The following is a 72,089-nucleotide window of genomic DNA, read 5'->3' on the forward strand; positions in this document are numbered from 1 at the left end:
GGCTTTATGTTTAGAGCTTATGTAAACTTGCTTTGTGTACAAGTTAGGTGCTTGAGTTTTGGATGAAAGTTTATTTTTTTAACCCAATCCACACTGCTAAAATGGAAACTCCTATGTGATTTACATGATTTACATATCCCACTGCAATGAAGTTGTCCATTGGTGTGAAGGATACCTCAGCTTTTGTCACTGGTTTCCCAAAACATTTTAACAGATCTCAGTAATGTGTGTATGGGGAAGGGCCTTTTTGTGTTCCATATTTAGTTGGCTTGTAGAAGAAAAAGTTATGTAGTGTGTTTCTACCAAGTTGAGTTGCTTATACTACCACATGCAACTCATTTAGCACCAAGAAATAAAATCCATCAGATAGCACTCTGGTCTCTATCTTTGGAAGGTGGCATCCTATTCTTCTGTAGGTATGTTATGGTCACTGCAGTGCAACAGCAGATGAACAGTATAATGTGGCGTGTGGAATAAAGCTTATGTAAACAGTTTTCCAAATTTAGTTTAAGCAGAAGGACTTTTGTTCAGAGGCCCTCTATTTGTAACAACACAGATGGCTCAAATCACAATCTTTTGTGTTGTGCTAAACTTGAAAGGCAGCATTAATTAATATTTACTACTTCTATAAATAGAAAAGGAAGACAGCTTTTAATAGACGTAAAGTGAAATTTGAGTAATGTTAGTTGATAGATGGAAACTGGGTGCTTAGCAGTAATAACAATGAGTATCCATAACATTTAAGGTGCGTACATGAAATGAGAGCACTGAGCAAAGTCAGTTTTAAATATAACTCACTTTAAAATTCACACACTGTTCATGGGGTCAAGTAATCATCCAATTAGTCTTAAGGACAGGAAATATAATGATGCGTTTCAGATTATTTTCTTTTTTTGCAACTGTTATTCAAGACTTCAACTTAGCTTGATTATTCTTGTGCTGGTGGCAGGGATTATATTTGTTGTGTACTTAATCTATATTGCACAATAGCCATTTGAATTAAGAGACTGATATAATTTTAAGCCAATATTTAAGTATGATATTTGTACTAATCAGTTTTTATTTCATTATTTTGAATACTTCTCAGTTGCACCAAGAAATACAAGATAAACCCCAGTGAATTACAAGAAACTCTGATGTTCAGAACAACATAAGGAACTGAGGTGGAAATAAATGGATTGTTTTGGAGTAACAGTTATCTCATTGTCTTTCCTTAGTGACAAAAAGGAGATCAGGTTTTCTCAATTTAAATGTTTAATCATGCACTTACAAGATATATTCATAGATGATTAATAATTCCTAAAACCATTCACGTTTCCCTTACAGTCCTCTTAATTATGTCGTCTGTCAAGAGAGCATAACAAGCTCATCAGTCACAATTATTTCTTTGTATTGTATTCTTCTTTTTAACCATACAGTCAACAATCTGTTTTCCAATCTTTTGTCTCATCTCTCACAGCTCACCGTTATCTTGATCCTTCACCTAGTTTTTTGTATAACAACTAACCAGCGTTAGGTGTGTGAACTGGTGGAGCATTGTTTCTCACTACAATGTTTTTTGGCAGTTTTTTTTTTTTAATGTTTTGTTTGGCTGGTACTGTCTCATTGTTAAAAATAGTCTAAGATGTGTTTGGTATTGTGATGTTAGGCATCACATGATGTGGTTGTTATTAGATTTAGAATTAAAACTAGAATTAGAAAGCTTTTATTGTCATTATAAAATAATTGCAATAAAATTATGAACTCCACTCTTACTGGGTACAAAAAGCAAAACGACACTAGTTTTCATGAAACACAACCAATGCTACAACACATAATACAAGTAAGCAAAAATATTAAAACAGTAATATTATATGTAAAAATAAAATGGAAAAGAAATAAGATAAAATAACAAAGGACCAGTAGGAATACAAAAAAAATAATACCAGTCCACTGGGAAGTTATGTATGGATCTGTAAATGTATGTATTTTATGTTTTATTGTTGTTTGTGAATTTATTCTTTTTCATTTTGTTATGAATTTTCCATTATGTTTACATTTTTGTACTGTGTTTTAAATGTCACTCCATTTCCTACACTTTGTGGCTGGAGCCCCCAGGAGGCATGGGCACCCTGATGTCATTGCTGCTGGGTCCTTCTTATGCCTTTATCTGCATTCTTGAGTGACAGTCCTAGCCGGAGGATTGTGAGTTCTTTATTGGGATATTGTAAGTGTTGCTGTTTTCTTTGAGTCCTTCTCATTTTGATGACTTCTTTTTCCTGTTTTAAAGAATACAATGCTGGACTACTGTTTTGGAATTTGTTTGCTAGGATTGCCTTATATGCAATTCCTTTATTGCCTCTTTTTGATTTTTTGAGCATTTTTGTTACATTTATCTACTTTGGTAATAAATATTTCCCTAGTAAAGATTCTTTGTGAGATTTGTCTATACTAGGCTGAGCTTTCACAGTTTCTCTCACTAGTAAGTCATTTTTGTAATTTTGGGACCTTTACAGTCTTTTTGAACTTTAAAATCCAACTGTGCATTTTGGGGCCTGCTAGGCCAGGAGGCAGCAGATAGTTTTCTGGACAAAGCTGGTCTGACGTAAGCCTCTTCTGGACTAGCCAAGGAAGGTTCCTGGCCTGTTTTATGGTTTTAAAGGCCTCAAACTCCCTTTTGCCCATACTTGAAGAGCTGTGGTATGATGAACCTGACCCAGACGCACCAAATGATCAGCCAAATTGGACAGTGTTAAAGCTTTGTTTGAATGTAATGAACAGAAGGTAATCAGATTCAACATTTATTTTTTAACCAATTCATTTAAATTTTGGCCAATATCACATAGAACAGCCCTTTTATTCCTTAGTTCATTGGCCATTCCTTAGTTCATTACAGCATCCACTATTGCATTTTGTGACTCCAAAGCTTCATCCATCAGCACACAGCCTGATGGTCACCCAGTGATTTCCATGGCAGAGGTGTGTGTTCAACCAGTGTTTGAAGATGTGCTGGGCACATAAAGTCGGCACGGGGGATCAGTGTTTGTAATATTGTCTGAAACAGAATAAACAGACGGTGGGCTGCAACTCGCCTTGTCACGTTGACTTTAATATCTGACCGCTTCTTTTTTACTTCAAGAACTGTGTGACTTTCTGAACTTGAACTTCCAAGTGCTTCTACCACACTCTTTCACTCCATAACTTCCTTTTCTTGCTTATACCACTGCTTAAGCCAACAAATAGTACATTTTTCCTTGCCTCCACTTCCAGAAAATCTTTTTTCCACGTGATTTTGCCTTAGCATTTTAACAAAACACCCAACAGAAGGTGATATTTACTTATATGCAAAATTCTAGGATTAGTCAGGATGGGGCTGTAGGCGTGTGCACATGTGTTAAATGTCTCGTTCATTGGGATTTGTAAAGGGGAAGTGCATGGACCTTGCTGTACGCACAGTTTTATGCATCTGGATTTTTTTGTGTGAAACCGCATTTCTGTTTTTGTCCATATGCAATGTTTTAGTGTGAATTCTATGCACACCATTATACATGAAGTCCCAGAAGAGGAAACATAGAGAGGAGCAGGCAAAACTCACAGTCAGAGTCCAGGCAGGGATTTGGTAAGTTCAGAAATCAAAAGTACTTTTGAAAAGTTGAAAATGCTTTTAGTATTATATGCCATTTTTTATGCTTGTAATTTTCTGCTTTGGCCTTTTTACAAATGAGTATTCAAAAACAAATGTTTATTTTATATGTTTTAAAGTGAAATTACAAAGCATTGGCCACTGTCATATTTTTCTTTATTTGCATAATGCCTTTGAATTGTTGCGCTGATGATTTTACAGGAAGTGACACTGGCATTGTTAGTTTTGGGTTGCCATTTTAGGCACATCCTTATTGTTCCTATGGTTTTCTTTTTAAATATTCACTACAAGTGTCAGAGTTTTAACAGTTCCTCTCACCTTTCACTAATTTTTGGTACTGAAGATTATTTAGGGGTATTCTGATTCTGGCATTCCCCTTGGTTAGTATCAGTATAGGGTGAAGACTTACACTGGCACAAACTAAGCAAACTTAACAGTTTGGGGAAAAAAGCAACAGGAACACTAGGCCTCACTAAAGCCTGGGCCTAGAGTTTGGGAGGCAAAGGCATACTGTTTTATTTTGAGGCAGGACATACAACATCACTGGGAGGAAATCTCTGGTCAGAAGACAACTTAAATCTAAGAGTCAAACTAAGAAAATGAAGATCCTTAACAACAAAGAAAAAGGAAAACATATGACATGCAGATGATTGATTAGTTAGGATACTGATCTCAGTGCATCTGATGACATGAAATTTCAAGTGGCCTCCACCAGACTTTTGTCATTTTTTTATTCTCAAACTGTTCATATCATCCTACGTTCACTATTGGGAACAGTAAGATGACTGTCTATTAAAATATATATTTTTGGTTCTGCAACTTTATCAGAAAGTAAAATCAAAGGACATGTAGAATATAATAATCATAAGTCTGAAATTTTTTAACAAGTATTTGAATTATTTTGTAAGAGGAAGTTTTTGCTTTTTTCATTTAAAGCTCAGATCAAAGGAATCTGCCATCACTCATACTTAAATTAAGTCGATAATGGACACATACACAGCAGCAACATCACAAAAGGAAGACATTTCCTTTGCTGCAATGATCAAGGAACCACTGAAATTAACATAAACAATACAAAAAATTAATTAAAAAACAAAAGTTGTCCAAAACGATCTTGAACAAAAGATTCTGTAGAATGTAATATTAACGAAAATTTCTGCAACAGGCATCATAACTAGAATGATTACTTTGAGCATTTAACCCTAGTTCTTTGATTTCTGAATTGTCTTCCAGTTGCTGTTAGGCTCGTCCTAATTGCAAACGCTTTCTTCTAAAGTATTAAGTGATGATTCACTACACTGTCATTTACTTTAAAAAAACTCATTAATCTATATACTGTTTTTACTTTTCTCTTATCTGTAGTTAACAACTCTTATTTTACTTTATTTGTTGTTAGGAACAGGCTTGAATTAGAAATGTCATAAAACCTTCTAATCTACTGTATATCAGTGAAAACATACATGGGCATATTCATATATGTATGTTTTACCAGCTTGCACAGTATTTTGCATTTTATTGTTATAGTCATATATCTTTTAAAGTCTGTGGCATTCTGAAAATATCTGGTGAGAAGAGCTCTGCATAAAAATAACATAAATTTAAAGTATGCCCTATTTTCAAAGTTAGCAGACATAATATATTTTACTGTAAAATTCCATATGCAAAAAAAATGAAGTATTTGTTAAAAATGAACTGGAAAGGTATTTGGACAAGAATTTAAGGGCTGAGAGGAAACATAACCAGAAGTGTTGGACAGAGAGTTTTAGAGTTTTTTTCTGCTTTTATGGTGCTGCTATGTGACCAACATTTTTAGGAAGGTTAAAATGTTAGGTGGAAGGCATTTCCTTCATTCTTTTTGCTCTAAAGCATTGGAAGAATGCTCATTTAAACTCAAAATAAACATCCTTTGATGTAATTTCATTGCTTGAAATTATAAGGTGCATATGACTACTTCTGGGAAAGGCCTACTACAATATGAATTGACGTTTCGCTGCTCTACAGTAATATTCTTGGCTCATCAAATGACTAGATTTTGCATTTTAGAATTTTTGTGTTTTTTTAATAATAGAATTGCATTTTAGTAAAAAATATGTAATCATTAACGATAACCTTCAAGGTGTCAGGTAGTATCCCCAACTGAAAGAATATCTTGTTTGGCTTCCTGAAACATCTGTACAAAAAATATACAGTTTTAATATATAAGGGTACAGCATGAAGCTGAAAGAGAAAGTGACTCCATTGCCAAGTGAAACCGCAGAGATAAGACAATCAAGAATTTCGTTTAGCTGCTGATAGAGAAAGGAGGCGAGCACGTCAGCAAAAAGAAACCACCAACTCTACATTTCAATTTTTTTTTTCTGATGATTCCAATAGCTTCTAGGAGCCTGGGCTTTTTACAGCATGGGCTTACACAGCTAGTGTATATATATATATATATATATATATATATATATATATATATATATATATATATATATATATAGTCACAGATATCTGGGGTTCTTAGCCGGCCAGGATGCCTGAAAGGACCGGAAGGAGAAATTAATAGCTTCACAATGGCGCCCAACGTGGGGCCTTCCGCTTGTTGCAAAGTGGGGGACCCAACAAATAAATTTTTTGTGAGCTGCCCGGTACCCCAGTCGGCCACACACACGTCCTGCAGGGAGGTGGTCCGCACACGCACTGTGGACGTTCTGCAAATCGTCCTGTGGCCGTCGGAGATTCTACAGAGTGCCGCCTTCCACCCGAGGGGGGGTGAGGAATGCCAGCCAAGGCAGAGAGGAAAGGATTCCCCAGCGTTCATCGTCGCCGGGGAGACTGCCGTAGGCACATGCACTGACGCATCCGGAGGAGCAGACATGGAACTGCGTCAGTGGCTGGGCGTGCCGATCCTGCCAGCAAGGCCAGGACAGTGTCGCAAGAGGAAGGGGAGGATCCGCCACATCTGCAGCAGCCGAGGCAGAGGGACGGCAGCGAGTCTTGCAGTTCCCTCGAGAGGAGAAGCAAGATGGCCGCGGATCAGAAATCCCACCCCGTGACAGGCGAGGGATTGGACAGAGTGTGCCGTGCTCCCGTCGGTGATTGGTTAACGACGGGACTGGCGAATGTCCATCCCGAGCAAGGGGAGGGTCCGGTGGAACCCGGAAGAAAGCTCCAGAGTGTACAGCCGGTGAGTAGGACTGATTTACAGGTACGTTCTCCACTGGCTGATGCTGTATTTATGCCTGTAGATGAACTCTTTTAGGGCTGATTTTTTTTTCTTATCTCCCAGGGCTGAATATTTTTCCAAAACCTAACATTTTTTAAAAAAGAACACAAAGCAATTGTTTAACATATCAAATCAACAAAAAATATTTACTTTTGACAAATGTTACTGTCTTGCATGTTGTATGAGCCTGCATACTCTATGATTTCACATACATTTTACACAGCAAAGTCCTGCAAACTCTGACCTCGCTCAAAGCAGCCAATTTCAGTCATTGCCACATTGCACTGCTTACAATACATGTTGCTTTGGTGCCAACTTTTCAATTGTCTGTTGCTGCACTTTCTCATATATATATGTATATATATATATATATATTGTTAGTGTGTACTGTAGGGAGACAAGTCACCCTTTTGCCATCGTGCCATTCCACTGTCACCAAGTTTTCTGCCCGCATGAAAACCGTACTGTCACCTCTTTTCATCTTCTGAAACTTTATGAACTTTATGCATGGCATTATAGCCTGGCTCACCCCATGGGATTTGCTTCTGTTTATTACAGAAGTGAATAAAACTTTGCAGCAGCACGTACCTATCACCATGCTGCATAACCTGTCCAAAGCCACCAGGGGACAAAGCACGTTTGGACCAATGCTCCCTGAAGTTATATCACCAGTTCTGTCCCATCTCTATTTGTAACACTTTTTGTATTTACACTTTGAAAAACGAGAATACGATGCAAACACAGCCCGCGATTCAAAAAATTTCTCTGCCTACCTGTTTTTCTCGTCTGACGGTAGCTGAAAAGCAGCATCAGGAGAAAGCAGCCTGGAGTACAGCAGCTGGTGATCTGTAGTGTCCAACAGCAAGCCATGCCGTCTTGTGAAGTCCAGTGGCCAGATCGGCTCTCAACGGATCAATGTCTGTGTATTTATCCCACGCGAACCTTGCCGTAGATGCATCTGCTGCGCGAAAACGCTCAACTGGCAGCAGATCCACTGGCGCGGCATCGGCTGGTGTTCGATCAGCTGATGCCGGCTTCTCACACTCTTGCTCGATCTCCTGATCACTGTCAATAAAATCTGATTCTGAAAAATTAGAGTCCGACTCTGCGATAATGCGCAAAACATTGTCTGCTGAGTGTTTTCTTTTCTGCACTCGCTTCGCTCCCTTGTCATATGTCGATGCCATCTTGCCATTGTTTACATTTCGCAACTCACGCACACGCAAGGATTAGTTGCCGAGTCAACGACTCTAGCATTCCTCCAAGCACAGAGGGAATGCCTGTGACGTGACAGTGAGATTTGTCGCCATTAACAGCTGATTATCGCCCTCTATCCCTGGATGTCGACTTTAGTCGACATGCGCCCTCAACCCCTCCTGTCGACAAAAGTCGACATCCGCCCTAAAAGAGTTAAGGATGCTTCGATTGACGCAGATGGTCAAGCAGGTAGAACACGACCTTCGAGTCTGTATAGTCAAGCTGAAGGGGAAGGTGGTCACGCCACATCAGACCTTACGTAATGAGTAAGAGAGGCACAACGCTGGAATCTTTGACCGGAGGATCGTGGGGGTACAGGTGAATGAAACTGGTACCGTAAAGGAAAAAGGAGGTGTGAGGTGAATCCGTTCCAGGACCACGTGGTTCCGGGGACTTAGTAGCTGCATCTCCGACAGTGGAAGCGACAAGAAGTACTGATCACTTGGAAGGGGTGAAGCCAAGACGCCGGCTGACAAGTGCCGTGGGTCTTAGTGCTCTACCGCCGGAGCCAGCATCAGTCTTGCATTATTCTACAGGGGCGCAGATGGCAAAGGGTCTTTTCCTTTCCCGTAGGAAGACCCAAGCTCTCAGATTGCCCCAGAGAAAAAGGAAGAATCAAAGGGGGAAAGCCGGTTCTTCCTACAAAGGGAGACGTGAGCCTGTGAGCTCACGTAGCATGACAGGTCATCCTCTGCACGGGCAGAGGGAAACGCTGAAGTCAGCAAAGGTGAGTCCAATATGTAACCTGTTGAAGGGGAGTGGACAAAACGGGAGTGGGTGCCAAGGTTTTGGCGACCTGGGTGCTGGTCAAGGGGGGAGCATTGGCCCTACTACATAGATAAAAACGCCAGACAGTGGCATCAGGGCAACTACTCTGCCCCCTATGTCTCTTTTATTTTTATAGGAACGGGCCCTGGGAGACAACCATTCATGCCCGCTTCAACTAAAATATACACTCGCGGGAATCGCCGCTACGAAGGACTGCTCTTCGCTGATGATGGGGCAGTGTCACAGATGTCAGGGGTTCTTACCCAGATGCCTGAAAGGACCGTAAGGAGACATTAATAGCTTCCAGGTCATGAGGGGACAATTGCCCTGGAGTAGGAGAGGACCACGGGAGAAGAAAGAAAAGCTTCTGACCCGCTGGGACCCGTGGCCACCGCCAGGGAACGATGTAAGCCTCGTGGGACTTGGAAAACTGTCACTTTGGCCACAACAGGCAAGATGACGGATGAACCTACCAGGGACGCCCGAAGTGCTTCCGGGGCAAAGGGCAGCACTTCCGCCACACCAGGAAGTGCTGCCGGAAGGCCGTCATCAACCACCTGGAGCACATCCGGGTGGGAATAAAAGGGGCCGCCCTCTTACAATCGAGGAGCTAGAGTCGGGAGTGGGAGTTGGACAAAGCTCCCAGGAGGAGACAGGCAGCTAAGGACTGAGAGAGAAAGGACTTTATTGGGGTGATTATTGCTTTGTGCATTGTGTGGTGTTTTGGGACTGTGTTTATTATGTTTAATAAACGTGTGGTATTTATAAAGATGTGGTTTCCGACTGGTGGTGTCCGGGCAAGTCTCACAATATATATATATATTTATATATTGTAACGTGTAGGCAGTGCTTTCTATCCTTGTCTGAGGGAAAGGGAGTACTAGAAGGGGAGGTTTCTAATTGTAAGGGACGGACACACCTCGGAGGGGATGTTTTGTTTTGTTGTGTTCCGGAGGTGTGCTGGGGGTTAGAGGATTCTTGGAGTCAACGAGTGTGCTCCATTTTTGTATAGGATTGAGTCAATCAAAATAAAATCAAAGAGGCCCTGACAACTGCGAGTGCTCCTGTTCTTATTTACTCAAATTGCTACAATATATATTGTGACAGATGGCCGGGGCCCATGCCTGGCCGGGATGCCCTTTCACCACATCTGCCAGGGGACAAGGGTGAGAAGCCCAGTATCTCCCCCTGGACACTAGATGGCAGCATCCCTGGGTTGCAGCGGTGCTTCAGACTCCCCCAGGGCTTCATGGGGGTTGGAATTCTGTGCAGCTCTGTGGGGTTTTGTAGGCGGCGCCAAGGGGTGCTGCAACAGGAGCGGCTGGCCCCTTTTGGGCACTGGTTTCACCTTACCTGGAAGTGCAGCCGGATGTCGTGCTTAGTGTGCGGTACTTTATTTGGGACTGAGTTGTGGTCGGAGAGATTACGGGGAAGACCCTCCAGCTGAAGAAAAATAAAAAGTCTTTTCATTTTATACGTGCCTCCTGTGTCTGATCTGTGTTGGGTCAGGTGATATATATATATACATACACATACACGCACACTGTTATATACTGTATATACTGCCATTTTGAACCATATTTTTTTCAGAAAATTACACACTCAAAATAATAAGTCAACAGGGGCATTCAGCATAGATGATCAGAAGGACTTGAAGTTGTTCCTGCCTCATCAGACAACCTCAGCGGTTCACCCCTTAATGGGAATCTAGGGGTCAAAGTTACTTGTTTTCACAAAACTTTAAGAAAACTGTGATCGGTAATATGGAGTGTTGTTTTATGCTATTTTGAGGATGTTCATCATGAATATGATAATATTTTGATATTTGATTGTTTACCAGTGGTTCTAGCCCTCTAAGAGCCACCCCCAGAAGGATAAAAATGACCAATGTCAAACATAAGCATGTGGGATATTATTTTAGACAATTTCAAGGTCAGTGAATATGAATATGTTATTTTTGTCTTTTTTTTTATTATGTAGTTCTAAATCATGAAGTAAGTCATTATATTTCTTATGAACACCCCATATTATGGGGACTAACGCTGATTCAGACTTTCTTGTTTAAAACTGAATTGTCCAAAACTTTGTATTAGTCTGTTCACCAATTATCTCATCCTGTCAGGCGGTGTATTGTACCTGCAATATTATATGTCAGGCACTTCTGAGGATGGACCTTCAAAATAATTTAAGTCTGTCATTTAAAACTGAACATTTTACTGAAGTGTAAGAAAAAAGCTGATAATGGAATAAAAAATCTTAAAATGGACCTCTTGAATAAGTTGTATTTATTTTTCTTCCAGTTGAGACACAACAGTAAGACAACTTAAAAATTGATTTTTATTTTTCAAATAACAAAAAAGCAATTTTGCCTTCTGCATTATGTAATTATTTTTGGATATATTTTAGGAACACTTGCAGAAAAGACAGGACTACAAAAGTTATTTTTTTCTCAGAAGATGAATGTTTTGTAGTGAATTAATATTGTTTCTACTTTTGTTATATGTGATGAAACAAAGAAGAACATAAATTACAGTGCAAAATGCTAATTTTGTTTTATACATGAGATTTGAAAAGAACAACATGGTGAAGAAATCATCCACCCTAAAATACATAATACTATAACTCTTTGTTCTTCGCTTAGTGCTATGACCCTAGTTTCCTTTACGATCAATAATAATTTCCAAAATACTCAAATACGGCATGATTTTTTTAGGCAAAACAGTGAATGGGATAATTGTGTGAAAAAAAATGCTTTAATGATGGAAGAGCTGAAGAAAGGAAACAAGTTTGGAAAAAAAAGCAAATTCTGTCACTCCTCATAAACAAGTAATGGACCCGCCTTCCTCCCAGGATTTTATTATGTTTCTTTCTCTTGGGGGTGCCACTTCTTCCCTTGGACTAATAGCTATCACCATTGTCTGTTTTCTCAACAATAACTAATTATCATTTAAACTACTTGATATATCTTCAAATTGCTTTAAATGTCATTAACTATAAGCTTCCTCAGTTTAGTCTGCAGTGGTGGCATTAATTTCCTTTAGAACATTGCTGGAAACTATAAATGTCCTGGGCATAATGTTAATTTTCCCTTTCATAACAGCTGTTCAAATCTTAAACTTCTAACTGTGGAGAAAATGTGTTTTTGGCATCCAAGTTCATCTAAATAAAGTTCCGTAAAAAGTAACAGGTGTGAGTTCATAAACTAAATTGTGTAACAGTGTGTTAGCTAGAGATTAGAAGACAAATAATTTCCTTTTTCTTCTCTCTACACTAAGTCAGGAACTCAAAATGAAGTTAAAATCACATTAAATTTAAATTGACTGCGGGTAAGATCCGTTTGCATCTCAAAGTAATTCTTCTACAGGAAAAAATTGTTACAGCCAATATTAATATATCCATTATGAACCATTTTGCTACAGTATATAACATTTTTCATTCATTTGTGAAAAACATAACATGTATATAGAATGTATTGCACATACTCATTTTCATTTTAGCTGTAGCATACTGAATGTTGATTTTCAAAAGCCAAAACTTGCTTTTATCAAAATGTGATCATAGTAATTCATATTATTTTATTGAGTACAGTTTCTGGTGTGTTTTGCTACTCTAGCAGATATATATATATATATATATATATATATATATATATATATATATATATATATATATATATATATATATATATATATATATATATACTAGTGTTTTTTATTCAGCCTTTCAGCTGTGGTTAATGCTAGCTAAGCACTATTTAAGATCTCAACAGGTCATTTCATTTTATTTGACATACATTTGCTTTTCTTTTTCACTGCACTACTTGCTATTATTGTTTAAGGCATTACTACTGATGAAGCTCAGATTGAATTAAGTTTGACTCACCATTCAAGTGAAACCGATTTCTTAGACGATGACATACAAAGCATGTATTGTTATTTATTGTTATGGATAATTTGCAAGCAGCTTCAATATATAGCCATACAGAGTATTAGATTTATGAAAAAATATTAGCTATAAATAATTTATAACTGCTTTGTTCTGCCTTTTAAGATTGTGTAAAATAATTTATCTGTGCAGTGTATTTTATGCTTTGTTAACCTTAAACAAAAAAAAAGAAAAGAAAAAAAACACTTGATGTTTAGGATCGGAAAAGTCTTGAACAAGACACAAACTTATTAATTACAGGTGTCCTAGATTGACCACAAAAGGAAATGGATCCCTAACCCAAACTAGAAATTACAAACAGTAAAGTCATTGTTTTTCAGAATGCTTGAAAGTTTCCCATATTCTACATTAAATCATGCATGTCTGTTTGTATTACAAAGGCAAAAGGCACAGGTTGCTAGCAGGAAAACAAAGAACTCAGAATTCCCACATTTATCCATGGAGCAAAAAAATCATTTTAATGAAAGTAATCATCAGAGGATTGTTGCTGTTTCTGCAATTGTATAGCCATTCAAAATGCAGAGAGGCGGGGTGGAAGTTTTGCTTTGACACAGATTCATTTAAAAAGAACATTTTTAACATTTATTAATGTTTATTGAAAAATGTGACGGAGTAATGGAAACAATGAAGTGGATCTAGTAGGTGAGAAAATTAGTCAAGCTTCATCTCTAAAATATTTCCCTTTCAGACCTGGAGTTAGACCAAGCTGAAATGAGAAGCTAGAGAAGAAGAAAAGTGAACTCTGAGTCCATCTGTCTGATGAAATAAACCATCTGTTAAAATGTAAGTGCCAAGCTTGTGTCTTAAACTGTTTCCAAATAAATGTAAAGTACATATGCATAGGAGGACACACTGAACAAATCACATCCATTTGCACTGAGACATTAATAAGCTTAGACTGGTCCAAAATGCTACTAAGCATGGAGGACAGCAATCTGTAGTAGATAAATGGTCAAATTGATTCATTATGACAGTTTGGTTGAAGTCGAATTTAATACAAAACATGACAAAAGTAAGTTAGTCTAATAGGTGGATGTTTTATGGGGTGTAGTGTTTTCTGGGCCAAATGAGAACTATTACTCCATTAAACTACCAAGAAAAAAGTGTTCACTGACATTTATAACAAAAAGTCTATTTTATTATAAAAGAGGCAAGAATAATGCTATACAAAGAAATAAAGCTTAACTATGCTGCTTCTGTACTTACTACTGTACCTGTAATTTAGATGAAAACTGTAAACTGTAACACAAAATTTTCCTTTTGCCTGTCAGAGTTTCTCTGAGCTATGACTTGTTAAAATTGTAATCCATGCCTCAGTTGAGACAATAGTATTAGATAGATAGATAGATAGATAGATAGATAGATGTCACCATAGGGAAATTTAACTTTTTGCAGTAGCTCTATAAATAAATAATTACATATATAGGTAGATAATTAAATACTGTGTGTCCCATAACTAAGCCTGACCTTTTACTCAGCTTGTTGATTCAATGGGCCTCTCTTGAAATGATGTTACCAGCCCTTCACACCACAGCATAGAAAATTGCACTGGCCATCACAGAGTTGTAGAAAGTGTGAAGGATGTCACTTCTCACATTAAAGGAACACTTTTTCCTGCTCTACCCTTTCTAATATAGTTTCAATGTGCTCTGAGACGAGTCCAACCTATACTATAGATAATTTGGAAAACATCTTTTAAAAATATTTCATAAATATATGTGAAATGTCAATAATATGCAAATGAGTTTATATCCAAGAAGATTACACATTCATGTTTCAAAACAATCTTCTATCTATCCCAATGACTTAGGTGACATTTTTCTCACACTAATTATAATGTGTGTCCCATATAATCAATAAAGTTGTTCCATACATATGTCTCTGTCCATATTGCTTTTTAAATTTGTGTTAAAGACTTTGTAATTAATGTTATTTTGTGTTATATAAGAAAAAAGTTCACTCTTCTGTAGCTAAAGTCTGTTTCTGCTCACTATGAATAACTATAGAACTACACACCAAACATACAAGCTTCATGAACTAGAGGCTTGCACATATTCCTTGACTTTCTGAAATCATTTTACATCAAGCTAGTTCACTATTGTTCTAAACTCCCAAATTTGGTCAATCCAAATATAATTTTAAAATTGCCTTAGTTAACAATTTAAGTTTTTTTGTTCCCATGCTCTCATTTCATAGAACTACCCAAAGCTGGCTACAACCTCCTACAATGAAAGCAAGGAGCTTATGAATGAAAAACCCATGAGAGCAAAAGCACCAGCTGTGAGGTGGAGAAAGTGAAGGGGATGGGAAAAAAAATGGTAATGAAACCAAATGATCGGATCGTACTGACATCTGGGGGCTGGTTGGATCGGCGGAAATGCATAACATCTGTTGTGCTCCCATTTGTTGAAAGGTAAGTAGTTTTCTGCCAGACATATCAACTATTACGCAAGTGTTTCAAATAAACACCAAAAAACACACACATCCACTTTAATAGCAGTATTAAAGAAAACTTGACCAGACTTAATTAAATACATGAATGAAAACTAATTTTCACCTTCCTGTAGACACCCTGGGGATGAGACTCAGTAGTTATATGATGAGTTTATCTGTCACCAGTGAGCAAGATTGCCATCTGTGCAAGAAATTTTAAAAAGAATATTGTCTCAAAAGATCAGCACTTTTACAAACTGTCTTGCAATAAAAACAATATGATTTCAGCATAAAAGTACTATTTTAATCTAATAATATTTTACCATTCAAAGTCAGATCACTGTAGACATTAAGAATTTAGCATAATATTCCTCACATGCAAGAAAATGTAATATGCTACCAATGCATACATTTTCTGTACTCTTTTTGTTTATACTTGCCCAAAACCGCTGCCTATAATGGATAACAATAGTAACTTTTGCTGATGTTCTGAAGTTTGATGTCTGGAATGCTCTTATCATATGTTGCCTAGTGTAAATTTCCCGAATAGGGTAACACAATGTTCAGATTGTCCCAGTGTTACACAATGTTGAGATTACCTCAGTACCTCACATTCCTAAAATGTATTTTGGAATTTGTATTTCTTAACCTTTCCAAGGTTGTGGGTTGTAATTGCCTATCTTAGAATCATTTCATGCCCAGCAGGAACCAGCCCAGAACAAGGTGGCAATTCATGCAAAAAACATAAATCATGAAGGTTTTGAACCATAACTGTTCTGAGTTATGAGATATCTTGAGAAACAATACATTTTATCAAATGATTAATAAATCTGTATCGATTTAATGTATTCCTCAAAGATAAACAATATTCATGGTCCAGATAAATATTCTGCTGTAGCTATGCTATTGCTCAGTTAATGCATGGTAGCCGAAAGTTACCATTGTAACCAACATCTTACTCAGAGGTTAAATATGGTTGTAATTAGGCTTTATTTTTAGTCTTCTGTTCCTTTTTCTGCTCTTGATGTATGAATACAGACTGTGAAAGGTACTAAATTTCTATTCGTTGTACAGTATTCGATTCAGTATATTTTTGTATAGCATTCCTCACTGTCCTTTGGCTGTATATAATAAATTCACAGAAAAAAACACAATCAGAAACTTTGTATTACTAATTACTGTACATAATGCACACACATAAAAATAGAAATTAGTTAAAACAAACAGTAACATAAAGCAACTTGAAACTAAATAACATGAAAGGATCCTTATTGTGGTATTGTGGACATCCATGCAGTCCCTGCAAGACCTCTTTTAGGCCTCTAGACTCAAAGAGCCCCCTGATCAGACTCACACAAAGCCAGCCATAAACATATATATATATATATATATATTTAAGTTCTGAAAACAGATAAATGCGTCTTTTAAGGTTAAACAAAACACCGAGGAACACTATGTGATACTTCATAACATTACAGGTAACAGGGAGAATGATGGGTGGGCACGGTAATACTTGAGATCTGCAAAAGTATGTGAGTAGACAACACAGAGTTACATCATGATAAGAAAAAGAAAATAACTAAGTACAGCTCAAAATTATAAACAAATGTTAATCAAAATTATTAATGTGTTATAAATATAGACAAATGGTACAAATAAATGAATAATGCCTTTGTGAAACAGGGAAGCCCTAGCATCACAAATTTACAGCTCTGAGAATCTTAAGTTGCTTTAAATTAGGTATCAGCAACACACTTGTAGCATTATAAAAATTTGTTTATGTCCTACATAAGATCATAAAGCTTTTTGAAAACTTAAGCACAGAATGTTTGGTGGAAAGTCATTTGCACAGACATTACATATAGGCCAAATTCTTGTATCACAATCCAATTCAAAACAAACCCACAGTTTCCATGATATGGTGGAATCGGCATTTTGAGAACTTACTGTATTACTGAGCATACATTTTTTGAAAAGTTTGAATGATATTGCTCAACAGGTTATTTTTTGTTTAATAAGAGGCAGGGAAAATAAATAAAAAAATATTTATTCCGTAGTACAGAGTTACAGTGAAATTCTTGCTTACTTGTCTAACAAACATGCAACATCTCACCAATGTCCAGTGCCAGAAACAGCTAATAAATTAGTTAGATATGTAGTTAACCTTAAAACCTGGACTCTTCTCTTCCCAATTGTGATTTGTTCAAAAAGTAACCTGAGATCTCAGAGATACTGGGCAAGTATTGTAATAAATACTAATAAGTACTAATGTAAGTTCAAGGAGGGGAAATGACCATGCTTAGTGTATGTTACAAAAAAAGATCACTTAATGTGTTATTTATGTTTGTTAGATGATAGAAAGCTTGTCCCAATATCAAATGCAGATAATTCCTTAAAGCTGTTTCTCCAGTTAGATGCTGTCGTTGTTTACTTCAGATTTCCACAGAACTTTGTGTTAAGAAGAGTTTCCTGGCTTCTGTCTTGAATGCACTTACTCTTACTTTCCACAGATGTCCTTAAGCAAGTGATTCAGTATGTGAGAGAAATCTGCTGGATCAACTTTATTTATGTATTTGAGAATTGAAAAATATGTGCCTGTATTTATCAAGCATCTCAGAGTGGAGAAAAAGGCCCAAAATGGTTTCTCAAAGTGATGCAAATTAGGAGTAGGATTTAAACCATTTTAGCAGTTTTCCTCCTAACTTCACCAGGATTTTGGAGAGCTTGGGAGCTGTCCATACTCGCTAGGAGCTGCCAGAAGATTGCGTTCAGGCAGAGATTGTCAGTTGGAATATTTTTGAAACTCTGAACTACAATAAACTACAATAAAAAAAGATATTGATTTGTCATAAATGGAGTAAAACTCATAACAAATGTATGTTACGTGATTGCGCCATATGCATGGAGAAGCTGTGCAACACATGAGGTGTCATGCAAATTCATACATTTCCCCATCACTCCATGTGAGGCAGTGTTAAAGCAAACTACATTTATCCAAATTGGCACACACATAAAGATCAGCTGAACACACACATGTGAATTACTAGTGATATCACAGTATCAACATGAAGGTGGTCATGGATGCAATCTGTATTGTAGTAGTCAGCATATTAACCTGAAGATGGATGATTAATAGTGAAATGTGAGAAAGGTATGTAGCTTTGCATTCCACAAAAATCCAGAAAGATTCACGTTATAGTTTACAAGCCTGGGAAAGTTTAAGAAAATAGGAACATACTTCCTGGTCATGCAGGGGGGAAATCATGATGATTTGAAACACTGGAAGAATGAACCAGACTTTAGCTAATTTCAGTATAACTGTTACTTTTACAAAGCATTTCCCATGGCCATAACGGTGGGAAAGCTATGGATCATTCAGTTTTAAATAAACATACCCCTTTTCGGCTTAACTCTCGTTCAGTGTGTATGTATCTCAGTCTTTCCATCTTGGTGCTTGTTACAGTATTATTTTTGATACTGTGGTGAAGTGGCAACTTTCATGAATTGAGGCCAAATCTATAGCAAAAAAAGGTGAGAGGCCTCCAAAAGCTTTAACAAGCCAGGCCAGGCCTGCTACTCCTCTCTGGATTAGGCCTCACCTCAAATGGGCTAAACATCTAATCCTGCAGACCTGGTTCAGGCTTTGCAGGCCAAAAAAGGGATTTAAGCCTCAAAGGTAGCTTAAATGTCCCAAAATATCCAAGTGCATTCCATGAGAACAAGAACCTGTAAAACCTTGGCTTGGAAATGTAGTCTTTGAAAAGGGTCTTTATAAAATGTAGGTCTTTATTTAGCCAAAGAAAAAAAAATTACAAAAGCTCAAAAAGGAACAAAGAAAAGTTGCCTAAAAGGCAATTCTCAGATAACAATTACCCAATATATGATTGGGATATTATAAACCAAAGACAAAGCAGAAAAATAAATCCAGAAACAACAAACAGCATTTACAATTCCAAAAGACTTCAATGCATTGTGTCTGAGATTTCTCTGGCTTTGACCTAAATAGCCACAGGGAGGGATCAGGTGTGGTGATGACAAGGTGGTCTCGCTTCTTGGGGCTCCACCCTCAAGGAACAGGGAACATAAATAAACTTAAAAGGCACCGTACATAATTAACCCAAAATAATCAAAATAGATATAATTAACATAAACATATGGAAATACAAAGGCAACAAAAATGGCAATAAAACATCTAAAAATATGTTAACACATAACACCATCAATTATGTGCAGCTTTGCTCATTATCTTACTTTATTATATTTTCCTTATTCTTCTTTTAATATTATTATTATTTCTATTATTACTATCTTTGTGGTGATACCTTAGTGTTAGTATAAGAAAACTACAAAGCATAATCATGATTTCCAAGGTAATTTAAAAAAATGTCATTAAAAGTATCACTTTGCATCTCAGCGGGGCATGAAATCATGATGTCATTCTTTCTCAAACATGACCTCGTACTCCTAGCTGGGTGTAAGAGTAGGAAACTTTATAAATACTTCTCATGTACCTACACTGAGGTAGGAAAAATGCCTAACCCATTTGGACTTTTAGTGCAATTGCTAGGCGTAAATATGAACAATGGATTAGATATCAATGTAGTCTGTTCAGGACTAAAAGGTTTAATTATCTTATACTATGTGTTTTACTTTTGTAATTAATTTAGAATACTTTACAAACATCTGTTTTTGTTATGAATCTTTTTTTTCTGTTGATTAATTTCAAAAAATCCAAATTAAATCCACTGTGATTCAAAGTCAAAACAATAAAATTTCAAAACTACAAATAAAAAACCAAAACAAGAAAACATGCCCATTACTTCAGAGGCAGACTTACTTAGGTTACTTTTCTGTGCTTTGCAAGTCTTTTTTTGCAGTGTGGTCACCAAGAGTCAGTTCTCCTCATTTATACTCTCTAGCAAATTATAAAGTAATGTTACCTGTTGAAGTCTGGTAATAGAATACATTTTAAATTATCTGATATCTTTTGCCCTATGTGTACCAACAGCGCCTTCTCTTGGTATCCCTGTGTGTCTGAACTAGAACGCCGTCTGTTGAACAAATTCCTGTAAAGCCTCCCGGCCACTTTTATACTTCCTGTCTTTGAAAGTGACTCTCTGGGTGGCTCCTTCACCTTTACGCTGCCTTGTGTTCCTCACATTCACACTTTCTCTTATGATTGCATCACCAAAGCCAAACTGACCAATCACACCAAAGCCAAACTGACCAATCAGATTGCTCTGTGGGGCTGGCAACACATCCAAACCTTAGTGTTTTAATATAGAATAGTATAACTTCTATTAACTTCCATTCAAAGATTTTAACAAAATAAACCAATATTTTGGTGTTCTTTTTAACTGTTTGCGTATATTGTCTGGAGGATGTAAATGTCATGTCAGCAAAAGAGTCAGCTGTTATTATAAGTGACACAAAATCCTTGAATGGACAGTATTTCAGTATCATTTAGGTAACAAAATATGGAAAATATTCAAGAAGTGAACATATTAAGGTTATATTGCCTGCATCAATAAACTAAAAATATAAAACAACTAAAATACTTACTTGCAACACATGATATATATTTTTTTTTCATATATATCTGTTTTAAAATGAGTACACTTTTATTGCCCTTTCATTTATACTGGATTATGTGAGCTTGAAAATAGATGGATCGGTGAATAGATTTAGAATTATAAACACAGCAACAGCATAGTTTTTCCAGAGAAAATATTTCAGCCATCTTGTATTTGAATATCACCACCTGAGAAGAGTGGAGAACTGGCTCAGTGGCATCCTAAGTTTCTACCCCCTTTTAATACTGATTCTCCTAGCATGCATTGGAAGAGGAGCTGTATGGAGCTGTGATTCTCTATACCTACAGTATACTGTATATATAAAAGTTAATGTATGTGTGTATGTGTGCATATATATGTATGTTCCAGCATCACTTCCAAATGGCTGGAGCCATTTTCAGGAAACTTGGTACATATGTTTCTCATTGGTCAACTAAAAATACTGTAGGGTGAAATCAGCCCTAACTCACCCCCTTCTGGGTAGGGCTGGGGGTGATCTTGCGGTCTTGTATGCATCTTATCATCTAGGTGACACTCGGAACGACCACCTGTGGGCGAACTGGAGGTGACTGCCAGCATTCTTTATGTGTGGGCACCACCACGCCCCTGTTGGTTTTGAAATTAAATAGAGTTGGCTGGTTCCAAGCGTCAACTGGATGATAACATACATACAAGACCACAAGACAAGCATATTAGTGAGTCTTCATTGTTTGTTAACTTATTTTTATTTTTAAAGTTGTGGTTTTTTTTTATTATATTTTTCTCAAACAATTAAAACACTTTCTTTTCCTCCTGGGCAACGCCGGGTATTTCAGCTATATTAGCTAGTAATTCAAATAAAACAGAGTCATTAAGAGGGGCAGAATATACTACTTGCAAAGTCAAACAGCATGCTGATTCCCTTGAAGGACTATAATTTTTTCTGTTTGCCATAAAAAACTTAAGATAATTTGGACTATAAGAAATCAGTAGTAGCTTAATGATTACAAATATGATGCAAGAAAGGTGCTATATTGCGCCGGACCCGACAGATTGACACGGGAGGCACGTGTAAAATAAAACAAATATTTATTTTTCTTCACCTGTGGGACACCTCTTCCCCTTGAACCCCACAGGCAATACACAGTCCCAATCAGCGCACTAAGTAGCACAAAGCACTCCTTTCTCCTACCACCACTCTTCCCAGGCAACCTCGTCCTCCTCCTCCCGACTCTGTCTGCTGAGTGGTAGTCGCTGACTCCCTTTATTGGGTACCCGGAAGTGCTCCAGGTGCTTGATTGCTGACATCCGGCTGCACTTCTGGGTGTGGCGAAACCAGTTCTTAAAAGGGGCCAGCAGCTCCTGCTCCAGCACCCCAACAGAGCTGCACAGAACTCTAACCCCCATTGAGCCCTGTGGGAGGATGAGGCACTGCTGCAACCCGGGGGGGCAGCCATCCAGCGTCCAGGGGGAGGTATTGCATTGTCCAGGGCTGCTCCCCCTGAATAAATAGTGAAGGGGTGGCCGTCCGCCACAAGGAATAAATGTTTTTTGTGTGAAATGCTTTTTTTATTATGAAGAAAAACAATATCCATTGTATACTCTAAACAAACAATAACACTGTCTTTGAAAGTTTTTCTAAGACATCCTTAGAAATTTTTTTTTAATTTATGCTAAACTTCAGCATTTGAAATAAAAATCTGTGAATGATTAAATGAGACCCAATGTATTGGAAAGGGAGGGAACCAAAAAATAACAAAACTGGATTACTAGAAAATATTTTTGACTCTATAGCTCAACAAGGACACAAATCAAGGAAATTAGCCAGAAGTTCACTGTAACTGTTTTCACAATTATTATTATTTGTTCTACATTACATTTAATGTTGATAAGAAGCACACGTGTTGTGTTATTTTGACTAGGAGCTGTTTTTGTTTACTTAATGAAATATGAAATTTAAAAAGATGTACCACACAACATTCTCATTCATTCTGCTTTGTTGATATTGCGGCCACTCATTCTTTCAAAAGTGGCAAAGCAGAGTTAAAATATACTGAGACTGAAACACAAACAATAAGATCAATTTGAGAAAATGGATAGATGGACAGAACAAAGCATTTTTCTGACATGTTTTTATGAGAAAATTATAAATATCAATTTCTGTGAATAACATTTTTATATTCCCTTTGCTGAATATCCTCCCTTTTCATATTGCCCCATGTGGGAAATCTAAATCAGCTCCTAGTATATTATGCATAGTTCTTAAAACACAAAGGAACTATATAATTAAATGCATTGTTTATATATATATACTGTATATGCAGATGCATGCTGCTATTTCTATAATTGTAAAATAGTTTCATGTTCATATTTCAAATTTCATATATATACGTAATACTACACATGCTCAAAATGTTCCTTTTCTTAAGTTCAAATGTAAATGAAACATTTTTCACAGAAACATGATTGCATTCACATGTAGCAAACTTGAAATTGGCTTTCTACAGTTCCTGTTACTAAAACAAATCCTAAATAAGACATTCACTTAACTTACTTTTTTTCATGAAAATATGTGACCCAACTGCATTAACTCCAGCTCCCACTTGACCAATCACTGGGACATACGGCAACGCTAAATCAACATGCAGCTCTGTAATATGCAGCACCTGTTACTCAGTATACAGCAGGTATATATCAAATGCAGATGGTACTGCAATACGTCAGGGCTAGTCGAGTCCAAGAATGTGGAAACAGTCCTGGGACTTCTGTCTGAGCTCTCCATGAAGAAGTGTTTTTTGTCAAACTATTCTATTGATATTCCAGAAATAATATATAAACAAAACACCTACGTGTACATTCTAAAGTGTATATAAGTTTGTAAATAAGGAAGGATGGGATTTAGCTGTTATCAACACTTAAACTTTTCTTATTTTGAAAATATAATGTACAGTTCAGTTTTAAGCCGTACAATCAAAAAATACAATACAATAATGTGGGGAGGTTGTGTCTTTTTTCGTGTTTGATTCAAATGCAATTTTAAAATCCTCCACCTGTGGTCTCGAATTGCAAATGACTAACAACTGAAGAAAAAGCAATTTCTGTTCTGTAGTTGGTGTGTAGGCCTTACTACCTTAGAAGAGTGGGAATTGTGCTGTGGGGATAAAAATCACAGGTCACTGAGAGGAACACTCACACACACAAACATATTTCATACAAGGGCAGCACAATGGGAGAGTCCTTACTGTGGCTGCCTCACAAATTCTGTGACATGTGTTTTGACCCTTTGAATGGTCATTGTTTGTGTAGGTTTTCTTCCGAGAAAAGATACATCGGTTAGGGTAAGTGAGTGTAAGTGGGCCCTGCAGTGCACGGCCCAGAGCTGGTTTTTGTTTTGTACCCATTGCTGCAGTCTCACAAAACTTTATACTAAAACACTTTTTGGTCTGGTGTATTGCCAATCAATGTAAACATAGTTATATTATGTGGGTGTAATGATGATTTGTACTCTTATTTTGCTTCACAGTGATACTGCTTCTAGAAGTTAATGGTTAGTAATAGTCAACAGAAGACATAGCATACCTGGCACATACTTGGTACTTCCCTCTGCAGAATACTTTATTAATATTGTAACAACCCGGCAGCAAGCGCTGGCGGAGTGACGCCTCATGGGTAATTTATGTAAATAGTTTGCGGGGAAATTATGGGTAATTTATAAAAAGCTTATTGTATGTCGGAATTTACGTATTGTCATTTGTGTTGTAAATAATGGTGTGTTTGTATTTAATTGGTTGGGTGGGTTTGGGTTATCGCCGTCCGGGGGTTATTTATTTTGTAAAAAGTACCAATTTATTGAAATGTGTCTTCGTGCTTGACCTTGGCAATGGCCGCGCAATAATGTTGAGCTTTTGTTTCTGACTATCTTCTGTAATAAAAAGATACAACAGGACAGAGCTGTTTATTTGCTAAGATGTTATCTAAGCAAACTACCGAGACACTCGGAGTCGTGCGGTGTATGGGGCACGAGTGTTCTCTTTCTTAAAGAGCTGGGTGCAGTTGCGTGCATGACGCTGGCAAGCCGCTAGCCGACAGCTTCGGAGAGGTGCACGGCAGAGTTCGGCTCGAAATCTTAAAAGACTCCTCCACGGGTCGCTACATTGGTGTCAGAAGTGGGAGACCAGGCTGTTAAGAAGACGCCGTCATGGAACAGAGTCTTGAAGAAATAGAGCGTGCCATCTCGAAAATAGCGTTATGTTGGAGCCTGATCAGCAGAACTGCACGGAGAAAAAGGACAAACTGGCCTGAGGGTGCCAGTATTCCCCGGACAGTGTTGCGATCTTCTAGGCACGGCCGGAATGAACCTGTAGCTGCCGCAACGACACCCCAAATCACCAGTCGGCCGGTCCTCCCCACACGGTCACCCGCTAAGCTGCCACGATACAGCGGGTTGACGCCCCTAGAGCCATACCTTGCACAAGTGGATCTGGCTGCTCTTCACAATGGTTGGAGCTGCGAGGAAGCTGCAACACACTTGGCCCTTGCCTTGGAGGGTCCCGCACTTCAGGTACTCATCGACCTGCCGCCTGAGGAGTGTCGTGATCTTCAGGCCCTCACCGATGCTCTCACCCGTCGCTTTGGACAGAGAACCTCAGCGGAACACAACAGGGAGGAGCTGACAAACCGACATCGGCGTGAAGGTGAGAGTGTGGGAGCATTTGCAGCTGACATCAGGGTCTATGTACGGAAAGGTTACCCTACTTTCTCGACAGCAGCAAGGGAAGAACTCAGTGTTCATGCTTTCCTGCGGGGCCTTACACCAGAGCGTCTCCGTCAGCACGCCTGTCTGCTGTCGCCCAGACATTTGAGTGAGGCACTACGGGTGGCTGAACGGGCTGAAGAGGTACTACAGCTTGGGTCTCCGCACGTCAATCATCACGCCCAAGCCGCTAACGAGCAGTTGAGCGAGTGGTAGAAAGGGACCAACCTGAGGGTGTGGAGGTCAGTCGCGCCCAGCCATCATCATCCCTCCGCAATGACTGCCCTAAAGTGGGCGCTGTGGGTTTTCAGGTGGACTGTACCTAGACTGCATTATAGACGGACGGCCATGCAGTGCCTTAGTGGACACGGGTCCACTATTTGTCTATTACAGAGAGGAGTGTTGCCCGAAACAGCTGGTCCTCTTCCAAAAGACTGGACTCCTTCTAACATCGAACTGCGCGCGGTTACGGGTGAACGGACAAAAATGCCCGGAAAGAAACTATTGACTGTAGTAGTAGGGACGAGCCAGACCAGCCACGAATTCTGGCTCATGGACATTAAAGACAAATGCATAATTGGGTTAGACTTGCTGGCCCACTGGGGAGCATGTGTTGATGTGTCCAGGGCCATCCTCCGCGTAGGTAATGAGACTGTGTCGCTCCAATCGGGCTGGAATCATCCTGGAAGGGCTGTTAGCTTGGATTTGCCTGGACACCACGGCTCACCGGCTCCCGACCGTTGTTCGGAAGATGCAGGGACTGAAGAAGACCCCCAGGAGAGTATTGCAGCTCAGACCAGTGCTCCCCAACGGTTTTCCTCACACGACCACCCATCCACTGAGACGGTTGCTGCTGTGGAAGAATTGGGCCATCGAAGTGGTGAACAGCTGAGCACGCCACAGCAGGAGCAACTCCAGAAAGTATTGAACGACTTTGTGGACATTTTGCGGCTCGAGAAGAGGACTGCACCAGAACCTCGTTAGTCAAACACCACATTGACACTGGCCACGCCGCCCCCATTCGGTTGCGCCCCCACAGATTGCCTCTTGCAAAACGCCAAGCTGCCGAAGAATTGATTCGCGAGATGGTAACCAACGACATCATTGAGCCTTCTGACAGTCCTGGGCCGCACCCATGGTCATGGTGCGGAAGAAAACGGGGGGTTGGCGCCCTTGTGTGGACTTTCGTAAATTAAATGCAGTCACTCGAAAAGACTCTTACCCATTGCCTCGCATCGATGATGCATTGGACTATGTGGCTGGATCCCGTTGGTTCAGCACTTTGGACTTGCGCAGTGGATATTGGCAGGTAGAACTGGCAGCAGAGGACCGACCCAAAACTGCATTCACCATCGGACAAGGGCTGTGGCAGTTTAAGGTAATGCCGTTTGGACTTTGTAATGCGCCGCCACGCTTTGAAAGACTAATGGAGCGGGTCCTAAAAGACATTCCCCGAACCCGTTGTGTGGTCTATTTAGATGACCTGCTGATTCATGCCAGAGACTTTGACCAGGCGGTGCACAATTTAAGGGAGGTCCTGACCGCCATTCGTAGCGCCGGGTTGCGGTTAAACCCTGAGAAATGCAATCTTCTCGCCGACAGACTCAGTTTCTAGGGCACGTAATCAGCGAGTGGGGTGGCTACAGACCCGCGAAGGTGACTGCCGTGAGCAACTGGCCCCACCAGCCAATATCACTGAACTGCGGAGCTTTTGGGTTTAGCCTCCTACTACCAAGATTCAGAAAAACTTTGCGACCATTGCCAGCCCTTTGCACCGACTAACGAGTAAGGGCCAACAGTTTGGGTGGACGGAGGATTGCACAGCCGCCTTCCAACAGTTAAAGGCTGCCCTCGTCAGCGCGCCGGTCCTGGCGTACCCTGACCCCAACCAACCTTTTGTGGTGGACACTGACGCTAGCAATGTGGGGATTGGGGCCGTGCTCTCACAGAAGGGGGAGGCTGGAGAAAGAGTGATAGCTTATTACAGCTGCAGCCTCAGTCGACGGAGAGGAATTACTGTGTCACTCGGCGGGAACTGTTGGCAGTGATCCTAGCGGCACGGCACTTTCGGCCCTACCTATTGGGCACTAGGTTCACACTGCGGACTGACCATGCTAGCCTCACCTGGATGTTGAATTTCAGGCAACCAGAGGGCCAGGTGGCAAGGTGGATGGAGATTCTACAAGAATATGACTTTGAGATACAGCACCGACCGGGACGGCAGCATGCCAACGCTGATGCCCTCTCCAGGCGTCCATGCCTCAGCAATGAATGTCGATATTGCCCGACAGGAAGAAAGGGGGCTGGGGCCATCGTCCGCATCCGCAAGGATAGATGACACTGTTGGAGTAGGGGAGCCGTACACTATTGACCAATTGAGGCAGTTACAGGCGAACGATCAAGCACTAGAAAAGGTAAAGGGCTGGTTGGAGACACAAGAACGTCCCGACTGGCAAACCGTGTCGTCACAGGGGCCTGAACTCAAAATACTCCACTCTCAGTTGGGCAACTTGGAGTTGCACGATGGCGTAATCTACAGGCGGTGGCACGCACCCGGGGGAGGAATTGACCGGCTACAACTACTGGTTCCCCAGGCTTTGCGCCGAGGTCCTCCGATGGGTCCACGGAGCGGCTGGATCCGGACATTACGGAACGCTAAGACAGTGCGCCGACTACGGCAGCGGTTTTATTGGCCCGGTGTCGGCAAGACGCAGAGCTACACGCCCACTGCTGTGACGTCTGCACTGCACAAAAGGACCTGGTCAACGTTCTCACGCGCCATTGCAACGATACCTGGTCGGGCACCCATGGAGAGAATTGGCGTGGACATACTGGGTCCTTTTCCTGTAACGGAAGCCGGAAATCGCTACGCTTTGGTAGCAATGGACTACTTTACCAAATGGCCAGAGGCGTATGCAGTTCGGATCAGAGTGCCCCACAGCTGCCCAAAACTCGTGGATGAAATGTTCACTCGATTTGGAGTTCGGACGAGCTCCACAGCGATCAGGGCGGAACTTTGAGAGCCGTTTGTTCAGAGAGGTGTGTCAGCGACTGGGGTGAAAAGACCGGACCACCCCTTCACCCACAAAGTGATGGATTGGTCGAGCGATTTAATCGCACCCTGGCCACTCAACTGGCAATTCTGACCAGTCAACACCAGCGGGACTGGGACCAACATCTGCCTTTGGTCCTATGGGCATATCGGACAGCAGTGCAGGAGTCGAGCCAATGCACGCCAGCGGGGCTGATGTTTGGAAGGGAACTTCGCACGCCGGTGGATTTAGTGTTTGGCTCACCCCCTGAGCCTGAGATTATTGGTGGGCCCGAAATGGATTATTTTAGACGGCTAAAAGAGCGGCTGGACACCGTTCATCGACTGGCCAGGGAGGCCCTGGAGGGAGCTGGAGCACGCCAAAACGGGCTTATGACTCGCGGGCTCATGGCCCGGCGCTGAAGCCAGGGGACAAAGTGTGGGTATTTTGCCCGCAACGGAAACGGGGATTGTCCCCAAAACTAGCCCACCATTGGCAAGGACCGGGAGAAATATTGGACAAAATATCGGAGGTAGTTTTCCGAGTCCGAATGCCTGGACGAGGCAGACGGGTGGTGCTGCACAAGGACCGTTTAGCACCATACCACCCACTGGCCCCAGAGCAACAACAACTCGAAAATATAAGCGGTTCTCCAACCTCCACCCCCGGCACCGAGTCAGACAGTGACAGGACTGAGCCCGACACCAGTGATGGCACCTCCGGCAGGACAAAGCGTGTCCGTCGACGGCCAGGACATTTACGTGATTTTATCTGTGATGAGTAGGGTTGTGGGGACACTAACCCTCTTAGGAGGGGGCTGTGTAACAACCCGGCAGCAAGCGCTGGCGGAGTGACGCCTCATGGGTAATTTATGTAAATAGTTTGCGGGGAAATTATGGGTAATTTATAAAAAGCTTATTGTATGTCGGAATTTACGTATTGTCATTTGTGTTGTAAATAATGGTGTGTTTGTATTTAATTGGTTGGGTGGGTTTGGGTTATCGCCGTCCGGGGGTTATTTATTTTGTAAAAAGTACCAATTTATTGAAATGTGTCTTCGTGCTTGACCTTGGCAATGGCCGCGCAATAATGTTGAGCTTTTGTTTCTGACTATCTTCTGTAATAAAAGATACAACAGGACAGAGCTGTTTATTTGCTAAGATGTTATCTAAGCAAACTACCGAGACACTCGGAGTCGTGCGGTGTATGGGGCACGAGTGTTCTCTTTCTTAAAGAGCTGGGTGCAGTTGCGTGCATGACGCTGGCAAGCCGCTAGCCGACAGCTTCGGAGAGGTGCACGGCAGAGTTCGGCTCGAAATCTTAAAAGACTCCTCCACGGGTCGCTACAATATTTTATTATTATTATTATTTTACAGTAAATGTTATGAGAAATATTTTCAGTTTTACAATAGCAACTCCATACATACAATGAAATTCATTCTTTTTTTTTTACTTACAATGTAGAGAAACCTTGAAGAGTTTTTCTAAAGTATTGCCTTAACTGAATTCAATTCATTTTAAAGCACACTTCCTCACATACTGCAGATTGAACATGCTTGGTGGTGTTTTTGGCATGAAACGCTGCCAGATGGGATGGAGCTAATCCACGAAAACATGCACAGTGTGTGTTAGTGACTGACAGAGAGAGAGATGGTCAATCCCTTAAAGGGTTCAACTAATGAGACCTGTTCCTCTGCTTAAATCCAGTAGCCTGGGTATGTGATAGCCGATGCGCCTTGGGAAGGAGCCTGGCTTGAATACGTTCACATAGTTGGAGAAAGTGAAATATGAATATGCCGGCAGGGAACAAGGAGACCTTTGGAGATTCATGAAAGGAGCCATGGGAGATGGGAGCAGCAGCAGCATTGAAGAGTGAGTGAGGAAGGAGACAGCCTCCAGTAAATCTCACGTGAGGGAGCGAGAGTGATTTACTGCATTTCTCAATGTACCAGGATGATAAAATGTCAGCCAAATAATGCTATGAAACAAAATCACAGAAAACAATGATCTAACAACATATTGTAGTACAGTACAAAAACCACCCACTCAATACTGAAAGATGAAATGCAAATTAATATTCAGAAATTTCCAAATTTTGTTTAATGGGCAAAGTAGTCATTTTTATTGTACATATTTAACTGATGTGATTCGTAATAATGATGATGATGAATCCAAAACAGCAAAACATACAAGTTCACACATCCCTTAAATTTGTGTCAAAAAAGTAACCCTATTGTCACTTGAAAAGGGGTTTTAACTTTGAAGTACCAAGATGGAACTGAAACAATCAGGATACATATGTGCACACACAAAAAAATGTACAGTATGCCTAGGACACTGCATGGTCAATGGGCCTGCCCAAGTAACCCTGAAACGGGCAACATGGACAAAGACAATTTTTACATATTCCAAAAAAAAGCATTATTCTATTTAAGAAATTGCATTGAGCATATCATAGAAAGTTCAAAAAATGTTAATATGGGGACAAAGTTGACATGGCTGTAAAAATTTTAACTATGTTCAAACACTGAGTTTACTACTTAATTCATTTTTGCACATAAGCACCATCTGTTTGGAGATAGGGAGGGAGGGGTAGTGTTCTATTTCCCCTGAAAGCAGAGACACAACTGAGCATGCTATATATTACCTACAACTTTAGTATAATTTACTGTATAACACTGTCACGCAATGCACTAAAAATACCAAACACAATGTTAAAGCACCAAAAAGCAATGTATACAAAGAAATATTTGTTATAAGCTGCTGTCAAAAATCTATTTAGTAATACCTCATCTAAGAAAGCAAGGATGTTCTGGGATTTTAGTTTGTTATAAGAAAATTTATTATCAAAGGTCTGCGGTGGGCTGGTGCCCTGCCCGGGGTTTGTTTCCTGCCTTGCGCCCTGTGTTGGCTGAGATTGGCTCCAGCAGACCCCCATGACCCTGTTGTTAGGATATAGCGGGTTGGATAATGGATGGAAGGATTATCAAAGGTAGATTTAACATAGGATAAATATGGATGCAAATTGTAATAACAAGAGTGGAATGGTAGTTTGGATGGGTATTGCTGCTCTTATGCCCATCTGCTGTCTCCATACATGTGCGTGGAAACTTGTGGCTTCTTCCATACAGCTTCACTCATTCTCATCTGCCTTGTTCAGTGCAAAACATTCACACTACCAGCTCTTCCTCATGCCACATTTTAGGGTAGAGACAACACCATCTATTTCACTTTTCCCAAATCACTGAGACAATCCATACCAGGATCCACAAGGATATTTTCCGGGCCACACACCAAGACTACTGGATTTTAAAAATAAAGAAGCATTCCCTGAGTGCTTGCTGGGAAGTGCTGTCTATCTAAACATTCTTTTCCACTCTCTGCACCGGCTCCTTTCATAAACTCATGCTAATCATTTGATTTTCTTCCTCTTCCACTTCTGAATTAGTGTTAATCCTCTTGACTTTATATAATTATTCATTTTGCAACTGAAAATGAAATGAACTGTACTGTCATTATAATAAGGTTTGGTGGTTTCTCAAGCATAAGGTTAATTGGAACATATTTAGCTTTAACTTTTTAAATTGGTTATCTAAGCAGAGGAAAATCTAATAAATTCATACTATTAAAATAAAGTTTTATACATGAATTATTTTCCTTTGCATTTTCAAGTGGATTATACTGTAGAACAACAGCTACCCAGAATAATACACAATACTTTCAGATAATCTCTGATATGCTAAAAGTGGCTGATACTTCTAATTTATTGATCCCAAACTATTGAATGAACCTCCAATGACTTTTCGCACTACAAACATCAGGACAGAACTCCTGTTAGCTATCCTTATGTGTCTGCTCCCTGGTGCCTTTAGTTGTTGTTTAAGGGCCAGGTCTGAAAAGCAGTTTTCCAACTATCTGCTTTGTTAGAGGAACAGGACCATTACATGCCTTCCCTTTTTGGAGCAGCCAGTGAGTTTAAGTATTTCTGGCATTTCCTTGCTGGCCTCAGTATTTCTTTAGTCAAAGGGCCAGGCACCACTTCTCTCTGCTGGGTCACTTACCTCCAGGCTGAACCTCTCTCTTATTCATGCTGGAGCACCACTCTGTAACCGCCTTTACATTACCACACTGGCCTATGCAGGTCTGTCTTTACTATTGCCAGATTTTCTCTGACTCTTGTTCTCTAGCAGTCTTAGAGGTCAACTTTGGATTTCAGCCCTGCCTTATGCCATCCTGACGGTGCCTTTAACTCCTGGCAACCTCATGCCATTGGACATTTGTTTACAGTATGTTATAGCTTATTTATGATGTTTACTTCCTCCTGAACTTAAATTAATTTAACTGCATCAAGGCTATTTTGTTTTCAGATATAATTAAAATAAGAAAAGTACAAAATGACTTCTCCTTGTTCCAGCTCAAAAGAACTCTGTTAAGCAAATAAAGAATTGTATGTGGTTGAAAACTTCAAAGTTACAATTAAAGTGAGTCATTCCTTTTTAAACAAAATGATGAAGGGCTGAAACTTGAGCAACGCATGTTTTTCCAAAAGACGTTTTCTTCCTTTTGTGTTTGGAAAAAGTATTTTCACTCCTATTAAACATTTTATTCCAGATAATGCATACATTAATTATATTAAAAATATAGTCCATTCTATCCCAATTATACTTCACAGTTGTCAGTACACTGTAATTTATAATACATTTAGGTAATCAGTTGTACAATATGGGAACCCATTAAAGCCAAGAAAAAGCCTGCTTACTACATACTGGAAAACAGTAAGATATATTTTAAGTTAAAGATGAAAATATAAGATATGAATTGTTATTTTAAACTTTCAGAAATATAGTCATGAACTCCTTTGCCATGGAAAATATACAGAAAGAAAGTCCCTGAAATCAAAAGAAAAGGCACAATAAATCAAGCAAAAGTCTTTATTATATCAACTATAATAAAAAAAGTAATAATCTGCCAGTTGGGCTGTGCTTAAAAAGGTTTGGGTGTTCGCCTTTAAAATATTCAGATCTTTTGAGCCTTACTAGTTTTGACCCTGTCTGATTTTGTTGAATTTCTTCACCTCTGCCTCTTAACAAATAACACCAACTATCCAGCAGGCATAATGATTGACTCCACATTTCTGCTTTTTATTCCATCCTGTTATGAGTAGGGTTTCCACCTGAAGATTTTCTGGATTTTTTAAAATGTTGTTTTTTTTTTTTGGCTGGTCATCGCTAGATTAAAGGAAGCCATATTGTTACCTATCTATACATTTTTCAACTGGTTTGTATCCACAGCTTGTTTGTGTTTTTGTCTGTCTCTATGAGAGATCTGAATTTGCTGACTGGCACCTGTCCACTTTCTTTGCTTCCACACTTATATCTTGGGTGACAGTAGTCAAAATCTGTTAGGTGGCGGAGTGGCTTTCAGGCTGCTCTTTGCTTTGTCTTTTCATCTAAGCCCATGTAAGTCTGTGGTTGGTGAACACAACAAACCTGCAGCAGAAGCAACATCTTGCATATCTGCAGTATCAGCTAATCCCCGTCATTGGTAGCTGTAGATCTTGTATCCTTCTCCATCTGTACAGCTCCTGAAAACATCCAACCAGCTGCTGCCCATCTCCTTTTTTGACAGTGCAGCTGGCCAACTTTTTTGTCTCTACACGTGGAAAACCCATCTAGGTGTCAGTTAGCCTGTGCTTGCTTCCTGCTCTTTGTGAATAGCAGCCCACTGTCTATAGAGCTTGCCACTAAATCATGCAGTTTCCAACTTTGTTGACAGACATTTCATGAGTCTGATTCTGACATATTCAATAATTTGAAGTCTAATCCTTCCTGCTAGTAAAACACTCTAGTCTTAGTACATGGGTTTGTTCTTTTGAATGACTACCGATTCTCACTTTCTAGACCTATAATACCTATGTGTGTAATTTTCAGACAATCACTTTTGGAGCAAAAGAAACTTGAAGATTATGGTATTTTCAGAGAGACCTGCCTCTCATTTCTTGATCAAGAGTCCTGTGTTCAATACAAAAAGTAATTTCCATGAGGCCTTTAGGATTCCTATTTATAATGTGTGCTAATAATTCCGGAAGCATATATTAAACAATATTTTAGAAAAAAAATCATGTGTTTTGCACATTTTGAGCATATGGCTGGATAACTGACATGTCGATTATGTGACACAAGTAGTGTGACTTTGCTTTTCTTTCTTCCATGGCTGCTTTTTACATCATTTGCCATTGTACTGCACTGGTCACTATCAGCTTCTATTATAGCTTGAACATTTTTTTCTCCATTCTGCATATAAAGATGAGGTCAAAGCATTTTCTTACCCATCACTACAAATTGCATGGAGTATGTAACCTACAGTATAATAAATATATAATTTTTGGGTGCAATTTCCCTGTAAAGTTTATTAGTGTGATTGTCTCAGTCACAAAATGAAAAGAAAAAAGTGCTGTCACATTTTAGCTTGTTGTTTTATTTTATTACAAACTGCTTAGAGACAATGTTAAAAGAAACCTGGCCAATATTTCAAAACCACCTTCATTTTTTATCTTATGAACAATACTTTCTAGGTACAATAAAGGCGTATTCCTAAATTTACACCAGTTTTCTTTTTTTTTTCTTCAATAAATGTCCCTTTATAAGTCTGAGACAGTGCTAGAAACAGGACAATTCAATTAGATCTTCAGACAAGGAGTCATGGTCACCAAAAAACTCCTACCTAATATATGTAAAGCATTGTCTACCCAACTAAAAGTTGTAAATTACAATAATATATTACAATAAATTACAAGCTTCTGAATGAAGTGAGAATTATAACCCACCATTCATTACACCATGGGGGTTCTCATCTACTTACATTGGAAAATCTAATTTCACTATACAATAAGTAGTTCAATAGGTATGTAGGATCTAGCAGACCTTTACAAATTTTGCCCTCAACTAATTAGGCATGTGTAATCATTCTTAATATTTTGGATATTTCAGTATCTTTAAGTGATTGATTTATATTAAACCTTTTGTTTTCTCTGATCTCTAGATGGAAATTGGAAGGATTATTTGAACTGATTTTAATAAGCTGTATTTATGACTGATGTATAATTTATTCATTGTAATCAAATTGTTAAAACCACTAAAATAAAAATTGGAAAGATTTATTTTAAAGCAAATGCTGCATAACAGAACCGTAACGTCACTTTTCCTTGTTTTTGGCTCATATGCCTCATCTACTGTTTTTATACCGCAAATGTCTAAAAAAAAAGAAAAACAAGAAAAAGTAAAAAAAAAAAAGAAAAAACACATGGGGCTTTGATGTTTTGCACAGTTTCCATGGTTGAGAAACTTTACAGGGCAGATTTTCCAAAATTTTGTGAATTTGTCTAAATAGTGGAGTTGATGTGGAAGCCTTTGTAGGAAGCCTGCAGGTTTCTGTGAAACTAGTATGAGTTCCTATCTACACAAACTAGCTTCTAAATGAACACTACGGATATTACAGTTGTAAAATAACTGAAAAAAGCACAAAAATGCAGCAATTACATTTTAGCTGTAAAAACAAAAGAGATTGACATCCTTGTCCTGTTTTCCAAAATTAATTAGGTGACTTGGAAGACTTAAAGAAAATGTTCTAAATTACAGAGAAAAATATGGAAAACACACAGGGACACATGGAAATTTTGCTTTAAGATATTTAAGAAACAGAATGTCAAACTGTATAGTCTGGCATCTTTAAAACGTAAATCTAACAATCTGATCATTCTTACAGTGTACAGTGTACCAAAAAGGGACTATGTATATACATCTCTGACATCATTTGCCTATCTTGTGGTCATGTCCATTATACAACATGACCACAACCTGCTATGTCATGGACGCTATCATAAATCCTTGGAAACAATGACCCTGACCCGTGGGCACATATTTACTGTATTTTAAGGACAAACCATTGGAGCACTTGATAGCCAGATTCAGTCGATTTTGATTACTTTGACAACATTACAGTCATAAGCAAATGCCTAATCAATCTTTAATAAACATTATTTCTTAAATACTGAAATATTGAAAATACTGATATTAATATGGCTCCAAATCAGCTGTTAATATTCTATCCATGTCCTTCTTTAACATTGAAATGTTTTCATAAAGTACATAAGCTGTGGTGCACTAAAACACAGAGAAAAACTAAAATGTGCAAAGCTATTCAATGACAAGCAGTGGAACTGCATTTTTAAAAACACATTTACTATAAACCTATGGTAAAAGGAAACAAGAACACATATAAAGTGTTGAGGCACCCTCAGGCAAACCCACTCTGTTATGAAAAAAAATAACAAACACAATTATAGGTGTAACATGAGGAATGTCTTCTACAGACACAAGTCCAGCAGTAGAGAGAAAAAAACATGGTGGTGGTTCCAGTTATGAAGTCGGTGAGGTGGAAGGGGCAGGTCCAGAAACCCTGGAACCATAGGTGTTGTCATGTGCCAGTGAGATGTTAGTTTCTGGATCTGAAGAAGGAAGGAGAGGAGAAGCATTAGAGCACAGCACCACCCTGTGGCTCAGGGTGGAATTACAAGTTGATAAGCCCTGAAGTTGTTACCCAGGCACCTGTGTATGACACTATGCATGGTCATTGGCCGAATAGCACACAGTAATATAGGTTAGTGCTTCATATGTCCTACCCATAGCACAATGGACTCTCAAATTAGACTTGTACTTGTTTGCCCTACTTATGTACATAGGTGCCATTACTTCAGACTCTAATTACACCAAGCCTGGAGCTTCATCTGCTTATTTTTTTATAAAGATACTGTCATAGATGCCCAGGGACATTGCCCCGCCAGGACGCCAGAAGAAGCAGGGGGCCGGAAATGGAACAATACTTTCCCTGGAGTGCAAGAGGGCGGCCACTCTGGCATGCTTTGGAGTCACTGAGCTGCAAAGCTCAACCCTGTGCAAAGACGGAGTCACCACCAGGGGGTGCCCAGACGTTGTTGGAACCTTGGATGGCAGCACTTTCGCCACACCTGGAAGCGCTGCCAGAAGAAATCCCAGGGACACCTGGAGTGCTTCCGGGTGCTCTTCTGACACTTCCGCCACACCAGGAAGTGTCGTCAGACGAAGCACTTGGAGCCCATCCGGGTCATTATAAAAGGGGCCGCCTCCCTCCAGAAGACGAGCCAGAGTTGGGAGGAAGGAGACGAAGCTTGTGAGGAGGGGAGTGGAGGTCATTGAGAAGAGAAAAAAGACTGAGACTGTTGGCATTGTGGTGCTGTGAAGTTAATAAACCTGTGCATTTTGGACAGTGTCTGTCTGTCTGTGTCTGGGGGCATGCTTTTTACAATACATAAGCTAAATTTTGTGAAAAAGAACTTCAGATGGCAAACCTTAGATCCTGTGAAACAAAGGGAGTCAGCCAGTATATAAAAAATGATGTAAAAAGCACTAAACATTGCTAAAAACTTCTTAAAATACGTGAGGAACACTGAGGTTAACATGCAAATCATGCTGAACAGAGTTTGGTTCTCAAATACTGTATATTGTTTAAACTTCCATTTTCATTAATCATACTGGGTAAAGGTGAAGTTTAGCCATCAGAGTAAAGGTTAAAATAAAGTACCAATAGGCACAGGAGGTGTGTATATACTGCAGCCAAATATAATAATGCTTTCTCTTACATAGACTTCCTTGTAGCTGCATTGTGTACAACAAATACAGAAACTGGTGATGCTAAGTGTGTGTGCTTTTCCACTTGCTCTTTCATAACTTCAGTCTGAAATTTTCACTTTCATTCATTATAATTGAAGTTCTATCAAGTAGAGAAGAATGTTTTACTTTAGCTAGTTACAAGGAAGGTTGGAGCCATGAAATATCATTTCCACGGGAGAGAAGCAGGTTTCACAGGTGACAACAGAACATCAGCCATTCAAACAGAACGTACAAACAAACTGGTAATTTGAGAATTTCTATAATGCTGCATACATTATTCCGAGTAACCTGATACTGATTGCAACTACAGGGGGAGTCAAAATTATGTTAACACTAATGGATTATTTTTATATTGACCACACTTTCCAGGTCGATGGATATGTCGTGGTGGACCATTGCCATGACCTCCACACACCCCTGATTTGACACCCTGTGATTTCTGGTTATGGGGTAGGCTGAACGTGTGCATAGCAGGAAGGTTTGTGATTTCAATGATCTGAAGCACAGAATACAGACTGTGGTATCATCTATTCCCCATGAAATGAATGTCCGGGCTTTAAATAGTACTGTTGCTCATTGGTTTTTGTGTGTTGAACATGATGGTGAACAGGTTGAGACATTCCTATAAATCATCTTGCACATATGAAGTATGTTTTGTGAATAAACTGTTTCCGCCATTCAAATGTTAACATAATTGTGACTCACCCTATATTTGACATTTTTGATTTTGAGCATTACAACAGTAATATGCACTTGAACATTAAGGTAAATGAAAAATAAATTGCATAACACAAGTTTGTATTTTAATGAATTACTTACTGTATTTTCATTATTATTTAAGAACTAGCAAAATACCCGCGCTTCGCAGTGGAGAAGTAGTGTGTTAAATAAGTTATGAAAAAGAAAAGGAAACATTTTAAAAATAATGTAACATGATTGTCAATGTAATTGTTTTGTCACTGTTATGAGTGTTGCTGTCATCAAGGATTTATCATTATTTCTTTCAATCAGGTTCGTATTTGGAGGATGTGTTGTGTTCAAGTGACATTCCGTGTTTGTCAACCGTTGTAAAGATAACAGGTTTCATTCATCGAAGTGTTCACTACCCAAATCGCTACTCGTGAATCTAAGATGTTTAACAGGCATTCCCGGTATTAAATTGTGGAATTGCCTGAGAGTATTTAGCGACAGTGTCTCTATGAACTTGTGGATTTGCCTGCGAGTATTTAGCGACAGCATGTATATTAACTTGTGGATTTTTCTGTGAGTATTTAGCGGCAGTGTGTCTATTAACTTGTGGATTTTTCTGCGAGTATTTGGCGGCAGCATCACGAAGTTGTTTCCGTCTGGCTGCATCAGAAAATGTACCACAACGTCTGACACGCCTCCTTTTTACTGTTTTCTAACAGCTTGGGTTGCTGCTGTCATAATCGGTTTGAGTTTCATGGTTTGTTTCAATTACGTTAGTATTTGCAGGACTTGTGTTGAAGTGACATTCAGCACCTGTCAAGCGTTGTAAGCATACAACCACCTTTATTGATAACTTCGCATCGTAATAAGCGAACAATAAAACAGCGGAGAAGCCGTGGATTAAATAAAAAGGCTGCAGTTATCAGCAGGGAGATGTGAATACCGTGGAGAAGCAAAGAAGGGAATGAAGAGACCGGAGTGACAGACGGCCTTATATGGGCAGGCAGTCAATTACAGGGGAGGCGTGGGGATGGGGGACACAATATAGGCAGGCAGCCAATTAGTGGGAGGTGTGGTGATGGGGGACGCAACGTCATCTCACACGGCGACTGAACTGCAGGCTATGGACATATATATGTACGTAAGTAGGATTCAATTATGACCGTTATGTGTAGAATTTTGAAATAAAACCTGCTTAACTTTTGTAAGTAACCTCTAAGGAATGAGCCTGCCAAATTTCAGCCTTCTACCTACACGGAAAGTTGGAGAATTAGTGATGAGTGAGTGAGTGAGTGAGTGAGTCAGTCAGTAAGGGCTTTGCCGGCGGAAGTGCCGGCTGTTCTCCCGGCAGCTTTCTGGGTGTCCTTCCTAATTTTTCCCCCAGCACTTCCTGGTGTGGCGGAAGTGCTGAGGGAACAGGTCCCCAAGGCATTGGGGCACCTCCTGTCAGTGACCATGGGCTCCTGCAGGGTGGGGCTTCCATGCCCTTAACCCGTGGCCCCCAAAGCAAACAGGAAGGCAGCCCCCACGGCATCTCGGCCGGGTCGTTGCCCCTGGCATCCCTGACAGTGCCCCACAGCCAGCGAAGACCACTTGGGAAGAGCGGCCCGTCCCGCGAGGGCAGCATACCCCCGAAGCGGGTCCTACTCCTGGGTCGCCGAGGTCCGGCCCTGTTCTCCCAACAGGGATAGGGGCGGAGATGCCACCTGGACACCACCAAGTTGGTGTCCCCCTGTGCCTCGCACAGGTTGCGCTCCTCCCTCTTACCGGCACCCACTCGTTCGGCACCCCCTCCGAGGTTTTTGCGCCCCTTTGGTAGGAGCCACTCGCTCCTCCGTGGCCTCCAGCAGCCGTGACGGTACCCCCTCGCCAGCGGAGAGTCCTTCCCGCAGATGGCCCGTCTCCTGAGGGCAGGGTCTCAACGAAATGGGTCCTACTGCCAGTCCGGGGTCCGGTCCTGAAACAGACAGAAGAAAAGGGGCAGAACCGCTGCCTAGATACCCTTCCCCGGCGTCTCTTCATGCCACGCACTGGCAGCGTTCCACCCTCCATCCGACACCCCTGCACTTGCCTTTTCGGCATTCTCTCCGCGGGTCCCATGTCCCTCCTGGTGTTGGAAGCGCCAGAACCGCCTGCACTCTTTTCCTCTCCGCCAGCCTCAGGAATCCCCTCTGCCCCCACAGAGGGTGGCCAGCACCCGGACGCGTGCACCCAGCAGCACGTCCCATCTTATCAGAGGAAGCGGCACTCAGCCTCCCATTCCTCCTCTCACTCTGGGACGCCCTGATGGTCTGAGACTCCTTATTAGAAAGAAAGAGCCTCTTTCCCGTCCGCATCCCTACAGTGTGGCGCAAGACCGCGGCTGACTTGGGGTGGAGGGCGCTAGGACCCGGGGCACTCAGCAGCCCGTGTCCAGGCAGCGTCCTCACGGACTTCCCCCTCGTCGCGCGCACAGCCCGTTGCGCCGCACCTACTGTCGGAGGGCTGCTTACTTGAAGCTGATCCTGAGAATCACAGCCATGTTCAGCAGACCCTCCCTCATGCTGTACGGGGACAATAAAACCTACCTTCCACCGCTGTGACCCCCGGCTGGAGAATCCAGCGCCGCGCTGTCGGATCGCCAAACGAAACTCTTCCATGGACGCGACTGCCTTCCTCTCCAGTACCTGCATCTCTGCCCGGAGAGCACGTAGCACCTGCAATAAACGCTGCTCTGCGGGCTGAAGGCACACCTCCAGCTCCGACAGAGCAGCCGGCAAAGACAGGAAGTTATCCAAGGCGGAGCCTTGTCAGCCTCCGACGCCGGTAACTTCCTGTGGGCCTCCTCCTCTGGCCCAATCGGGTCTCCCCCCTGCACGCGATGGACATTCCGTGGTCCCGCCTCTATACATTCATTGGCGGGCACACAAGACACACCATCCAATCGTGTGCCTGTCAGGAGGAGGGACTTCTGGTCCGCGGCCATCTTGCCTCCTCTTCTGCGGCGGCGACGTGCTTGCCGGCAGTCTTGTTGTTGCCGGCGCCTCTCGAGCTGCAGTGTCTCCTCCTCCACAGCCCTCGCAGCTGCCGCCGTGCTGCCGGAGCCCCGCAGACCAGCATGCGCCCGCCACTGACACGAATCCGGGAAGTCCCTGCCTGTAAAAGAGAAAACACTCCCACGGGCCGGCTGCCGATAGGCAGGGAACTCACCTCCCCGGACTTGTCCAACCGAGGAACCATCCTCGGCGTGGCTTCTCAACGCCATGCTGGCAATGGCGCGCTCGTGGGAGACTGCTTCCCCTTTGTAATGCACGCTGCCCGCCCGCATCAGGGTAAAACGGCCTTCTCGCGAACCCCTGGCGGTGGGTGGGATCCCTTGCTGCGCCGGGCCGTCCACAACAAAATTGTTATGATCAGGTCCCCGCCTTGAAACAGATGCAGCATCCTGCCGACTACGCCAGATGTGGAGCCGACCCGGACACAGACATGTTCTTAATCACCACCACACGTTTATTATATACAATTATTTACAATAAATGGTCACTAAGACCCAGTCCAAAAGTGCACAAATCCCAACACACAGTCCTGGCCACACAAATGCCTCTTCTCGGCCGCCTCCACACCTCTCTCGTGCCTTGTCCTTCTTTCACCCGACTCCAGCCTCGAATCAAGGGAGACGGCCCCTTTTATTCTCTCCCAGATGAACTCCAGATGGCTCCCGGCATTCCCTCGTTGGCCACGCCCCAGCGTGGCGGAAGTGCCGGCTTTTCTCCCGGCAGCTCTCCAGGTGTCCTTCCTAATGTTCCCCCCAGCACTTCCTGGTGTGGCAGAAGTGCTGAGGGAACAGGTCCCCAAGGCATTGGGGTGCCTCCTGGCGGTGACCATGGGCCCCTGCAGGGTGGGGCTTCCATGCCCTTAACCCATAGCCCCCAAAGCAACCAGGAAGGCAGCCCCCACGTGATCCACGTTGGGCGCAGACCCACTTCCGGTCCCTCACGGTGTCCCGGCCGGGTCGTTGCCCCTGGCATTCCTGACAACGTATCTAAATTCAGGGGTGCCCAATGCGTCGTTCACGATCGACCGGTAGATCGCAAAGGTAGTGCAGGTAGATCGCGTTGCATTGAAAAAAAAAATTTTTTTAGACGTTAGTCTATCATATATCCTCCCTATGGCATTTGCCACTTGATTGACATACAGGCCAGTCTGAGATCTCCTTTCTTCTAAGACACTGGTCATCTGGCACGCACGATCAAACACGCAAGCTACTGCAAAACTCCGGGAATGCGGGAATGAAAAATGTCCGGGAATCGGAGCTCGGGATTGGATTCCCTAATTCTAAGGGCTCGTTTATACTTTGCGCTCAAAACACGTTTCCAGTGTTCATTTGACACGACCTCTGAGCAGGTCCTCAGAAATTAACACGATACGTGCGCGAGTTGCAGTACCAGCAAAAAGTCGGAGGGCGCAGTGTGATAAAAGTTGGAATGTGACGTCAGAGTCTCTATTTACTATCTACATGTGACAGAAAGTTGCTGTGCAGATCCTACAGGTTTGACGTGCGCGTTTCAATGTTTGATGAATGGTTCGATGTGGTAAAGCAAAATGCTGACATACAGATGAATTTGTGGTGTTTTATATTTAAGCGTCACATATTCCCCATCAAAATGACACAATACATTTTAAAGTCTTTTTTTTTGCAACTTTACAACAGCAACATAATGTTGTAACGGCCGACCCCTTGTTCCCAGCCGGCAGCTACACCTCCAAGACCTGTGGCCTGGATAATTTACTGAGAAACCTTTCCTGTCAAGCTGTACTCCTACACAGATAAACTTTCCCCCACAATCGACGGTTTAAATGCAAAGACACAATAGGCAGTATGTAAAATTAAACAGGAATAAATGTATTCAATGAAACAAGACACGCCACAAGACAAATGCACACCCAAATATTCCTCCACCCCAACAATCCCAAAGCAACACCGAATATATACATACAAATCCCCTCCCTTGTCCTCGTAACATATAACACACACCACACAAATGATGAATGACTAGCAAACAGAATGATTGTGAACTTGAGTCCGATACGTGAGTAAATGTCCTGAATACGGATACTGATTAGCGGCAATTGTAGTGTTTGTATTTCCCGGCGTTCGGAACAACCTCACCGTGATTCCTCGGCGTGTGGCGAATGATGATTCGACCCCGGGGTCTCAGCAGATGCGGATTGAAAGGCAGTCCGGATGAATGAAAAACAAACTGGATCCAAGCGCAATGAAAATGAGTCAGCAGGCAAGTTGTGGTCGTGAATGCGGAATTGGTTCTCCTCTTTCTCTCCCTCCTCTCGTCTAGTCTCTCGTGCTAGTTCTCCCTTCGTCTCCTTCTTTTCTCCTTAAATAGTCAGTGACGGCAGTAATTGATTGATTTGACACAGGTGCTTTCCAGATTAGTGGTTGTGAACTCCTCCCATCATCCGTCCTCCTTTACGGGGACAACATTAACTGATACACATACACACAGTCAATGGGACAATGAAACGAGACACACACAGAACTGACATTTAAACACTAACTATGTGGCACCGCTACAATGTAAAGCCACAGAGAGAAAAAATTAAGGACATGGTGAAAAGGTGTATTTTGTGATTAAAGTGGAAATTTTGGCTTTAATCTCAAAATGTCCACTTTAACCTCGTAGTTTACTTTATCATTAAAGTAGACTGTCGTAAACGTCATCCCAGTTTTTAATCGCTACGAGCTTCTGGAACTTCCTCCTGACCTGACAGTAGGGGCAAGCAGCAATAGATAACCACACAGAACACATTTAATGTATGATATTCCAACTCTCTGCACATTTAGAATCCTTAGATTTATACTTGATATCACTTTCATAAATAAATGCAATAAAGTATGTATGTTAAATTTACAGTATAAAATACAGATAAATCGTTAATTTTGTTTAAATAATGAACACTGTTAATAATTACACACATGAGGGTGGCACTGCTGTCTCGCAGGGAGTCACATCGCTGATATTCCCTGCCTGGAGTTTACATGTTTTTCTGCTGGGTTTCCACAGTGTGCTCCAGTTTCCTTCCAAAGATATGCAGATTTGGTGACACTAAAATGACGCTAGTGTATGTGAGTACTTGTATACATCTTGTGATGAGCTAATACCTCGTCCAGGGATTGTTTCTGCCTCGTGCCCAATGCTAGCTGGGATGGACACATCCCTGAATTGATGGATTTAATCATTAAACATCCTTTTCAGAGATATTGCAGTAAGGTGTCATTAGAATTTAACGGGTGTTCCAGGCAAGTCACAACACAGCGAAGCCGAACCTGTTCTTACCGTGATAATATCTTGCACTGCCACCTGGTGGATTCCTCCAGATTTACGTAAAGTACGTGCGCAAGTATAAACAGTAAAACGCTTGTGTAGCAGGAGCATCCCCTGGAGCATGTGTCACGTGAAGTATAAACCCTGCCTAAGGGTTTTTAGAAGCAATAGTTTATTATGGAAGTACAACATCATCACTTTAAAATGGAAGAAAATACATTTCTGATGTTTGTCACAATTGAAAAACAGAGGTATCGTACTGCCTTGAACTGGGAAAAGATAAAGAGGAAGAAGATGTTCTATATATACCATATGTATTACCAATAAGAACAAGCTTATACCAAATGCCATAAAAATGCCATCCTATAGTTTATTTTATAGTCTAAAAAAATGTAGACGCACATTTAAAAATAATAATCAAGAGAGCTTTTTGTTAAATTGATGCACTTTCATGTAAAATCAAACACATAATAATCTCAAATAACAAGTGGAAAAAAAAACATTCAATTTTATCATTTAACCGTTTTATTTAAAAAGCAAACAAGAAAAACGGCTTAATGTTTAACGGCATTTGTTTATCTTTTGAATATCAGTTTCTTGAGCTGAGGTTCAGACCAGAATACTTGAGATCTGCTCTTGCTGTATTTTACAATACATTGAAGGTTTCTTCTAAAAAATGTAATAAATTGGTTTGCTTATTATGTTTTAACAGGTTAATCAAAGTTTAAATGTAGATTAATCCTATAAGCTTTCACTTTGCAAATGATATAAAAGATGCTAATAGCTAAAAGCAACATTCTTTTACCCTGTTTTTTGCTGTCTTTGAAAAATTGCTTGAAAAAGCACAGAGGGCTTTTTCTCCCTTCATCTCCAAAATTGAAATATGTCAAATTAAAATGCTTTTTGTTTCTTTTTTCTTATTTGAGTTGGTGTCCTGTAAATGGGAGACATCTCTGACAGGTTGTTTTATGAAAAAATATATTCTTACATTATCATACTGAATAATATTAATGTAAGCACTTACAATAAACATAAATGAAAGAACATACAGAGTGATCACAAAAATGGCATTTGAAATCTTGAGGATTTGGGTTGAATTCTGTGTTGTTAAGTTCAACGTGATTGTATGTAATGAAATTTTATTTGTTGTATATGTTTGACTTAATTGTATGGAATGTTATTTTCTTCAAAAAAAATTAAATTAAAAAAAAAGATATTTTGAGGATTTGAAGGTTTTGGCTCTGACTGTGTATGGTGCAGGTTTCCATAGTTGGGTTAGGAAAAAAACAATGACAAAAGCACAATTAGCAGCAATAAACATGTACTCAGATAATTAACATTTTAAAAGTAACTTATTAGACATCACTGGAATATGTTTTTGTTTGATTAAGATACATTTTTTATTCTCACTCGCTCTCTAACTTTATCCTCAATTTGTAGGCTTTGGGCACAGTAGGCATGTACTATATATTGTACAGTATATCTTTGCAAATGTCTTGACATTTAAATATCAATAACAAAATCAAATTATTTAAGACAAATATAATGACAAGAACAATTAACAAAACAGTCTTCTCCAATTCAGCACAGTTCCAGTCCTGAAAGTAAATATGATTTTTATTTTAGCTTTAAAACTCATAGAATCCATAAAGTCTTACTGTCCTCCACAACAGCTCTGCTGTTTGTGTGGTAGCCAGGAGGCGATTTGCTCCATGTCTGTGCCAGAACATTTTTCAACTAAGTAATCAACACCAGAGCATAAAGTTACAAATTGAGCTGAAACTGCGGAGACAAGCATGTGTAAGTAATATTTTTAGACAATATGATTATTATATCTAAAATACATTACCTATATATTTTGCATATATAAATATGAAGTTAGTTAAATAGATAGATAGATAGATAGATAGATCGATAGATAGATAGATAGATAGATAGATACTTTATTAATCCCAAGGGGAAATTCACATAATCCAGCAGCAGTATACTGATTCAAAAAAACAATATTAAATTAAAGAGTAATAAAAATGTATGTAAAAGCAGACAATAACTTTAAGTAATGTTAGCATTTACTCCCCCGGGTGGAATTGAAGAGTCGCATAGTGTGGGAGAGGAACGATCTCCTCAGTCTGTCAGTGGAGTAAGACAGTGACAAAAGTCTGTCACTGAAGCTACTCCTCTGCCTGGAGATGACACTGTTCAGTGGATGCAGTGGATTCTTCATGATTGACAGGAGTTTGCTTAATGCCGTCGCTCTGCTACAGATGTTAAACTGTCCAACTTTACTCCTACAATATAGCCTGCCTTCTTAACAAGTTTGTCCAGGCGTGAGGCGTCCTTCATCTATATGCTGCCTCCCCACCACACCACCGCATAGAAGAGGGCACTCGCCACAACTGTGTGGTAAAACATCTGCAGTATCTTATTGCAATTGTTGAAGGACACCAACCTTCTAAAAAGTATAGTCGGCTCTGACCTTTCTTACACAGAGCATCAGTATTGGCAGTCCAGTCCAAATTGTAATCCAGCTGCACTCCCAGGTATTTATAGATCTGTACCTATAAACCTGTAGTTGTGGTTGACATTAGCAGTTCTTGGTTCTTCAGTGTCCTTACAAGTGCAGCATCATTATATGGCAAAAAGATGCATTTTATTTAGCACATCTGAGATTTTGGTTGAATTCATTTCATCCTTTAACCCCAAAAACTGAGAAATTGTTTCATAGTGCACCAGAGAAGTAGTCAGATATTTACTGGTAACACAATCTTGCACCTTCATGATTATTGCAAAGCTATAACATCTTATATTTAAATGTCTACGCGTGGAAGTGTATGTGTGTGTGTCTGTCCACCCCGGAAGTGCGAAGCTACAGCAATGACGCTCAAAGAGTCAGCAAGGCAGCCCCAAGTTAACGAGTCAGACACAAGCTCGCTTAGCCGCTGATAGACTAGGGGGGCAAGCACATCTGCAAAATGAAACCACCGATTCTGCATTTCAATTTTTTTTTCTGATGATTTCTATAGTTTCTGGGAGCCCAGGCTTTTTACAGCATGGGTTTACACAGCTAGTATAGAATGAAAGGCAAAGATTTAGTCAAGTTTTATTTTGCTACAAACTCTCCAAATTTCTCCGCCATAATAATAAGGCATCCATCCTGCCCAGAAGAAATTGTTGCCAATTGTTGATTCAGCCATTCATTGCATCGGCATAATCTGCAAATTGCATTCCAATTAACTGCTTTTCCAAAGCATCAAAGATATAAAAGTCACCTAATGCAGGGTCCAGGTTGTTAGGTAGAAGTTCCAGCACCTCCTATGCAAAGTACTATAATGACTGAAGAGTAGTACTTGGCATTATCATATGGCACCATGCCACTGCCAGATGGTAATGGTTCAGATGGACTTGTGCCTTTGGGATGCAACAATAACGGTAAGTTTATTTTATACCTTTTTCTGTTTTCTCTATTGACAGCATGACACGTTTGTACCAATTAGAGGTTTAGTACAGTTGGGACTTTATTTTTTATTACTGATTTGTATTGTTTTGTGCCTTTTTTGTTGGCTTTGTTGGTGAACTTTGTGTCAGTTAGGAGATTTACTTACAATAAGCAGATGCCCACACAAGATCACAGATTGAATATGTTTCAGGCAGGGTTGCTGTTTATCTTCCTTTCTATGTTAGCCATATAGACAAATTGGCCTTTTAACAATACACAATTTTATCCCTGTCATAGTTTAGTGACTCAGTGGCATACTTATAAATCTTTTTAGACATATAAACTATGTTTAACCTGAGCTGTGCATCCCTCCTTAAAGCACATGTGAAAGCTGCTTAGGTATTTTTGATTTTTATAACATTATATTCAATGGCAGAGAGGGAGTCGCTACAGTGCGTGACATACAGCATTTTTATAGGGTAGCTGGAAATCATCAATTTACTTAAGATTAAGACAGCGTAACTATGGGGCTAACGTCAGAGCTCCAAAGATCTAGAGTAAAGCTTATGAGTATTACAAAAGTGGTCAGCGAAAGGGAGTTTTGGCTGCCCTATGCATTTCAAGCAAAGCCACTTCAGAAAAATAGCTCTGATTGGGCACAGTGATGTGAAACTCAAGATGTGCAAGACTGCAAACTCAAATATCATTTACAATGGAAAATGGCACATCATGAAATACAATAAATGCCACAATTTTCAGATTAGTTAAATTTGCTTCATATTGTCTCAATCTGTGTCCAACAGGGAGCGATTATCTCCTTGAGTAGGTTCTATAAGGGGAATCAATGACAAAAACAATACCAAAAAAATCAGCCATGACAGAAATAATAATTTTACAATTGGCTTGTATTTAATCATTCAGCATATAATCGGTGTCAGTTTCTGCTGGGAATCCCCATTGGATTTCAGGGGGATGCCTACAGCTGCAGTAGCTTGGAGATGTTCATTCTCTCTTTCTCTGTTAGCTGAGACACACTCATTGCTCTAGCCATTATCTTATCCGGGTACAGAAGTTTGGAAAGTAAAAGCTTGTAAAAGGCCACAATTCAAAAGTTATAGGATTGAGCAGGTCAGCGTATCAGGGGCCCAGAGGCCATAGAATTTCCAAATGCTTTTTATAACTTTAAGATGCTATACTTTTGTTAATTACAATAAATAATTTCTTGGCCATATTTTTCAGAAAAGTCTGGAAACAATGAACTATCTTTGCATTTTTCCCAACAGAGCTTAAGAAATTCTTTTCTCATAGACTGATACAGCATAACAGTGAAAGTAAAAAGAAAGACTGTATAACATATACATGTAAACAAAGGAAAAGCAAGCAATGTAAAATAATAGTAATGAGTATAGATAAACTATATATTGTATATGAGATAATATTTCTTCAGCAGGTCTAAGAGTGCAAAGCGTATTGAATATACAGCATGTATTCAATACCAGCTGAACTTCTCTGCTGCCTACACAACTGAATGACTTTACAAAACATCTGCTCAGCTGACAATGGATTTTTTCTGTTGTAGCTTTGGGGCAGTTGGCATACTTGTCAGGATGGTGCTGGATGACTAATTACATTCATTGTATTAAAGTTTTGTATCTTGTTGCCACTAGGCAAGACATTTGCTTAACACGTGTTGCATATTGTTGTTTTGTTATTCCTGGCGTTCCTAGGTGAAAAATTGCCACACATCTTAAATTTTAACCCAGCAAACGTCACAGCATTCAGTGAGCAGTAAATCAGTTAATAGTCTTACTTCTGTGGCTTATAACTAATGCATCATCATATTGTTCTGGCAAATCGGAAATCATTCTGACAATGTACCCAGTGTAGATAGTTTTTTGCTTTTATCAACTGATTCCTATCAACTATCAAAGTTAAATCTCATCGCTCCTAAGACTATCTGTATTTTCTGTTTCCCTTTTTAAGAATTATCAATTTTAAAACCATGGCATGAGGCGAAGGATCTGTGCTGGTATCTGGAAGGTTGCCAGTTCAAATAATATTACTGCCAAAAGGGACCCTACTCTTTCCTTAACCTGAAAATTGCTCCATGACCACTGTACAATGGCTGACCCTGCCCTCTGATCACCAAAGGTCATGTGAAAAGACAACTTTTCAATTACTCAAATCAAAATTAAAAATGAAAATTAGATCTGAAAGAACTCCAGGCTACACCTTTTACATCTTGTCCAAGCATTTTCAATTCTATGTAACATATAAAACTTTTGGATCACAAACCATGAGAATGGAATAGGCAACTTAGTTTGAAAATTTAAAATTCTTTTTTTATCAACTTAAACATATTAATTATATCCATGCTGGCATGGTGGGTAACATTTCAGTCTCAGTGATCCAGCATACTGTCCTTGTCTGACTGGAGTTTGCAATTTGATCCCTTCTCTGTACTGTATTGGTATTTGATCATTCTTCCACTTCCCCAAAGACAGGCAAGTTAGGTTATTTTCCAATTGCAAAATGTTCCTGCATGAATGAATATTTCCTTCCTAGTGCCCAATGCTGCCAGGATAGGTACCAGCCACCCCCTACACTGAATGGATTGGGTGGTTTTGAAAAATTAATGTTAGCTCAGCTGCCCATTTTGCTATATTGTCCAGTCCTCTCTATCACCAGTAACTTTCTCTAGCCTTTCCTCTTTAAAACCAAGCTGCTAATCTAAATCCTCTACTCACCTTGGCATGGAGAGTGAGCCAGGTAGGAAACTTATTTGAGGTGTTTGCACTTTTTGTACTCAGAATGTCACTCCTTCTGTCGCTATCCAAAGCTTGTTACCATTTATGAAGATGGAGACATAGAGTGACCATTAGAGTGACAGTTCAACCCCAGACTTAGTTCATACTTCACCACCACAGTCTAATGCAATATTTGTAAAACAGCTGCACAGATTCATTAATCTACACTTGAGGACACCTATTCACCACCTTGATTGCATGAAACAAGACCATTTGTCCACGTTTAGGCTATAACTTCTAATTTGAAGGTGATAATTTTCATTCTGGGGCGGCACGGTGGTGCAGTGGTAGCGCTGCTACCTAAAAGTAAGGAGACACGGGTTCGCTTCCCGGGTCCTCCTTGTGTGGAGTTTGCATGTTCTCCCCGTATCTGTGTGGGTTTCCTCCGGGTGCTCTGGTATCCTCCCACAGTCCCAAGAACTGCAAGTTAGGTGCACTGCCGATCCTAAAATGTCCCTAGTGTGTGCTTGGTGTGTTTGTGTGTGTGCCCTGCGGTTGACTGGCACCCTGCCTATGGATTTGTTCCTGCCTTGCACCCTGTGTTGGCTGAGATTGGCTCCAGCAGACCCCCGTGGCCCTGTGTTAGGATATAGCGGGTTGGATAATGACTGACTGACTGACTAATTCTCATCTTATCCTTATGTAAACCATCCTAGTGTTCAAACATAGATCACATTCTGGTGAGGCAAAAAGGACAACATCACCTCCAAACCAAAAGAGATGCAACTCCTAAACTATCCTAAACTAAACCCATCAGCCATGTCTTGATATTCTTTCTACAATAAGGAGAATGCCAACATTGGACCAAGTATGCTGTCATGCTGCAAATACAGAGACCAAAAGTCTCACAGCAGTGGCCAAAGAACCCTGAAGTCTTGCAATAACTCCTATAGTCATTTTTTTTTTCAAAAGAGCACGTCAACAGGATAGGCAAATTCCCAGGTACTTAAAAATATCTGTTAAGCTACAAATGGTGCACAGTGGGTGCACAATTCCAATCCTCAGATGAAATCTACATTCCTGTCCCTGAATCTAACTACATTCCGATACCTTTTCAAAGGTTTTGCCAAAGACATTAAAAAGTATGATTTCTCTGTGCCTAGAACACACCCTCTGGTCACAGCTTATAATAAGGACAATTGTCACCCCAGTCTGCCAGTCTTGAGGCACTGTTTCACCTGTCATGCAACACTGAAGAGGCCTGTTAGCCAAAACATCCTCACAATATCCAGTACTTTCAGCATTTCTGATTGGATCTCATCCACCACTGCAGCCTTACAATTAAGGAGCTTTTTAATCATTGTGACATCTTCGACCACAGAGATGGACCAAAACCCAACCAATGTTTCAGGCACTGCCTCATCAGAGAATAGAATGTTTAATTGGAGTTCTTCAAAGCTGGCTTTTCACTTCTTAAAAACATCCCCAGGTGCTGAGAACAGCTGGGACTCCATCTCATTACCCTGTCAGTCAGCAGAATAAGCTTCGACTATGACACCGAGCCAAAGGCATCTGAGCATTTACCAGGGGCAACTATAGACTTGGAGAGAGAAGAATCTTGAATGAGAAGTTTGGTCCCAGGGCAGATGCTGTGCTCAGAAGTGAGTCTGAAAATATCTGGATGGTATTTTCCATCCTCATTTACATCAAGGAAGTTATGTTATGCCACTTAAGAGCCAGTTCCCATGATCAAAGTTTATTAAGCCTGGGTCAATGACACTTTATCCTTTTGCCCTACTGGCATTGCACCTGATCCTCACCTTTCATCTTGGGGGTGGTGAGATTATGTGGCAGCTGTATGCAGCTATTTCCAACTAAGCCCAACCACACTTTGTAGGTTTCCAGCCACCAGATGCTTGCCAACAAACATCACTCCCAGACTTGGCTTCAGGAGTAGGTCATTGTGACCCTCGTCCAGTCTTGAATTTAATTAGAATATTCATGAGGGTGATTTTTTTTATTTGTTTGTTATCTGGCCCCTTCCCTTAGATGAGTTTGTTTTTGGTAACCCTAACAGCAACATTTATGAAGTAACAACATACTGGAACACTAAGGACCACTGAATGACTTTAGCCCTGCATTTCTTCACCTTTCCGTGGTCACAATCATAGTACTGATATTAAATCATTATACAGTATATAATTTTATGCTATAGTGATCACATATAATCATTAAAATCACTTGTATGCTTTAGATACATGGTTGTAAATTTTGGAATTGTGTGGTATTGTGAACAGTGAATATTGATGCTAAGCTGGTGCTGAAACATTTTTTGTTATATGTCTTCCTTTAATAGCTTAGCTAAACAGCCTTTCCCATTAATATAATGCAGCGATTAACATAAAGGAAGATCTCTCAACCTCTATAATCAAGCATTTGATTTTGGCAAAACTGATGAAGTTTATGACTCATTCCTAAAGCTAAAAAGACATAATGAAGTGAAAATCATCAAGAAGTACTCCAAATGGAGTATCATAGTGAAACATCTGACGTATGAAAATTGTTTTCATTTTGAATCGATTAACTGACTGATTTTTCTGTTTTGACATTCAGATTTCTGTAAATTGACATATAAGCTATGTTTAGAAAGAAATTCAGAAACTGTTAATATATACATTGTTTTATAAGGAGTTTGGGTTTGTTTGGGGCTTTGATTGACCAGGGATCACTTCCAGTTGTTTATTATTGAGCAAATGTCTTGTTAACGCCTTGTTTTCTTTAATCGCATGACCCACTTTCACTGCATGAAAAGAGCTGTATCCGGACAAATATGGTATGGGAAATCTCCACTAAACTCTACGTCTGCCAGATGTATGAGGTAGAGTGCTTGGAAAGGTAGCATACAAAAGGAAATTTTGTGAAACAACCAGATACCTTACGTATGTGGATGTATACAGTAATCAGTGGAAGTTTCAAAGAATCCTCACACCTAGCAATGAGTTGTGATGGCTGTGAGGTGTAAGAGACTTTCATATGTTAATGACTATCAAGTAGAGGTGTTGTCTTTGTTATCATAGACGGGTGGGGGGATTAGCAGCAGGCTGCATACTGCTCTTCCCGAAGAGGCTATCCAGCGTCTTGATGTGCTTGAGCGCAAGTTCGGCGAGCAAAGACCGCAGGAAGAGTCAAGCCATGCGCTTAAAAGAGTCAAGAGGGTGCATAACGTGGGCATTGCGGTAAGTTGAGCTTTATGTTAGCCGACAATATAGTAGAAAATTATACCTCGCCAAGTTAGCCTAAGTTGGCGCTTGGCTACACATCTACTTTTGTTCCTTGCGTCTAGCTTATTTAACAGTTTGTCACGTCCGAATTATACGATGTTGTTTGAAAATTCTTTGTTTCCCATGCATGTATGCGTGTATCTACTAAAGCATTTTTAATTCAATGTTACAGGAAGCTGTAAGGTGCCTCCATAATTCGGAAAACAGCCCGCATAAATATGATCCACAAACTGGATAAGCAGTGTTTTTTTTTTTCATATGCTATGTATAAGGGTTTTATGTAATCATTTTAAATGACACTACTCTCTTTCCACACAGAATAAGTTCACCTCATAACCAGGCCTGCTGGAGGAACTGAAGACGACTTTTGCAGATGCAGACCCTGAGTGTATAAAGGGTAATTTATACACTTAATATTTGTATATAAAGGGGAATTGTTATTATAATTATGTTCATGTCCCCTTTATTGTTGTCCCTCTAATAATTTGAATTGGTTTTGTCACTTATATGAATTATTTTTTTATTCAGCATGCTGTAGGACTTACTATGAAACATTGCGGAGGAAATACTCTTTGTCTCAGCCAGGAAAGTCCCAGCTAAGAGACTCCATTAAAATAGGGGCTAAAAACCGACAAAGGAAAAGACGAGTAAGTGTACAAATTTATATATATATATATGGTACATCTCTGGGTGTTTTTAGGGGTTAACATATGGTGTGTTTTGCAGTTGCTGGAGTTCAGGTCTAGAGTCATCCAAACAGATGCAGAGAGAGAACTGTGGCAGACTGCAATTCTGGACCTGATGTCTGATGAAGAGGATACCATCGTTGATGGAAGACCGGTGTGGGTTGTGAGGTCTCCACCTCACAGGAACCCACAATTGTCTGAGCTTTGCCAGCAGCTTCAGTCCAGATTGGAGGCGGATATGCGCTATGCTCTTACACACCGCCAGCGTGTAAAGAGCTGATGGAATCGGGCCAGAAGAATTTTTGGAACTTTAATAAGCACTGGTGCATGTGTTTGTTTCAGTTTGTTTCATTGCTTTTCATTCTCTTGCACCGTCATATTTGTACATTTTTTTCTCCATATTTTCAGTTTTTTCTTATTCTTACATTGTATATTTATTAGTGTTTGGTTTTATTTTAATAAAAACATTTCTGAATCAATTTTATTCTCATTTTTAAATGGTGCGGGGATGTATAGTACAGTGGGGGGTGGGGGTGGGGAGTGTATATGGTCCGTCTACATACCTGCCCAATAACCAATCGAGTCACTAAGCTATGAGGGCTTGGGTTGGGCTAAATAAAAAGTTTTTTGTTTTTTTTTAAATCAACCAATCAATGTTGAGATAAAAGACCAATGTAGAACAGCAGAGTTGTGCAGAGGTGTAAAATGCAAATGGTTCTTGAGGTGTGAATGTCTCCTTGAAAGAGCCTTGAGTGGATTATTTGCCATGGCAACAAATGGCTGTACCATGGAAAAATCCCTCAGCAAGATACATCCGAATTGGTATCAATCCGGAAGTATCCTAGGTTGGTGGAATTTGATGTATACGCTCAGTGGTACTTGTAGATACTTCCGAAAATCAGTGGTGTATACAGGAGTTTCCTAGTACAGATACACCTCTTTTCATGCAGTGTTTGGTCAGGGCCATTGCATTAGCAGACATGACATATAAATAGGAAAGTATACTCATTTTCACTTCATCCCTTGGTTGATAAAAGAACGTCATAATTTCTCTTAGCAAAGGTTTGTTTTTATTCTAATTGGGCCCTAGCGGTGTGTTTGTTTTTTTAGTTTGACTTCAACTTGTTGTAAGATGGACGGGGGATGTTTTATGGTTTTAATGATTTTTAGCATAGCCAGTCACATGTCAGGATGAAGTTTGCATGTGAAAGCATATGCTGATTTACAGTAATTAGATGATTACTTGCCATGTGGCGACATGGCAAACTGCAGGCACCAGCTGGTTTGGAATGGAATATAAAGGGGTGTGGGTTAATACAAAGAGTAAAGATGGATTTGTTTTTTAAGAAAGAAAGGCAGAGGCAGCTGAGGGGTACTGGCGGGCCAAGCATGTGGCGGCATCAGCTGCTGCAGAGGCAAAAACTCCGGCATGGGAGGAGTTTGGGGAAGCCACGGAAAACGACTTTTGGTCAGCAGCGAGAAGTTTCCAGCAAACCGTCAAGCGCCTCAGGAGGGGAAAACAGTGCTATACCAACACTGTGTACAGTGGAGATGGGGCCCTGCTGACTTCAACTGCAGACGTTATTGACCGGTGGAAGGAATACTTCAAGGATCTTCTCAATCCCACCAGCATATCTTCCTTAGAGGAAACAGAGCTAGAGGACACCGGGGGGCTGTTCATATCAGGGGCCAAGGTCACCGAGGCAGTTAAAAAGTTACGAGGTGGTGGGACCCCTGGGGTGAACGAGGTTCACCCTGGGTTCTTCAAGGCTCTGGATGTTGTGGGGCATTCCTAGTTGACATGTCTCTGCAACATCACATGGACATCAGGGGCAATGCCTCCGGATTGGCAAACTGGGGTAGTGGTCCCCCTTTTTAAGAAGGGTGACTGGAGGATGTGCTCCAACTATAGGGGGAATCACACTCCTCAGCCTCCCCAGTAAGGTCTATTCAGGGGTGCTGGAGAAGAGAGTTCGGTCGATGGTCAAATCTTGGATTCAAGAGGAACAATGCAGATTCCGTCCCGGCCATGGAACACTAGACCGGCTCTACACGCTGGCCAGGATCCTGGAGGGGGCATAGGAGTTTGCCCAACGAGTCCACATGTGCTTTGTGAATTTGGAGAAGGCATTTGACTGTGTCCCTCGAAGCATCCTGTGGGGTGTGCTCCAAGAGTACAGGGTAAAAGGCTCGTTGTTACAAGCCATTCAGTCCCTGTACAGGAGGAGCAGGAGCTTTGTCCGCATTGCTGGTAATAAGTCGAACTCGCTTCCTGTTGAGGATGGACTCCGCCAGGGCTGCCCTTTGTCACCGATTCTGTTCATAAGTTTTATGGACAAAATTTCTAGGCGCAGCCAAGGAGTGGAGGGGGTCTGGTTCACTGACCTCAGAATCTCGTCTCTGTATTTGCGGATGACGTTGGCTTCATCAGACAGTGACCTCCAGCTCTCACTGGAGCAGTTCACAGCCAAGTGTGAAGTGGCGGGGATGAGAGTCAGCACCTCTAAATCTGAGGCCATGGTTCTCAACCAGAAAAGGATGGAATGCTCTCTCCGGGTTGGGAACACATTACTGCCTCAAGTGGAGCAGTTCAAGTATCTCAGGGTCTTGTTCATGAGTGAGGGAAGAATGGAGAGGGAGGTTGACAGACGGATCAGTGCGGCATCCGCCATAATGCGTGCTCTGCAATGGTCCGTCATGGTGAAGAAAGAGCTGAGCCAAAAGACGAGGCTGTCGATTTACCAGTCGATCTATGTTCCTACCATCACCTATGGCCATGAGCTTTGGGTAGTGACCGAAAGAGCAAGATCGCGGATACAAGCGGCCGAAATGAGTTTTCTCCGCAGGATGGCTGGATATTCCCTTAGAAGTAGGGTGAAGAGTTCAGTTACCTAGGAGAGAGTCGGAGTAGAGTCGCTGCTCTTCCGTATTGAGAGGAGTTAGTTGAGGTGGTTCAGGCATTTGGTCAGGATGCCCCCTGGACACCTACCTGGGGGGGTGTTCTGGGCATGTCCCACTGGGAGAAGGCCACAGGGCAGACCCAGGACATGCTGGAGGGATTATATCTCCTGGCTGGCCTGGGAACACCTCGGGGTCCTCCCAGAGGACCTGGAGGAGGTGGGCCTGGGAGATGCTTAAGCTGCTGCCCTAGTGATCCGACCTCAGATAAGCGGTAGATAATGGATGGATGGATGGACGAAGAAAGAAACTGAGTGGGTATTGTAAACTAGAGAGTCCGAAAGCGTAAAGTCATGAACAATGACTCAAACGTGCATACTAGAGGGAGAAACTGTCAACCACAGCTGGCCACACAAAAATGGCCCCAAGCCCCAAAAAGCACAAAAGGCAGAGCAGGGAATGCCTGAACAGGCAAAGGAATTCTATGGCAAATAAGTCCCAATTACAAATCCAGCAAATTAACTCAAAAACAGAGCTTAAGATCAAAAATCCAGGAAATCCTGGCTGAAACACAACAGTGGGAGAGTAATTGGTGGTGGGAGAGGTAGCAGGATGAAGGAAAGAGCAGCATCCTTTTGGCTATCTATATTTTAAAGAGCTACAAAGGTTCCATTGAGTGGCTGCTGGCTGATTTGTGGAGCTGATGAGAGGAAACAAGAGAGGCGAGAGCTGGTTGGAGGAGGGAGAATCTGGAAATGGGTAAGATGCACTAGGAGCTGTGGCAGCCATTAGCAGTTGCAGTTCAGATCTGCTTGATGGATTGTGGATGCAATGGTCTGCGCTGGAGAAGGAACCAGACACAGTGGCATCAGGAGAAGAGCAAGATGCCCTGGGAACCAAGGAAGCTGTTGTGGTACAGTTCCAATCTGCTTGGTGAATCAGGAATGTGACAGGTGTGACACTGAAGTCTCCTGTTGTCCTGATGAGAACAAAACAGAGAAATAAAAGGGTGTACAGGTTTTACCTCTATGCTGTTTGTAATTTTAATTTTGTTGATTTGGATTATTTATTGAATTATTTGCACCCCAAAGACAATTTCTTGGTTTTAATGGACAGATTTTACCTGGATGTATTTATTGAATTACTTATTTTAATTTACTGTTTTGGAAGTTTCTACATCTTTTCTCCTTTTTTTAATAAAAATCTTTTGATTTTAAATTTCTTTGTTCAAACAATGTGTACAAATATAGGACAAAAAATAGTGTGTCACAACAAAGACATTATACCAAAGCAGCAATAAGCCTAGCAAGTACAGAAGTCAGTGAACAAGAATTGAATTAAATCTGCAGTTTATAAAAGACAGAAAGCAGTCTTGAAATACGAATCTGCTTACAGTGAAAACCTGCAGTCACTTTGTTTGTCAAGGGCCAGTTCTGCATAGTCGTGCTGTAATCATAAAAGTGTGTTCAAAAAAATGGATAGTTTACACAAGCCAATTTCCTTTGTCATGTTACAGTTCATCATAAATATCTTTTTGGCAAACAATTTGGGAAATACACTGTAAAACAATAAATTAATACTAAAAGTAAACATGAATCAGACTGGTAATTTTTATATTATTATGCCAGAAGCAAGTAATGAATTATCACTTGTATCCATCAGTTTTGTGATATCCAACAGATTGAAATTGACGTTGATTGTCAGTGTGTTCACAAATCTGTTAGCAATGCTGGCTGTGCTGCTTGCTTCTATCTATACATTTAAACCTTTGTGGTTTTGGAATATCTCAAAAGAACATAAGTATATATTTCTTAAGTTTTATTGTTTCCAAAGTAGCCCATATGCACATAACATTGATTTTGAGTATGAAGTTACATTAGTTAAATTTATGGAATCTGCTGTTGGGATGCACTTATCAGCATGCAATTCAAAGCCTAAGGGAATCTGTTTGAAGAGTCTTCCCCTCCTATAACTGCTACCACTCAACCTTTCGTGTACATCCAGAAATCACATTTTAGGTGTTGTGTCCAAAAGTATTTTATTTCAGTAATTTAAAACATGAGTTTGATGTTTTGCAAGTCAAGATTATTTTGTCACAAGAGTGGTATATATTAACTTGCTACAAAGATCTGTGCTCAAAATTGAAATGTTATTTAGAAATGTAATTTATTAAAAACCTTGTAAGAAAAAAACGGACAAAATCTTGAAAAGGGTGATTCAGAGGAATTCCCCTTTCCACTTAGATAAGAGGTGCAATGAGTGTAAAAATATTGGGTAAATACAACACACAAAACAGAACACAAGTATTCCTCTTCACAGAGCTAGATGGGCAATTTAGAAATACCATACAACAGTACAAACTACTTAGTTCTTGGACAGCACTCCTCACCAAGTGCAGGTGCAGAGCTGCTTAGTGCTAATGACTAACGACAGAGATGCAGTACTCACAACTAATTAGCAGCTCTGCTCAGGGTATGCTAAAATAAAGTAGTAAGTCTTCAGCCGGGATTCAAAAGCTGAGACTGCAGACCCACCTCAAATAGTAGTAGACAGACCATTCCACAGCTTCAGGGCCCTGTAACTAAAAGCTTGACCTCCCACTGTTATTTTATTAATCCTTGGAATCATAAGCATTTTGAGATCTTAATGTGCGCTCTGCACTCTGGTTTCTAAGTAATAATAAGTTCAGATAAGTAAGCAGGGCCTTGGCCATTTAAGGCTTTATATGTTAAAAGGAGAATTTTGAAATCTGCCCTAAAACGTTTCCTTTTCCTCTTCAGCAACAAGTTGATGTCCAAAGGGTGTTCATATCCAGACTAAGCATTACAAGTTTTAACTTTAAGGTACCGTGGTTACCACTAGGAAGTAGATGTTCATAAATTGTAATTGAAACTATACATGTTAAATTTTTTTTTATTTAGATCAAAATTCCACCCAGACAAGCAAACAAGAAATGCATTTTTTACCTCAAAAAGAATAGATAAAATAGTTATTTTTAGGTTTCCTTTTGTTATCACAATGATGCCTCATAAATGCAGAAAGAATGTTGTCTTAAATCAAAACCTTTGCTGCTTCAAAGTGGATGTATTTGGCAAGCTTTAAGGCCTTTTCTTTCACCTATGTACCCTGGAAACTTCAGACCCACAGTAAGCTTCAAAAACAGACATAGTATTTTTAAAATTAAAAAAAAAAACTCTTCACTTTAGAAAACAATTTTATGTGGTAAATTAATATATATCATAATTGTGAAGGAATAACTTTGACTTGAAAAATATTACACATATTTATTATTACCTTTAAGAATAAGTTTTCTTATTCAAACTTATTTTTAAAGATAAACTTACTCTATGTGTTATAAGTGTTGTGATTTCCTGGGTCATTTTTATTCATTTCATTGTACTGTGTATTGCTTAATATTATTATTATTTTTACATTTGTGCATTTTTACACAATGTCATTTTGTATTTTTATGTATGCTACTTTTTTGCTCCATTGCCATTGAGGTTACAAAGCATATGACCAATTATGTCCAATATCATGTCTAAAACAGGATGGCACTGTTCAGTTGGATAGAATCATAAATGCTATCTCACAATTATTTTGCCTTTTGTCATTTTGATTTCTGGTTCTTGTCTACACACAATGTTTTTTTAGTTCAAGGTTTCAGTGTTGTCAACCCGATTGCCCGATCTTCTGTTAATGACCTTGCAACATTTATTTAACTACTGTATACTTTTGGTACATTCCTTGGTTCCTCTTAAGAACATCCAGCCAATTTCTTATCTCTAGACAGCATAAGTATAGCCAATAAAGTAACAACCTAGCGAAATGAATCCATTATGAACACCATGAGACTAAATAATTAAGTTTGATCCATAACTTTTAAAATAAAGAAGAATATAAATTTTGACTGTGGCAAAATGAATTTATTAGTGTGGTTTTTAAATAATGCAAAGGGGTCTCCTAGATACAGTATATAAGTCTAAGAATATCGATGTTTGACTCACACCAGAAATTACATTTTGGAGATTTCAAAGTATGAGAAATTATCAATCCTAACTTCAAAGTACTTATTCCAATTCAGGGTCATACAAGATCCTATCCTGGCAGCATTTGACATAAAATGAGAATCAATGAAGACCAGGGATTTGTAGGATAGAAAGATTGATAAGGTATTATCTACTTGTCTCCAAGGAGGATTTAGGACTTCACAGAATCTTAAAAAACTGTAACAAACAACAACCCCCCAAACATACACAAGAATTACCGATTTGCATAATAAGCTGTCGTCATCTAATAATAGTCGGGAGTAAGATGTGATCAGATATACCCAATTGTGCCACAGGTTTACATTTTAATTATATTCATACACTTGTACAAGGCCAATTAAGAGATTACATTCAGGCTATCAAGTAGATTTGTGTGATACTGCAGAAAAAGTAGAGTGCCAGGAGAACAATCAACACAGATGTAGGGAATCATGGAAACTTGACAGAGGTAGAGACTGAAATCTAGAACTAGTCTGATACAACTGCAGGCAGAGAGAAATGTGATTTGATTTTAAGAATTTAGTTTGGTAATAATGAAAAATATTGAAAATGCCCTATATATTGGTGTCAGATTTTGGGTGAACTTTCTGTCCAGGATTTTACTATAAGTAGTGGGAAGTTGCAAATGTGGTAAAACAAATAAAAAGGAAGAGACATAACCTAAGCAGGCAATGGTTGATTAGTTTAAAACAATTTGTTTGCCTTCACATTAATTATAGACTAAACAGCTGAATGTCTAGCATGGCCTAACCTCCTTCTGTTCTATATCTCTGGGGCTGTATTGAATAAATTATGACACAGGTTACCTTCTGCATGCAGGAAAGAATTGCTTCTCCTCCAGATACCCCTACTATCTGTACTACGCCACAAACTGATGGTGAATGATTAGTGATGGCAAAAAAATGAGGTTGTGCTTCTCATTTTATAGCAAAATAGTACACTTTGTATAATTTCTTGAATTTAATTACAAGAATCTAATCCAGGCTTTAATCTTAAAGCCAAACCGAGCCTATGCAGTGCGGTGGTGAATAAATGGTTCCCTTCAATTTATGAAAAGCCTTTACAGCTGCTGTGGCTGAGTTGGTAAAAGTGGCAACTCAACAAAAAACTTCTATTTTTTAATATAGAAAATGGACCAGGAAATGATGAGCTTTCTTTAGGACAAACCAAAACAGTAGTCAGAAGTCAGCCAGGGGTCTAACACAAAAAATAAACACAACTAACCTTGTATCTTAGTAAAAAAAAACAAAAGTCGTCAAAAGAGTTATAACAAAGTCAAAGTTCATAACAATATCTGGTTACCCTTACCTTTTCTATTATAAATGTTAGGGGCCACATCTTAACTAACAGCAACAAAGAGCTGCCCAAGAAAAAAAAAAAAAAAATGAAAAAAGTGATGTGGTAACATTGTTGAATTAATCTCTCTCTATATATATATGTATATATATCAGTCTGCCACATAAAAACTAGCACACTACTGGATCTTGAAGCTTGATCTTGGTCTCAATACCTGGAATACATGTAACCTGGCTCATGAATTGGTTGTGTGGGCAACCTCGGCCACAAAATTTGGCTTTGGGCACTTCTCATGGCAACTGGCAATGGGGCAGTGCTTTGTGGCTAACATGAAAACAAAATCTGCATGGGCATGACCAACAGCTGCATAGGTACCAGGCATTGCTGAAAAAAAAAACGGCGGCAAACTGTGATGATGAAGGAAAACAGCAGCTGTGTGGCCCTGCAACATTGCCGGAAGGAAAGCTACAGCAATGAACTTTGCTGATTGATTTCATAACACACACAAGTCAGACATTCAAAAGGCAAAAACAAAGTCGTGGACTGGAGGCTGTCACATCTTTGGGCTTCAGGTCCTTCTCATGGCACGCAGCAGCATGGCTATACACTATACCTGACAGGAAAAGATCCACCACGCATCCATTGCTGCTGAAATTAAAGCACATTGCACAGACTGACTGATTGTTTTTACTCCATACACAAGTCAGACACTCCAAAACAAAGTCATAGACAAAATTCTGTCATGAAGAAGGTGGTGGCACCATCAGAACCTGGGGAATATGCAGCATGGCCGTCAGGAACAGAGCAGCTGCAGCATGAAGGACATCACAGCAACCTCAGAAAAATGATGTGGGGCGCTTTGTTTTGTGAGAGGTACTGTGTGGTCTAGATATCTGATCATTACTAGTATTGAATATAAATAAAAACTGAAATTAAAACAATAAAACTACAAAAACGTATAAAGAAATAAATTAGGAGTTTCCCAGTATATTTAGATACTCTCATATGGATGAAATGGTAAAATATCAAGTATCCTGGTGTAGCGCTGTAAAATAACAGAAAGCAGTAGTTTTTTTGTAAATGGATATCAAGTGATTTTGCCAAAGCATTTGTATCGGCATTTAAAAATGAAATGGATCTAGAAAATTCACAATCTATGTTGTTTTTATTTTATTTTTTTTGCAAAGTTTGGTGATGGGGTCAAACATTTCCTATTGAGTTAAATTCAGATTCTGATTCCATGATGTTCAAAACATTGAGAAAAGTTAACTTTAGCATGGACTGTGTATGTTTGTCTCTGTGCATTCTGCTAGTTAACTATATTTGTGCTTAATCTTTACATATATTTACATATTTACATATAGTTTGTACAGTCTGGAACGGATTAATTGTATTTACACACAATCCTATGGGGGAAATTGCTTCGGTTAAAGTTAGGTTACACTGTACTAGCAAAATACCCACGCTTCGCAGAGGAGAAGTAGTGTGTTAAAGAAGTTATGAAAAAGAAAAGGAAACATTTTAAAAATAACGTAACATGATTGTCAATGTAATTGTTTTGTCACTGTTATGAGTGTGTCTGTCATCAAGGATTTGATTATCATTATTTCTTTCAATCAGGTTCGTATCTGGAGGACATGTTGTGTTCAAGTTACATTCCGTGTTTGTCAACCGTTGTAAACATAACAGGTTTCATTCATCGAAGTGTTCACTACCCAAATTGGTACTCGTGAATCTAAGATGTTTAACAGGCATTCCTGGTATTAACCTGTGGATTTGCCTGCAAATATTTAGCGGCAGCATCTCTATGAACTTGTGGATTTGCCTGCGAGTATTTAGCGACAGCATGTCTATTAACTTGTGGATTTTTCTGCGAGTATTTGGCGGCAGTGTCACAAAGTTGTTTACGTCTAGCTGCGTCAGAAAATGTACCACGACGTCTGATACGCCTCCTTTTTACTGTTTTCTCACAGCTTGGATTGCTGCTGTCATAATCGGTTTGAATTTCATGGTTTGTTTCAATTACGTTAGTATTTGCAGGACTTGTGTTGAAGTGACATTCTGCATCTTTTAAGCATTGTAAGCATACAACCGGTTTCATCGATAACTTCGCATCCAGCTTTTGAGAGTTGAAACATTCATTAACATCAAAGTGTCCACTACTCTAATCGTCACCTGTGAATTTAAGGTGTTTAAGAGGCATTGGCGGTTCTCCAAAGGTGTAAAATATTTGGCCATTTTAGTACACTTAAAAGCGACCACCAAACAATTCAGCGGCAGCCATCAACTCACATGCAGAACCATAGGTGAAGGGCTTAAGCATTTCACTCTTATAGTGCTCCTGTGTAGTATAATTATCTCCTGTATTATCACACCTTGAACCTGTCCCAGTCATTCAATACATAAAACACAATGTTTCTCCGGATATCAAGAGTGAGCCTGATATGGCCGTGCAACAAGTAACACAGGGAATGGAAAAGGTAGGTGCTATCTCCGGGCATGGAAACCACTCGGTAAGTGACAGTTCTTTGATCGATGATGATCACTTCGATAGACATGTTAATGGGGGTACGGTTGGAACGGTAAAGATAATGGGTACTTGAACAGTAAACTAAGTCTAAAATACCTACACAATAACTATAATCGTAATAAATGAACAATAAAACAGCGGAGAAGCCATGGATTAAATTAAAAGGCTGCAGTTATCAGGAGGGAGACATGAATATCGTGGCAAAGCAAGGAAGGGAATGAAGAGATGGATGGCCCTATATGTGCAGGCAGCCAATTACATGGGAGGCGTGGGGATGGGGGACGCAATATAGGTTGGCAGCTAACTACGTGAGAGGCGTGGGGATGGGGGACGCAACGCCACCTCACACGGCGACTGAGCTGCAGGCTATGGACGTATATATGTACGTAAGTAGGATTCAGTTATGACCGTTACGCGTAGAATTTCGAAATGAAACCTGCTTAACTTTTGTAAGCAACCTGTAAGGTATGAGCCTGCCAGATTTCAGCCTTCTACCTACACGGGAAGTTGGAGAATTAGTGATGAGTGAGTCAGTGAGGGCTTTGCCTTTTATTAGTATAGATACAGTAAATTGTATGTGTATATGTCATCATTGTCTAACCAGCGTAATCCAGCCCATGTCTATTTTGGGGTTAATGGCTATCTCAGCTAGCACAGGCCTATTAAATATTTATGTTTTTTTGCACTTTTTCATGATAGTAGATGTTACTGTTATGAACTTGTATGATACTTTCATAAAGAAGCATTTAATCAAAAGGAACATATAAGTTTATTTTTGCCTTTAATAGAACATCACAATGTATTCATAGGTTTGCATAATTTAATGAATTGTTTAAAGCGACCTCATACTTAACTTGCTGTGATAATCATTTATACTTGATTATTACATGCAAGTGATATGATCTGTCATTCAGGGGGAGCTTAGGGGTCATGGTCACTTATTTTGTTTCTAGAATATGTTTCTTATTTAAGGCAGAAATAGTTACTATTTACTGCTAATTAGAAGACACAATATAACAAAGCTGGTATTAAAAATTAATCCATCTGGCAAACATACCAGGAAAACCAGAAGATTTTGAAAAAAGAGCTATTACTTTGTAAGACCAAATTATGTTTGGCATGTTTATGGATATAATAAATTAAAACCTTACGGATTTGCCGTAAGTGGGTGCATGGGTGGGTTTATTTAGAAAGATGTCATGGGTAATGTGTGGTCCAAGAGTAAAGCATAAGAGAATGGTACAGTAACTGCACATTAAGAGCACAATGGATGGATCTTTTTTTTTTCTTGAGTTTGTAATAATAATTATGGAACATCTGGGGAACATCGGTGAAATTAATTCTGTTGGGCACAATGCAAGATACAACAGTAAAACATACATTTCCATGTGTAGTACAGGCAAAATGCAATGCAGGTGTTTAATTACATTTTAGTAAGGTTGTTATAATGTATTATGTGCTCTTCTTGAATCATTTTAAATAATATCACAGATAAACAGTTACTCTTCCAAAATGTTTTGTTTTATATAGCGCTTTTATAACAAATCTATAAAGTAAGGAAGAAGAACTCCTTTTGAAGTTTCTTGTTAATGAGAGACAATTATCTTTTTAGTTTAAAATATTTAAATACCATAATAGCATTTTACAGCACAACATTGTATAGATCATGAAAGCAGCACTTTAACTTTGGATCCTAGAATAAACATTTTGCGATATCATATTCTTAAATCCCATCTGCATTTGCAAATAAATTACTTTGAAATTTCATTAACAATAATATTTTCTTTCATAGTTTATATCTGGATGTGAGACATGCAAAGCAGAGATCTTACTTTGCATGTTGTTTGTCAACTAATGTAGATTTTAGCAAAATCAATACAGTATAATTATTACAATACCAATATTACTTGTCATATAGGTGAATATCGTTTTTGCTCCTTCTATAGGAATGCAGAAGCAATGCCCTATATTAGTGCCTGCATGATATACTGTATTGTTTCTGTATTCCAAAATTAGTGGACTACTAACATTAGTAATACTATACAAGAAACCTCAGGCAAAACTTACCATCATTTTCAGCTGCATTGCTCATAGGTATTATATGCTTTGTTCCCAACATCCTGACCTTTCCATATTTGTCTTTGCTACATTCAAATTTGGGTTAAATTGCAAAAGAAACCCCACAGACCAAAGAAAAATATGATGATGCATAGTCTTAACCTCCATTTTTCACCTCAGGGTAAATACATGTGTAATTTTTATCAGTATCTGAGATCCAAACCATATTCAATACATTTTGTTTGTGTATATATATTGTGGACACTAGGGATCGCTGATGCCCCATTGAACCCACCAGACAGACGTCCCAGACACACGTGTAAAACACCAAGAAGATTTTAATTATAATATTCTTCAAATATAGTGCACATAGGACACACTCTCCACAATTCTTTAATAATAAATCAATACAATAATAATAATCAATAACACAATCCTCCACTCCCAGCAGATCGAGCCGGAGTTGGGTGGTAGTTTCCCATAGTCCTTTTTAAAGTTCCTGACCTGAAAGTATTCCATCTCTTGGTCAAACGCCTTTTTCAGGTGCCCCGGAAGTACTGCGGGTTTCCATCCTGCTGACTCCTAAGTACTTCTGGGTTAACGTCATCGTAATATTCCCCTGGTTCTTGGTGAGCTCCCCCTGGCAGCACCTACAGCACCCAACTGGGCTGACGAACTGGACTCCATGTCCCATGCTGCCCTGCGGGAGTCCAGGGAACAATTTTCATCCAGGGGAGCTGCCACCTAGCATCCCAGGGGATGTATTGTCCAGCAAAGGCTGTTTTCTTCATTTGATGGACGTCCCGGCCAGACTGAAATGCCATCCATCCATCGCAATATATATTGTGACTGGTGTTACCACTGGTTACTTGCCCATAACGATTGCCATTAATGGTGGCGACCATCGCTCGTGTGCAGTTCAGTAGTTCCCCTGCTCTGTTTTTTCTGTTGCATAACGTCGCCAGCGGCGGCACTTTTACATTCCTAACTGCGAGCTGTCTCTCTGTTAAACAGTAAACCTATGGCAAAGAAACACAGCTGACCTTTAGAAACTTCCTCTTAAACAGTATTTCAATGAGAAACAAACACAATCTTATCAGTCCACATTGCGGAATCAGCTGCAGGCTTGCAGGTTTACTGCACAACATGCTTCTTGAATGAGGTTTAGAACATTTAAAAGACCGAGCCCTGGCCAACCTAATGGCTCACTCTCCTGTCCCCTCTCCCTCAGACTGTGTCTGCTCCAGTTGCTGCTTCCAAGCCATTTAACCCACTTGATGAGGATGACTTTGTGTTCTTTTGATCTGGAGAGGGGAACTGGACTGCCACATCTGATAGCTACAACCAGTGTGCTTTTCTGCTGTTGACTAACCCCTTCTGAATAAGGTCTTGTGTCTGTACCTGCCAGTTCAGCAATAAAGATTTTGTTCCTTGGAAACCTGTTCCCTTTTCCAGTCTCCCGTGCAACTTTGTGACCCAAGCTTGACAATATATAATGATTTATTTTAAAAACCATGTTAATATCAAAGTATACGTATGTAGTTCTCAAAAGGAATGTTCAGATTTAGCCAACAATATACTTTAAATATGAAACTTTCTAATCTGATTTGCTACAACCATAATAACTAATCTCACAAAAAATTATCCACAACTAGCCAGGTATTCCAAATCTATCTCTGGAAACTGATGAAATACTTGAAATCTATTTCCCCAACTAAAATGGTGTGGGTTAAGGCAATAATTTTTATAAAATGGAATACATGTCACATTTTTCCCTATAAGAATGTGTCAATTTTAAAAACAACAAATCTTATACATTCAGTCTCATTATCAATAATTCCAAAAGCATCTAACGAAAACAAAGACTTCCAGAAAGAAAAAGAAAAGGAATAAAGAGATTTTCAGTGAGTGGCAAGGACAACTTTAACAGCAACTGTCCTCAATGCAAAAAATCTCTGCAAAATGAAGCGAACCAAGTCTAGAAGTAGAAAAATGCAGGGAAACAAAGGGGATGTTAATAGAGAGAATGGAAGTAAGAAAAGCTGACCCACCAAACCAAAAACTGAACACAGAAGGGCAGTCCCAAAAGTAAAAATTAGTTTCAGAGGACAGTCCTTAGGCATATTGTATATGGAGGGTGGTACATAATTAGTGGAAAAATTTTAATTGAGGTTGTTAATTATGAATTTTTCATACCAATGAGATATTTTTAGAAAAACTACATTTCATAGAATAGAAGAAGTGGGGCAAAATTCTTGGAGCTGCATTGATTTTCTTGATAATGTGTGGTTGTGATGATGCAGGTTCTGCTTCACACTCCCACTTCACTTTTGGAAGCTCTTGAACCCAACACCCTAGGTAATGTCACCGGATGAGCTGGACAATGAAGACATCACAACGAAGCAAGGGGAAGGTGCAAAGTGCAGAAGTGCTTTTATTAAAAACTACAAAACCACATTAGTGTCCAAAACAGTGTAGTGCTTGTAACAGTCAATAAATAAATAATCCATTAAAAACAGGGTGAAACAGTGAAGGTTAAAATCCAATAAATAGCTGGAAGCAATCTTTTAAAAACAAGACCCGGTGCCTTCTTCTGCTGGAATTTCCCCTGGTTCTCCCATCCAGGCTATGCACCAGGGGAGTCGCCCTACCTACAGCTGACCTTCTCCTACTTCTGCTAGTCTGGTAGCATCCCGGTCCCTGGCTTTATTTGGCTGATCCAGACCAAGACTTGGGTTCCCCAGCAACCAGGGCGCTTACGCTGGGGCTTCAACCTCCCAAGCCTCCGTCTCCTGTTACCTTCCTCGCCCTTATGCAGCGAGCCAACCGTCTTCTGATTACTCCTGATTCTCATAAGTGCTCAGCAGGAGCGACCACTACTTCCTGCCCCTGAATGCCGGCCAAACACTCCACTAAGGGACTCTTCTGCCAGCTTCCCGTCAATAATACTGGCAAGCCTACTCTCGCTCACTCGCTCCCACACTGTCTCTCAGCTTCCAGCTTTCTTCTTATTTCCCTAACCTCTGTTCTCTTTGTCATTTTTTATCTCTCCCCTCTGCACTTCCAATCCTACTATACTGTATATATATAAGGGGAACATGACACAGGTGTGGCGATTAGCAGCTCCTGGCATCAATTATGAATACGGATGATTCCTAACCTGTTCACATAAGTGAAGAAACGCCCACAGAACATTGTGTCTGAGAACCACTCTGGCCACAGTACCATGCCCCCTCTATAAGCAGCAAGTGTGGTAATTATTTATTTAAAACTGCCCTTTTTTCTAAGCCACGGATCCACTATACCACAGTGGTATGACGCCTTACAAAGTAATACGCATACTATTGGTACTGGTTTGCAACAGAGTGAGAAATTATGCAAATGATGGGAGGCAAGGCAGCCTACTAAAACAAATGGATCCAAAAGTGACAACATAATGAAAACAGCACATAGGAGTTTCATAGTACTTTGTTCAATCCTAGAGAACATGCATACATATCATTGTGAGGCAGGAGTAACAGCTATGTGCTACCTGTGGAAGTTGAAAAAAAAAGAGCTCTGCAAGCAGTAGTGACAGTTGTGGCAGCAGCAGCTCCAAGGGCTGGGGTGAGAAGATGTAGAAGCTGAATCTTGTTTGGAGGCTCTATTAGCTGTATCTCGCATGACAGCTTACTAGTACACTTTGCATGTTTAGTAGAAAAAGACATACGGAAATTGTGCTTCTGATACATAGCTAACAATGAGTAGCCAGGGGAAAGAGTGGCATACAGGTTGCCTCTGACCATTGTGGTAGAAAGAACATCACCAATACAAAGATAAAG

The 72,089-nt window shown here is 40.1% G+C and overlaps 1 long non-coding RNA gene across 1 annotated transcript; it reads left to right on the forward strand.

Annotated features, from left to right (window-relative positions):
* Nucleotides 1-13,494: 13,494 nt before the first annotated feature.
* On the forward strand, nt 13,495-55,378 carry LOC120530564. Its single transcript, XR_005633990.1, has 4 exons — nt 13,495-13,583; nt 14,997-15,213; nt 55,070-55,148; nt 55,280-55,378. It is a non-coding gene; the product is annotated as an uncharacterized LOC120530564 (long non-coding RNA).
* Nucleotides 55,379-72,089: the final 16,711 nt, after the last annotated feature.

This window comes from Polypterus senegalus, chromosome 6, assembly GCF_016835505.1.
Source record: "Polypterus senegalus isolate Bchr_013 chromosome 6, ASM1683550v1, whole genome shotgun sequence".
NCBI classification, from domain to species: Eukaryota; Metazoa; Chordata; class Cladistia; order Polypteriformes; family Polypteridae; genus Polypterus; species Polypterus senegalus.